We start from the raw sequence: 71756 nt of genomic DNA, 5'->3' as shown, positions 1-71756 counted from the left end.
ATAAAGAAAAGAAAAGGAAACTCAAGACTTTCTTCGTTCATGAAGATATTTTTTTGTCATATTGTTTTTGACTTCATTTCTTTTAATGAACATTTGTAAGATTTTTTTTTTTTTAATCAATAGGTTTACAATTTGTTAATAATGAAAAAGTGAAAATAATGTGATAATTTTCAATTATGAATACGAAATCATTTTGCAAACATGACCCTTACCTTTTCTTTTAATTATTTTTTCTATAAAAAGTTGTTGCAAAAGTGGTATAATAATTTTAGTATTTATTCGTCAACCAAAAAAATTAATATTTACTTTTCGTTAACTTGTATCTTAAGAACACATGTTAAAGAATCTAAAAGTAAAATTTTGTATTGGATTTTTTTTAAAGAAATTGAATGTACAGTTTTTTAAGATAACATTTCTATATTAGATTATGGGGTATATGCTAACAAATACATAAGGGAACTAAAATTAAATTTTTATTTGGAAATATAAATTTGTAAACTTTAAAAATCAAATACACACTTTTCAAAAGAATACTGCTATTGATTTTTGAGAATTGCTACTTGAATTCTGCTCTTTACCCAAACGGTTCTGCTCATTCCCAAAGTAAAAGTCCAAAATGCTCCTACGCAACTTAAGTTGCGCTAGTGTATTCTGAGCTCAAGTTAAGTTGCGCCAGTGTATTCTGAACAGAAATACACTAGCGCATGTTAAGTTGCGCTAGTGTATTCTGAGCTCATGTTAAGTTGCGCTAGTGTATCACCACAACTTAACATAAGCTCAGAATACACTAGCGCAACTTAAGTTGCGTAGGGGCATTTTGGACTTTTACTTTGGGAATGAGCCGAACCATTTGGGTAAAGAGCAGAATTCTTGCTACTTTGAGTGAAACAATTTGTCCCGACATCATCACAATGCTTTTTTTTTTTTTGAGGGAATCATCACGATGCTTGTTAGTTACTTATCTCACCCCCACCTCTTTATTTTGCAAACCCCATGTATTCCATCAAGTCCCAAATCCAACGGTTTAACACAATTCGTGAAGCGCCTGATAAATTCTTTCCCTTGAAATAACATAGCTCTTGATTTTTTTAATTTGTGTCTCCGTTGTACTCCCTCCGTCCCTTAATACTTGACACAGTTGACCTTATTACACATGCAAATGCATAATTTTGAGCTTAAATATCTTGAATAATAAATTAGAAAAAATTATGAAAATTTGATATTTTGAAAATAGCCATCGAGACAAATCTAACGACATCTTATATGATATTATTTATCTTTGTATCTTAATAGAAAAATATGGTCAAAGTAAGATAGTTCAAAATTACACATTTTCAACTGGGTCATCTATTGCGGGACGGATGGAGTATTCGATAGCATTTTAAGTTATGTTAGTATTTGCCTTAAAAAAAGTAGAGAAATATAATGGAGAAAATTCATTCCCCTAAAAGGGAGTTTACTACAATTAACTAACAACCAATTGCATAAAGGTAAATGAAACGGTTGGCCTTTTGCCCTTAATTTCGCGACTCTTCTGAACATATACTATGATTGTAAATATCATCATATAATGGTTGGTCACTTTTCGTTTTGTTTGTGATTGCTGCCAATTATTGGATCATGATTTCTCAATAAGAGTCATTTTCTGTCATCTCCCTAGCGATTAATTAATAATTAGACCTATTTTTTGAAGGAATGCTTTTGGGTAAAAGAATATGAATGCTTTGACAAGAAATTGAAAAGGAATGCTTGACAGTAGTGTGGGTTAACTCACGTTCGTGTTCAAAACGTGACCGAACGTGACTTAAATTACGTAGGTTGTATTTCAATGTGAGTTAAATCACGTTGAATTTAACACTTGCGTGAGTTAAGTTACGTGTATGATATTTTAAGAAGTTTAGTTGAAAGTGTGCAATTTTTGATAGAAGAAGAGCAATTTTCTTACAAATTGGCATGTGATACCCCATTTCCCCAACCTAAGACGGCAATGATAGTTGGTTGTGATCTTAAAGGCCTATTAATTGGTGGGTGACCATCACATGGTAACTAACAAACAACCAACCTAAAAAGAAAAAAAAAAAAGTTAAGTAACTTAATATACACCTCTAATCATTATTATAAAAAAAAATTAAAAAAATTGTGACAAATAGGTTGGTGCCAACAAATAAATAAAAGATTAATGCAATATTTATGTACGCGGTTCGATTAGGTTCGGTTTTTGAAAAAAGAATCCTAAAACCAATATGAAAGATTGTTACAAAAGCACATCCGCTGAATTTTGATTTTGTGCAATTTTCAATTTTTTTTAGATCGGTTGGATGTTAACACCCTTATATTTCGGGCACACTCACAGATGAAAAAAATGTCAAAATAGAAAGGAAAAAAAAGTCAATTTATTGTTATTATCAATGAAAATATTAGTTAATGGGGGACCGTAAATTACTCTCACTCAAAAACATAAAAAGTAAGTTAACAAGTCTACTTCCACATGTTTTTTACCAAAAAAAAAATCAATTTCCATTAGTTCAAGTTGTTTTTAAATGCAAAGTTAGTTTTGTATTTTTCCTTTAATTAATTCAAACAAAACCCTTTTCTAAAAAAGACGCAATTTCCTAACAAATAATGTAAAACGCAATGTCGCTACCATTTTTTTCCACTCCACAATCGTCCTTGCCGTCTCAAATACAAATTTGTTGATGTATATTTGGGAGAAGTGCTAGAAAAACTTGTATCAATTTTTCCTAAATTCATTTTAATAGACGTTCATAGATTGCATGGGAGTATATAAAAAAAAAAAAAACATAGATTAAAGGTATATACGTTCAAGCATACATAGATTAAAGGTATACGTTCAAGCATATGCCATAACTAAGAGAGTAAGTTAACAATCCGCTTAGTTAATATATAATTTTGTGCGTGCAGCTAAATAAGTTGAATTTGTAGTTGTGAGTTGTGACCATGTAAAAATGCAAGTTATATATATCTTCCAAATTCATTGGTATTAAAACGGATTTCAGCTGGAGCCCATTTAGGATTGGGTTTCTTCTAAGGCACTTGTATGCTACTACATGACAACCGTAATAACCGTCTGATTTTGATGTATCCTATTAACTCTTCTCCATCTTAAGCCAAGTTGTAGAGTGTACATTTCATATTATTTAATGATTGATTTGTTTTATATAGTAATTTTTATTGCATGTATAAATTACATATGTAACTTGAATTCAAAATTACCACTGATATTTGAATAAAATGATCTTCATGGAATCATGGTAGAAATAACGTGATCAAGAATATTCTCCTAAAGGCAAGTTATACTATTTGCCAGCCTCGCTAGTTGTTTATGGTGAACATGTAATCAAGTCTCAAGAGTAAAATTGCAAGTGAAATTATTAAAGAGATCGCACATATCATGGCATGACTAGTGATAATAGGAATAGTAAGTCAGCACTCTAAAGTTGGGTATTGGGATTTCAATTTTTCCTTTGTCCCATGATGTTGGTAGGAGAAAGTATGTGGCCAGCAACTCGTTGTGTGATTCTGATTCATCCATTTTATCTATTTACTTACAAAATTAAATACTAGTAGTAATGTATAATATATAGTAAATAGTAAATTTTTGTCAGTTGCTAACACTAACCAACAAGAGGGTCATATTCCCATCACCATCTATTTGATGTTACATAGTCACGTAATTATTAAATCGTGTTGGTATTGCAGGATGTCGATTTCAAACAGTAATGAAGCATATGCAATTTATTCAATCATTTTAAGAAAGAATATAGAACCATATTCTTTTTTTTTTTACTTACTAAGTATTGAATCACATTCTAACTACTATTATTAGATTTGTAAAAAAATATTAGATTGGATAATCATGTTTAAAAAGGTTTAATCCACACCTATGATTTTTTTGTTTTCTCAATCTAATGGTGTGTTTTCAAATCTGAACTTGGTGAAGGATGGTTGAGAAGTTGGCGGTCCATCATCAAATCGGAAGGATGAATGGAGGAAGAAAATGGCACCACATGAAGAAAAAGGTAGGAGTAGAGGAAGCGGGAAAGCCTGGCGCTCAAAGAGAAGGGCAAAAAAGAAATTAAAAAAAGAAAAATGCTTCTTAACGCGACAAGTTTTATCCCGACGTTATCCCGACCGCTTGTCTATTGGCTACCCACCCATGTATTGTGGCCATGGCCCACCAATAATAAATTGAGACTGTTTTTTATTTTTTTTGTTATAACTAAATTTTCCTCGTGAAAGCTCGAGACAATTTTTTTCAGGAGATATAACACTTCTGTTAAAAAAATGACGAGCGTATTTCTTCGCTCTTTCTTTGATGATGAGGAAAAAATAAATAAAAATTAAGTGGGATTTGTCTTTTATTCTTCTCTATTTTTATGCTAATCAAACACGAGAAATGAGTCATCTCCATTCTATTTCTCTCTTCTCTAACTCTCTCTTTCTTATTTCTCTCGAACCAACAAAAATGTTAGAATATATGACTAAATTAGTATCTAGAATGGTAAGCGGCAATCATTTTTGGTTTTTTAGTTTTGTAAAAAGACAAACATATATTTAGATTCACAAGAGAAATGATATATTAACAATAATTTGTAGACAATTTTTAAACAACTCTATTGTTTCCTCTCATTGTATTCTTACTCTCTTCCTTTCTCTATGTTTTTGACCAATAAAAAAAGAGAAAAAAAAGATCGTTCTACAAATTGTTACAAATATCATTACTCAATTCACGACACATCATTCATGGTGGTCCTTCTATCAAGTTTTTTGTGTGTTATAAAGTATGGATTACATGTTAAAATGCATATGTGTCATTCTTAGATAAATTAGTCGCTTGAGCATCCACAATGGATGAATGTCAAATATTTAAGACTTGTTACCTATTAGATACCCCATTTTGAAGAATTTTTTTTGGGGGTCCTATAGAGCTTAGGGTCTAAAACAAATATATCATTCTTAAGTGAGGTTCACAATATTTTTTATTAAATTAATCATTCTTGCACATACTTTTTTTTAATAATAAGTGGGACCCATGTTTTTTTAATATTAAAAAATTGAAATGTAACAATATAAAGTTATTGATAATTGATTAGTAAGTTTGATTTAAGAAATTTGTGTGAGATGCTCGTTGGAGGGATTGAATGCTTATTAAATGTTACTATTAAAAAATTATAAATGAGTGATGTGTACATGTGTGACACGTTTATTAAATATTAAAAAATGAATTTCTCCATTGTTAATGACCTTAAAAACTTATTTCAAAACTAAAACACCTACATATAATGAAGAAATACATGAAACACTAAAATCAACTTGGTTGACACTTTCATACTAGGAGTCTAGGAGATCGCTTGGGTGACATAGCTTTTAGTAATATTATTCTTATATCTCTCTTAATCAACCATTCTCTATTATCTAAATATTTTATTTTAATCATCATCTATCATTCTTTCTCATCTAAAATCTAAAATGCACTAATGCCATAAAAAAATGGCTTAAATGCCCAATTGGTCCCTTAACTTGATTTCAAGTATCGGTTTGGTCCCATAAGTAATAAAAGGTCCGTTTAGGTCCTTTAACTTTATTTAAAGTATTGGTTTGGTCCTTTCTGTTAATTTAATTCAAAAAAATGTTAAGTTTAGGGACCAAACTAATACTAATTAAATAAGTTAATGGACCAAACTAATACTAATTAAATAAGTTAAGGGACCGAAATTTAACGTTTTTTTGAATTAAATTAACAGAAAGGACCAAACCAATACTTTAAATAAAGTTAAAGGACCTAAACGGACCTTTTATTACTTATGGGACCAAACCGATACTTGAAATCAAGTTAAGGGACTAATTGATCATTTAAGCCTAAAAAAACTATGTTATCCTAATAAAATCCTTCATACTAAGAGTATGTTATTTTACTCTTAATTTTGATAATACAACTAAAATATATAAAGGGATATAAATGTGTGATGATAATGAAACTTTTACTCATAAAGAGTGTATATATAGGAGTACTACTAGTCTTCCTTCTTTAATGCCTTTGTACGGTCACAACTTACAACTCTCCAAAACACCGTTGTAACAACAATTTGACAACACACCAAATTTTACAAACCTTGGAAATCTCCGTTCAATGGACACCAAAAGCACACAAACACACTCACCATTATTATCATCATCATCATCATCATCTTTAAGTAGAAGCATAAGAAGAAAAAGCAATAATGAATGCAGTTCACCAGAATTTGAATTTTGGATGCTAAGAAACCCTTCATTCCCACAACCCAACATCATTCCTGCCGATCAACTCTTCCTTGACGGAGTCATCATTCCCCTTCATCTCCTTTCCACCCAAACCAAACCCGACCCTGTTCCAGAACCCAACTCATCCCCTGCCATAACCGACAATGGTTTAACCATCACTACCACCACAACATCCAAGCGATGGAAAAACATCTTCATGAAGAAAAACAACAACACAGAAGAGAAAGTGAAGAAAAAAGATAAAAGAGTTGGAGGTGTTGGTGGTGGTTCAGCAGCTGAACTCAACATCAATATATGGCCTTTCTCTCGGAGTAGGTCTTCTGGAAACTCAGTTAGCAGACCCAAGTTCTCTACCGGAGCTCCGGTTACCCGGAAAGTAAACAGTGCACCTTGCTCGAGGAGCAACTCCGCCGGAGACTCAAAGTCAAGGAAATGGCCAAGTAGTCCTGCTCGGGTGGGAGTCCATTTGGGAAGGAGCAGCCCAGTTTGGCAGGTTCGCCATGCCGCTAAGAGCACAGTGAACCCTGATAAGTCTAAAAGAGAAACCACCACAAGTCGCCGGAGTAGGTTCGCTTCAACCGCCGGTGGTGGTGGTGGTAGTGACAAAGCGAAGGTTTTGAATTTGAGTGTTCCAATGTGTGTTGGGTACAGTCACAACATAAGCTACAGAATCGAGGAGAACAGTAACAGTGTCAGTAATGGTGGTGGTGGTAGTAAGCTTTTTAATCTGCGCACCTTCTTCACCAAGAAAACCTTTCTAACTCACTAGTGTCTCATCTTTATATTTTATATTTTAATTGCTGCAATACAATATTGTAGTATATTATTTGTAATTATAATATAATTAATTATTATCATAGAAAGTAGTTTTTTCTGGTTTAAGTGAGTTTGTAAGAAGTTGACCTATAATTCACAACAATGTTGTGGTAAGTAGTAAGAAATATAAGTACCTATGCTAGTACTTGTTGTATGCTCTAAATATGGTGAGACTTGAAAACTCAACCCACATAAAAAAATGGTCAAATGCATCTATATGTCCTTTAAATTTTTCGTTTTTCCCAAAATGGTTCTTTAAGTTTCAAAAGTCTCAAACAAATCATTTTAGTTTTTGAATCGTTTCAAACAAGTCCTATTGTAGATAGCATAGTTGACAATTGCTTCCTTGAACTCATCTTTGGTACCAAATCTGGCTCCTAACACCCACTTAAAATTAGTCATCTTTTTAGGCATTGCAAATGGTGGATAATGCTCTTTGTTGCTATCTCTAAAAGGACTTGTTTGAAACGATTCAAAAACGAAAAAGGACTTGTTTAAGACTTTTGAAACTTAAAAGACTTGTTTGGGACTTTTGAAACTTAAATGACCACTTTGGGAAAAACGAAAAACTTAAAAAAATTCGTTGAGAAGTTTGCTAGTTACTGCTACCTAGTTTGGTTTTGTGAGACTTTTCTTTAGCTGTGTAAATGTAAATTAAGGGAAGCTCCGTGTGTAGTATTTATATCTTAACGTGTTTTTGTTACAACAACGAAAAGTACTATAATTTTTTAAGCGGTTAATAATACATACTACATCTTTGATCATACCAAAATTGTTAAAGGACAATAAAGATAACGTGGTATAAGCTTTATGTTATTAGAGTACTGCTATTGGATATAAGATCTGCAAGTCAAGTCAATACCTAAACACCTCTCTTATCCAGATTTTAATTAAGGACTAAACACCAAGTAAGAGGTTGCATGGTATGTTAAGAAGTGTATGACATATAATTACGAGGCCAATATAAAAAGGATGGTAGCTACTATAGCTGCACTTGGGCTAAAGTTATACCATGCCTCATGGGATCACAGCTGGTATTGTCCGTACAAGGTTAAACTCAAATTTGCTGCCAAGATTAATCAAAGCAAGATTTAGAGTATTTATGTATGAAAAATTATTTGTGTACATCTATAATCCATTTAATACCATGAGAGAGATTGAAAGAACTATATGATAAATATATTATGTGATAAGAAAATAAAGACAATGAAATGTTGCATGGATGTTTGAGAATTTTAGGTGTTCAAATATAAGCATTATTTAGGTATTAAAGCAATTATCGATATATGTGATGACTAGAATACATATGAATTATGAAATTTAATTTTTTTATTATCTTTTTTGTAATTTTTAGAATAACTCATTTGTCAGGATCGTGAATTAACATGTTTTTATTCATCTCCGTTTTGTTTTAAGTCCTGATCTCAAATGGATTTTTCCACTCTTAAATTGTTTTATATTTGGTCCATTTGTGTACGGTAAAATTGGATTAAAACAAAAAATGATCGAAACCAACTATTATAAAAAAAAAATAGTGGTAAGTGGTTATTATGTATAAGATTAATGGATATTCATTATTCATTTACGTAATTTTATTCAACACAATTTTAAACTTAAAAATAACAACAATTTTAGAACGTTTAAAACTATATGTATTCTTTTTTGTTAAAAAATTACATGTTATATTAATATTTACTTTTTTTTTTGAAGGATATTAATATTTACTTATTTATCTGGATTTGAACACAAAAATTGTTGTATACATAATATTAATATTATATTGAAAAAGTAAATTGATATATATATTGAAAAGGTAATAAAATGGTATATTTTTAATAAATATTTTTCGCTAAATCAATAATTTGTTTTGAAGGGAGAGAGTACTAAGAGTGAGAAGTAAATAGGTTAGCGTCATAGCTTGATGAAATGCGATGGTTTTGCTCCCTTCCTCGTGTGACCTGAAAAGCTTTTAACATTGTCATCAGAATGTGTTTTGGGTTGTGTTCTGATTTCTTTCCCCATATTGGAAGTGGGTCTATCACTTGCTACTAATTCTAGCTGTCTGGCTTCTTGTTTGGTTCTTAAAAGAAACCAATATAGTAGCAGAACATAGCAGAGGCTTTTGATTTTGGGGAATGGGTACAAAAAGAGCAGGTGTATATTCGGGGTTCTATTTGAAAGATGTTTACAAGGACAATACGTTAAAAGAACAAATATAGAAAGCAAAAGATTAATGAGTTTTTTTTTAAAGATCAAGATATTAATTAATGAGTTAAACAAGGTTAATGCTACATGTAGCGACAAATTTGTCCCGAGGTTATCTCGACACTATACATTTGTATTGTAACAAAGTCCTAAACTTATATCCAACCACACATGTATTGTGTGACATGAAGATCCAATGTTGATGCTAGGTTCGCAATGCATTCTTGAAAGTGTATTCGCTATATATAGCAACACTCGTTAAACAAATATGAAGTATTTATGAATTGTTGAGAAGAACAAAAGTTTTATTTTTTAATAGAATGATTATTGGCTAGATTTTAATTAGTTATTTTAGATTAATAAGACATCTTTTTGTTAATATTTTTTTTGAATAAATCATCCCAAAAATGTGCTATACTATAGTGCTATTAGTAATAGTTTTTCTATTACAGTGTGGTCATTTCCCCTCCCTTCACCTCGTGATGCAACAAAACAAAAATTCACAAACCGCGGTAACCAAAACGAACCTCTCACACTTTCTCAGTGCGCCGCAAAGCACATATGAACCTCCCTTCACCTCTCACACTTTCCATCACCCAACCCTTTTCACTCCACCTTCACTCACACACTTCTCATCCAAATCCGTTTCTACAACTGAACCGGATCCGATTGCCAGTGCAATCTCATCGGAGCTTCTCAAACAACCAGACTCCAATCCATCCTCTGTCGCTAGGGGTGGGCAAAATTAACCAATAACCGAACCGAACCGGTTAACCGAACCATATCAAAAAGCGCCACACACACATATATATACCTTGAACCACACAGCCAGCGGCTCATTCAGAAAATGATAGTTCTTCTTCTTCTCTATTGTTGTTTCGTGATGTTTCGCATTCAACTTCAATGACTTCTTCATCAAATTTGAAAATGTCATCTTGACGATTTTCAACACAAATAAGGTCTTCTATATATGAATTTTGGACACCAGGAAGCATATTCATGACTTGTCCAATCTAATCACTGTTGCATCAAATATCATTCCATAAAATAAAGTAAGACAATGTAGTGTTTAATATATAGCAATTAATAAAAGACTACAAATCCATAATAAACATCAACGAAAGAGGATAAAAATAAAACACAAATACATGTAAAATTTCAAACTTTAATGGAACACCGCAATACAATTTTTTTTATGTAAAACAATTAACGCAATTTCATGCCATGTCATGTTAGTTAGACCATTTTAATTTTTTTTTTTTTGAAGAAAGTTAGACCATTTTAAGCTTGTACAATGTACTTAGTTATTTTTAGATCGAAATAGTTGTTCATGAGGCTTTCATTAATAAATCGAAACAATCAAATCGATTAGTGAAACATTCTAAATATATTCTTATGGTTTTTGAAGTTTTTTTTTTTTTTACTACCATGGTTAGTTGAATCATAATATCATCAAATACATTTCTAAATAAACAAAAGAAATAGAGGACCCCTAAAAAAAAGAGACTTTTTCCAATCATGGTAATGGATACCTCACCTGCCAAATAATAATCTTTAACTTCCTTCTGTTGAAAAAAAACCTTCAATTTTTGTTTTAATTAATCTTTAACTTGGCGCGTGTTTGGAATTTTTTTTAAACAGAGTAGCCTCGCAACCAGACCGAATCTACAAAATCGAAAAGGGGAGATCACACATTGAAATTTATACAATCACAGAAACAAATTTAGTTTCAATCTTATATAGCTTAGAGTATTTAATCCCTCAATCGGTAGATTGAGCTAATAATTGAGATTTTGTTAATTACAAGTATACTAGACAAAGATATTAGATTAATATTCAATTAGTAGCCAAAAAAAAGATTAATTCAATTTAATAACTAAAACGTCAGTTAAGTTCAACGCACTCGAAAATCCAAATCTAACCATCTTTATGTTTTTTTTAATACTGAATAAAATCATCTTTGATGATAAATTTGGTATGTAATAACTTAATTATATTTATTTGTAATATATAAATCAAAGCTAATCAACTTTAGTCACTTCAAAAAAAAACTTTAGTCATCAAATGATGTTAAAAAACATTAATTGTGAAAAGGATTCAGCCTTTAATCTTTTGCTCACTCAATACGGCACCAGATCTAGTTGGGTTGTACTCCACAAGTAGCACAATGATAAACCCTAATTCTTGATCAAAAAAATGATAAACCCTAATCGAAGCCATGATATGTAAAATTGAACAAATATCTCATCAATATTAGGCACATGTACCGCAGATTTGAAATATTATTAAACAAAAAATATAACAGTGTAATTAGATAAATATAAAATTGGGTATCCATCTCTCAAAAAAAATAAAATTGGGTATACACGTCAATTTTTAATGCAATCAATTATATCATTGATAAAATATAAATTATTTTTCTTCTTCTACTCATAGTTAGACTAATTTATTCATTTATAATATTTGTTATTTTAAGGATAAAGTATACAAAATATTGTAGGGCTCTCTCAAAAAAAAAAATATATCTTAGGGTTGGATAGGTTCACCATTAAAATTGAACTAAAATTGACTACCAAAATAATTGCAACATAATTTAGATAGGCATGGCCATGCAAAATTTTAAGAGAACACGAAAAGGAGCAGTTGGAAATAATAAGGTACCTTAACAATATGAGGGGGGAATTTATGCATAGAGAAATAAATTGGAGGACCTTTCAAAAAAAAAGATAAAGAAATGAATTGGAGGGACCGAGTGATGAGTGGGGTAAATGGTTTTTTTTTGAAGGAAGTGGGGTAAATGGTTATTAATTTTTGGGTAATGCTTAATGTTATTGCTTAGCCCGTTCATCTTGGACGCAACGCTCGATCAATGAGCTATTATACACTCTTTTAAAGGTGGCTGCTTCTAGGCAAACCTAATGTCGATCTCTGCACTCCTATCACTTTTATCATTGAGCGGTGTACTTGCAAAAAGTACGGTAAGGGATTCTAGGGTTCAGAGTCGTATGCTAGGGTTTAGACTGATGATTAGATGCCTTGGGAATGCTCCCAAGAGTGGTATTTATAGCCTGCCGTGGGCTTGGGCTTCGGTTACTTGGTTTCCAAGTAACAGGGGTATTTACGTATCTATGTGAGTTTTAGGCGGTTTCTAGAAGGCCAATGGGCCAACGCCTTTAGCAGAGCGCGCCAGGCCCTGGGGGTCCTTCTGGAGGGCGCCCATGCCCTTCTGGAGGCTCTACGCCCCTTAAGGAGGTTTTGGAGTCCTTCTGGAGGTCCTCTAGGACCCTAGGAATATCATGACGGTCCATAGCCCCCCAAGCACAAGTCTTGGGACAAGGCGAAGTGATGATGACAAAGGAGTGGACTTTCTGGAGGTCATTTAAGTCTCTTTAGGAATATCATGACGGTCCACAGCCCCCCAAGCACAAGTCTTGGGACAAGGCGAAGTGATGAGTACGCCTGATGTCAGTTTTGGGTGATCGCCTGTTTTGGGCGTTCACTGATTTATGCGTAGGGCCTTGCTTGGAGTTTTGGCGACGTTTTTCGTGTGGCGATCAACGATAGCTCGCCTTCTGAACGTTTCGTATTCTCCTCGTCCCCGATGATCGCCACGTGTCAAGATCTAATGACGTTGTTCCACTCAATCGTTTCATACACGCTTCCCGAGGCGATCTTACCTCTTTAAAGGACGTGTTTGGCTTTTCACTTATTTTCATTTCTTTGCTTCCGTTTGCGGTGTTCAAGCTTCTTTCTTCTAACTCCCTTCCGGCTTAAGTGGCTTCAGCAGATTTTTCTATTTTTCCTTCACAGGTATTTCTCAATTCCTTAACCTCTCTCAAACTTTACTTTATTTGTTACGCTTCGTGAGAGTTCAAAATTAGGTATGGTGTTGATTAGGGAGTGCGATGAGAAAGGGAGATTGGTTCGACCCATTGATCCAGTTGAGAAAAATCGTTTGAGGAAGGAATGCCTGAAACATGCCACCGGTCCTGATGGGATGATAAATTGGGATACTTATTATGACGGCTTATTCGGGGAGGAGTTGTTTAGCGATTTATCTAGTGAATCAAGCGCCAATTCGGGTAGTGATAGTGACTGTGTGTTTTTGTCTGCCAATTCAGGGACGAATCATAAGGAGGACGAGTGCCAGGAGATTCGTCCGTTTCAGGCTCCCTTAGGACGAGTGCCAGGAGATTCGTCCGTTTCAGGCTCCCTTACAATCATAAGGAGCAGAATCATAACGAAAACGCTTTTAGGTCAGCAGAAATGGCCTCATTTGCCGAGGAAGTGCGGTTGGAAGAGTCATTGTACGTTGATGTTTCTGCTCTTGACTGCTTTAGGAGCAAGTTTAATATCTCTGCGACTGGACGAGAGGAGGACGTGGTCTTATTGTCCTGTGATCCTGACGAGCGCGCTTGTGACCAAGAGATGATGGGCGAGGGCGACGAATCCTACTTCGTCTATACCGCGTTCTTGGAGGAGTTTGGCGTGAAAATTCCTTTCACGCCCTTCGAGATGGACGTCTTGAGGCTCCTCAATGTGGCGCCTACTCAAATACGCCCTAACAGTTGGCCGTTTATTTGCGCCTTCGAGGTTCTGTGCAAGTCCCTGGGTCTCGAGCCTGCGGTTGGCGTGTCCTTCCACTTCTATGGGACCAAAGATGTTAACAAGGGTACGTGGATCTCTATTTCGGCCCATTCTGGAAAAAGGCTTTTTCCTACTTATGCATGTAACTTTAAGAAAGAATGGCGAGATACATTTGTTAGGGTACAGGGTGCACCGGAATGTTCTACATCTTCCGTGTTGGTGAATGGAGTACCCAAGTTTCCACTTAGGTGGACTAGCACTCCTTTGGCTGTGAAAGGTTATGATCGTGACGCCATGTCGCCCTATGAGCGTGCACTTGTGGACTTCTTGGAGGAGGCCCCGTTAACCAATATTCATGAGCTGTTAAATAGGGAGGGCGACGTGGTTCGTCTGAATGCTTATTTACGTGAGTGTTCTCTTAATTACTTATGTTGGGCTTCGTTCAAGGTTTATCATATGTTTTTACTAACTGGATGCACTTGGTTTTCTTTTCAGAGGAGATGCTGCCCCTTACTGGAGCGGAGATGAGGAAGTATCTCGCCGAGCTTGAGAAGAGCAAGAATCCTGACGGTTATGTGTCCAGTGGATCGGCAGGCGTCTCCTTAAGGAGGCTAAAGCGTAAAGAACCTTCTGGAAAGGGGGATGATGGGGTCATTGAGGTGGATGACCTGGAGGGCGCTGGGGGGGAACACACCCTCGTTTTCGTCGAATCTCCATCATCATCCAAAAAATCAAGAACAGTCCGAGGGGCTAAGGGTGCAGGAGGCCGCCCCCCGACGGGGAAGGAAGTTGGTGGGACGTCGCTGAATGACGAGGTTATGGAATCCTTCTGGCATTCGGAGTTCGACATTCGTCGGTAAGTATTTTTGAGTGCCTTTTAGTCGATTTTCTTTATCTGTCTTGGGCGAGAGGTGACTTATTGCGGTCTGGCGGCTTGTAGGTATATGAAAGAGCAAGTGCCATTTGCGAAGGTTGATGTTGAAGCTGGAGTAAAAGCCAAGTGCAGCGACTTGGTGGCCGATATTCGCACTGCTGCCTTGAGGACCTTGCTGCTGAGTCACTGTCTAGAGGTGAAACAGGATCTGGTGGAGAAGAAGTATAAAGATGCTGCGGAGGACGTTGAGAAGTGGAAGCACAAATCCACCGGACTAGATGGCCGCCTGAAGGAGGCGTTGAAGGATAAAAAGGCCGCTGAAGACGCTCTGGAAGAAATGAGAAAAGCAAAAGAGGAGGCAGAGACGGAGAGGGACGAGGCTAAGTCTGCTTTGAAGAAGTCGGAAGCGGCGGTGGATGAGGGACGGCGAGCTCTTGCACTATACTTCGAAAACGGCTTTAGTCGTGCTAAGGAGCAGGTGATTTTGTTCAATCCTGACGCCAAACTGGAAGAGCTTGATCCTTTTAAGGTCATCATTGATGGCGAGCTTGTCGACGATGAATGATTCATGCTAGTTCCGATAATTTTATGGTTTTGTATCTTAAATTATGGCGACTTTTTACAGCGCCTTCGTGAACAATTTAACGTTTTGTTTTCGGCCTTTCGGATTTTGTATGGAAACTCTTTAGTTTTTAAATCATGATGTACTTTGATCATATGATCGCACTTGTATGGGCTTGCTGTTTGTTTTTATTTTATTTTCTTTATGTTGCGTGATTTCCCTCTTGATGACGATGCGTTCTAGTTTTTTCGAGGTTTGAGATTGTCAAATTTTATTGGAACCTTTCTAAGGTTAAAGTTACGTTGATCAAAATTATGCGAGCCCTTATTTGGGCGACTATCAGAGCCCTTTCAGGGTTGATGTTAATTATCTACGTCAGAGCCCTTCCAGGGTTGACAGAACTTTTAGTCGAACCCCGCCAGAGCCCTTACAGGGTTGGCGTTTTGGGCGAGCATCAGAGCCCTTACAGGGTTGAAGTTAATCATCTACGACAGAGCCCTTCCAGGGTTGACGGAACTTTCAGTCGAACCCCGCCAGAGCCCTTACAGGGTTGGCGTTTTGGGCGAGCATCAGAGCCCTTACAGGGTTGAAGTTAGTTATCTACGTCAGAGCCCTTCCAGGGTTGACGGAACTTTCAGTCGAACTCCGCCAGAGCCCTTACAGGGTTGGCGTTTTGGGCGAGCATCAGAGCCATTACAGGGTTGAAGTTAATTATCTACGTCAGAGCCCTTCCAGGGTTGACGGAACTTTCAGTCGAACCCCGCCAGAGACCTTACAGGGTTGGCGTTTTGGGCGAGCATCAGAGCCCTTACAGGGTTGAAGTTAATCATCTACGTCAGAGCCCTTCCAGGGTTGACGTAACTGGCGAGCCTGCATTTAAATTTTTAACAATGACATTTCATGCAATAGTAGGAGCTAGCAACTTTTGAGAAAAAGAGAGGGCGCCTCGTTAAAAACCCCTGCCCTTGCAGGGGAAAAGAGTGCTACCCTAACCTTCTGTTTATTCAATTTATTCAAAGAAATCACAAGTCATAGTGGTGGTCTTAGGCCAGCCTTATTCAAAAAGATGATAAACTACGAAGAAAGGAAAGAAAAGCGAAAAATCAACTGTAATAATGGCGTAGATTAGCTATATTCCTAGTGCGGGGGATAGCTTCTCCGCTCAGTTCCTTCAATTTGTAAGCTCCATGGGAACATTTCTCTCGAACTCGATACGGGCCTTCCCAGTTGGGGAACAATTTTCCTATCCTTGTAGGGCTACCACTTGCTTTAATACGAGGTCGCCTTCTTTCATTTCTCTGGGCGCCACCTTTGAGTTGTAGCGGCGAGCTGCTCTTTGTTTGGCGGCGAATTCTCTTATGTGAGCTTGCTCTCTCACCTCATCGATCACATCCATGCTGACCGCGAGACCTATCTCATTTGCTTTTCAAAGAAATAACTCATGAATTTATATGATGGAGTCGTAAGAAGTAAAACTGTAAGAAAAAAAACTGTTTGCCTGCAAAACAACAAGTTAGAAGTATAAATCTTGATACCTTCTTCAGAAAAAGTATCCCTCCGCCAAGTGGCGGTATCAATTTCTACTGGGAGCATGGCGTCTGTGCCGTACACCATTGTGAACGGCGTCTCCATTGTCGAAGAGTGTGGTGTAGTGTGGTAGGACCATAGTACCTGTGCTCAGGGCGACGTTCATACGCATGACACATTTTATTGGAAGTTCGGAGAAATTAAATTGAAAATGTACTTACCACGTGGAGCTGTTCTGCCCAGAGACTCTTGGCGGCCTCTAACTTCTTGATGTCGTTGAGGATGACCTTGTTGGCTGACTCGGCCTGCCCATTAGCTTGCGGGTGTATTACTGAGACGAACTTTGTCTGTATTCCCAGGTGTTTACAGAATTCTACCACGGACGAGCTTGCGAATTGGGTCCCATTATCAGATACTATGAATTTGGGTAGACCGAAACGGCAGATGATTTTCTTCCAGTAAATTTTTTTGACTCTCTCAGCTGTTATTTTGGCGACGGCTTCTGCTTCAATCCACTTAGTAAAGTAATCGACTCCTACTATGAGGAACTTTAGTTGTCCTGGGGCAAGAGGAAAAGGTCCTACAATGTCAACTTCCCATTTATGGAAAGGCCAGGGGGAGTATACTGAAGTAAGTTCTACTGCTGGGGTGTGCTTTTTATCGGAGAATCTTTGGCATTTGTCACATTTCTTGACGAAGTCTGAGCTGTCTTGGAGCATGGTGGGCCAGTAATATCCTGCGCGGAGGAGCTTTGCAGCTAGAGCTCGCCCTCCTATGTGGCTGCCGCACACGTCTTCATGAACTTCGAGAAGCACCAGGTGGGTCTCACTCTCCGCTAAACAACGTAACAGGGGGCTTGTTCGACCTCGCTTGTAGAGCTTACCCGAGATGATAACGAACTTCGAAGCTCTCTTTCTGACTATCAGCTCTTCATCCTTGTTCTTGGGCGTGAAAGAACCGGTTAGATACCTAAGTAGTGGCTCCATCCAGCCGGCGTTTTCTTCGGCGACGTGGTGAACTATTTCAAAGTTGATATTGGGCGCTGAGATTACTTCTTGGATGACGGTTCTGTTGTTGCCCGGTCGTTTGGTGCTGGCAAGCTTCGCCAGTATATCTGCTCTGGAGTTCTGTTCTCGTGGTACGTGGACAGCTTCAAAGAACACGAATCTTTTGGCTAGGACTCGTACTTTTTCCAGATATTTGATGAGCTGAGGGTCCTTCGTCTGGTACTCGCCCGTAATTTGGCTCGTCACGAGCTGAGAATCGCTTTTTGCCCGTAAGTTTTCAGCCCCCATTTCCTGTGCCAAAGTCATGCCAGCGATTAGTGCCTCATATTCTGCCTGATTGTTGCTTGCTTTGAATTCAAATCTGAGGGATTGTTCTATGATGATATCTTCGGGACCTTCTAGGATGATGCCTGCGCCACTTCCCTTCAAGTTGGAGGAGCCGTCAACGGATAAAAGCCACACAAAGGGAACCTCTTCTTGGGACGGGGAGGTGAGTTCTACCACGAAATCTGCTAAAACCTGGGACTTGATGCTTCCTCTTGGTACGAATTGGATGTCGTACTCTGACAGTTCTATGGACCAGGCGACCATCCTTCCTGCCAGGTCTGGTTTCCCAAGCACTTGTCTCATGGGATAGTCCGTCTTTACGACGATTCTGTGGCTTTGGAAATACGGACGCAGTTTTCTTGCTGTGGCGACTACGGCCAGAGCCAGGCGCTCTAACTTTTGGTAGCGTAGCTCGGCGCCTTTGAATACTCTGCTGACGAAGTAAATCGGCCTTTCTCCTTCTTCTGAGTCCTCGACCAATACCGTACTCATAGCGTTTGCGGAGATCGCCAAGTATAGGAAAAGGATGGAATCTGGGTTTGGTCGCCGAAGGACTGGCGGGCTAGATAAGAACTTTTTTACCTGTTGAAAGGCATCTTCACACTCTGGTGTCCATTCAAATTTTTCTTTCTTTCTAATGGAAGCGAAAAAGGAGAAAGCTTTGTCACCGGCGCAGGATAAGAAGCGGGACAGGGCGGCCAGCCTTCCTGTCAACTGTTGGACTTCTTTTATGCTGGACGGGCTCCTCATGTTGATGATCGCCTGGCACTTATCTGGATTTGCTTCGATACCTCGCCTAGTTAAGACGAAACCTAGGAATTTCCCAGCTTGCACTCCGAAAGAACACTTTGTTGGGTTTAGCCGAATTCTGTACTTTCTTACTTGCCCTAAGATTTCTTCCAAATCTTATGTGTGGCTACGTCCGTCCTTTGTTTTTGCTACCAAATCGTCAATGTACACTTCCAGGTTTCGTCCTATCTGGTGCTTGAAGGCGGTGTTCATAGATTATTGGAAAGTGGCTCCATCATTTTTCAGGCCAAAAGACATGACTTCGTAGTGGTAATTCTTGGTATTGGTCATGAAGGCTGTTTTGGGGGAGTCTAAAGGGTCCATTCGTATTTGGTTGTAACCAGAGTAGGCGTCCATGAAGCTCAGGGTGTTGTATCCTGAGGCGCTGTCAATCAAATGGTCGATGTTTGGGAGCGGGTAAAGATCCTTCGGGCATGCCAGGTTTAGATCTGTATAATCTATGCACATCCTCCATTTCCCGTTCGCCTTCTTCACGAGGACGGTATTGGCCAGCCATGTTGGGTACTTTATTTCGCTGATGAAGCGGGCGTTGACCAATCTTTTAACTTCGTCGTCCACGGCTCTCCTTCTTTCCTCGCCCATCTTCCTCTTCCGCTGTACTACCGGTTTCACTCCAGGCTTGATTGATAAATGGTGGCAGGCAATATCAGGGTCCATTCCTGGCATTTCGGATGGGTGCCAGGCAAAAAGATCCAGATTTCTCTGTAGTAGATTGACGAGGGCGATCTCTTCTTCCTGGCTTAGAGACGTGCCGATCTTAGTTGTCTGATGTGCTTCTGGTCCAACGGATACTTCTTTCAAGTCTTCGATGGGCTCGAGGCGTTCTTGCTGGAAGTCTTCTCTAGGATCGAGGTCTATCATGTTGACCTCGTGAGTTTCTTCGCTACTGGACTTCTTCCTTGTTTTCTGCAGTCTCAGGCTATTGTGATAGCATTCTCTGGCGGTTTTCTGGTCGCCTCGGATGGTCCCAATCTTTCCATTATCCAAGGGATACTTCATGACCAAAAACTTTGTGGACAGGAAGCCTCCGAAAAGGTTGAAGGCGGGGCGACCAATGATAATGTTGTAAGAGCTGGGCGAGTTTACGACGAGGTACCTTACTCGAATGGTTTTTGCATGAGAGCCACTACCGAACGTTGTTTTGAGTGTGATGTAACCTCTTACGTGTACCTGTTCGCCTGTAAATCCTGCCAGGGTTCCCTTGAAAGGTTGTAGCAGTTCCGGGTCCAATCCCATTCGATCGAATGTGTCGTAGTATAAGATGTCCGCCGAACTTCCTGGGTCGATCAACACCCTCTTCACATCCCACTTGAAAATTTGCAGAGTAATAACCATGGGGTCGTCGTCGTGTGGTACGACGTCTTGGAAATCCTTGGCAGTGAAAGAGATATCAAGTTCACGCCCTGAGTCTGGGGTCTCGTATTCTTGGCACAACATTACCTGCCTGACGTATTTCTTTCGTGATGAATTGGACTCTCCGCCCCCGGAGAAACCGCCCGAAATGGTGTTGAGCGTGTGTCTCTTTCCTTCGCTCCATTCGTCCTTCTTCTTTTCCGTCTTTTGTTCGTTCTCGCCCTTCCTGTCCTGGGCGTATCCTCTTAATTTCCCATTCTGTATCAGCTTTTCTATTTCCTGTCGTAGGTGTATGCATGAGTCAGTGTCATGCCCCCGTATTCGATGATACTTACACCATTTGTTTTTGTCTTTTCCCATGATCTCGTATCATGATAAAGGCGGATCTGGGATTAGTTTGGCTTCATAGACTTCCTTCAGAATGCGTTCTGGCTTCGTGTTGAGGGGGGTGAATTCCTCCGGACGCGAGTAAGGCCTGTAATTAGTTCTTTGGTAAGGAGCTCGATCTCTACTCGACGATGGTTGATAAGGTCGCCGCTCCGTATTAGACGTTCGTTTCCTTGGCGTCCCTTGCCCTCTTCTCAGCGTTGCTTTCTTCTCCCTTTATATAACAATCTGCCCTGGCGATTATCTCCTCCATGGAATCGGCGGGCTTTTGAGCGAGGGATTCGTGGAACTGTCCTGCCTTCAGACCGTTCTGGAAGGCGCCCACAAATACTTCCTGGTTGGGATTGATGACTTTTATGGTCGTGTCGTTGAATCTTGCCAGATAATCTCGTAGGGACTCATTGTGCCCCTGGCGAACGTTGAAGAGGCTGGTTGCGGGTACTTTGCGATGGCGATTGGCAGAGAACTGTTGGATGAGTTTCCTTGTCATGTCCGGGTAGCTAGTGATAGAGAAACGGGGGAGGTTCATGTACCATCGCAAGGCGGCTTCAGAAAAGGTCCCCGCCAGTAGCTTGCACTTGAGGGAGTCTGGGGATCCGACTACGGACATGCGAGTGTTGAAAGCCGTGACGTGCTCCATAGGGTCGCTCTTCCCATCGAAGACGGAGAGATGGGGCGGTTTGAAGTTTTCTGGAACTGGCGCTCCCCAGATCTCGGCGGACAGAGGTTGTGGTTCCGGATCGTCCATCTCGCCATGGTGCGATTCCTCTTTCTCCTCCAGTTGTTTCTGTTGCATGTTCTCCATCGAAGCCTGCAAGGCGTCGTTGCGATCTTGTAACTGAGCGAGTTGAGTTCGCATGGACTCTAACTCTTCGGCTGTTGCCATGATGAAAGGCCTTTCTCTAAATCGTACGTGAGGTGCGATTTAGGTTTGTTGAAAAAAGGGTCGGGGTTTCCAAATCGTAAGGGGGTTTTACGATTCAGAGGTCTAGTTTTAGGTTTTCCGAATCACGATTTGAGATTCAGAAACGTGGTCAAGGCTAGTTTTACCTTTTCCCACAGACGACGCCAACTGTACTTGCAAAAAGTACGGTAAGGGATTCTAGGGTTCAGAGTCGTATGCTAGGGTTTAGACTGATGATTAGATGCCTTGGGAATGCTCCCAAGAGTGGTATTTATAGCCTGCCGTGGGCTTGGGCTTCGGTTACTTGGTTTCCAAGTAACAAGGGTATTTACGTATTTGTGTGAGTTTTAGGCGGTTTCTAGAAGGCCAATGGGCCAACGCCTTTAGCAGAGCGCGCCAGGCCCTGGGGGGGTCCTTCTGGAGGGCGCCCATGCCCTTCTGGAGGCTCTACGCCCCTTAAGGAGGTTTTGGAGTCCTTCTGGAGGTCCTCTAGGACCCTAGGAATATCATGACGGTCCAAGCGGTCATTTAGGGACCTTGACCCTTTTGGGGGGAAGTCAAAAAAAGAAACACATGAACTAATGATGTCCCTATAATTTAACCAAAGCACAACATTTTTTTACTTTTTTTTGAAAAAACTAAAATGAAATTATATTTCCGACGGACCAAAACTCTAAAGCACAAGGCGAGCCAGAAAGAAAAGGCTAATAAAATGATTTCATTCGGTCATGATTTCCATTTTAAAATTCTTATTTATTTTGAAACTTGATTCGAAATATTTAGCGGCACTCTTAATTTTTTTTATGTGAAATGAAAAATGTCTTTTTTTATTTTATTTCAAATGTTACTATGTTAATTGCTATGTTAGTTTTTTCTCCTTGTGAAAACTTGACTAATGAATGAAACTTGAATAAAATCATGCGACGTACGCCCTACTTAATTTGTTTTAAGGAAATTATTTTATTTTTTTGAGGGAATTTTTTATACTTTTTATTAGTGTTTTGGTAAAATATTATATTTTGATTAGGCACGTGATCGAAAAATAAAAGATAAACTATCAAAAGTAAAGAAGGGAAAAATTAGGAGAAACCTGAATGATGAGAAATGGATGGAAATAATTTGCCTAAAACATTAATTATTATATATTTTTAATGAAAATACAATAAACGGATTTTTATTAATGAAAATACAATAAAAAAATTAATTATTAATTAATTATTATTATAAGGGAAAAATAGGGCTTTCTATTTTGTTGGAAAAATAGGGTTTTCTATTTTGTTGAAAAATTGAAAAAATAGGGCATATACGTGTATGTGTGTAAGAAATAAGCATTATCCCGTATGATTCTATTGCTATGTCTTTCATAGACTATAACACTCTTTGTTAGTTATCAGAATGAATGAACTATAACACTAACAGTAACAAGATACATCAAAATGGATGAAAAATAGCAAAGGAGCGCCATTAAAATGGAACACAAAATAGCAACAGCAAAGCATAGAAACAAAACAAAAATATCAATATGTAACAAAGCATAGAAACCTAACCTGAAGTACCTGCAAAGGCGAGATTCGGTATGGAAGGGGAAGCAAGTGAAGCAGTGAGAACCTAGAGATCTGGAAGAGAAAAATAACCTAAATATGGGGTATGGAAGGGCTAACTTTTATACTTAACACTAAGGATATTTGAGTAATTTATTTATCCCTTAATTCATTAAGGTATGGCAGATTTTTTTTGTTTTTATTTTTAAGGTATGGCAGATTTTATTAGCAGATATATGCCGTTTTCTGGTGCCAAAAAGCAACAGTAGGAGAGAGGTGTAAAGAATGTTTGTGCAGATAAATTAATTTATTTACATTAAATTGTTTGAGATGATTTCTCATTTAAATTTGTGATCCTGATATTAATTATTCCAGCTCGTTTTGCATGTGATTGACCTGGCAATACTCTATGACCATGGTAATGCTTGCATATTATGTTGCTAAAAGCTGAAAACCAAAATAGATAGCGTGAATATTAGAATATAGAATATTCCTAGTGTCTCATATTTATAGTAGGCTAAAATATGCTTTTGGTCCCTGCAAATATAGCCAATTTGGGTTTTGGTCCCTGTAAAAAAAAACTTTTGAAATCAGTCCCTGCAAAATTTTTTGTTTTTTAAAAAGGTCCTTGGCCCCACTTTCTTGCCTATGTGTCTGATTTTTGCCTACGTGTCACTTACTGACTGTTCACTTTTGCTCATGTGGCTGCCACGTGTAAAATTAAAACATATTTAATCATTTAATCAATTAATTTCAATTTTTAAAAAACTAAAAACATATTTACTTAATAAAATTAAAACAAATAATTTTGTGCTTCATCCCTTCTTCTGGCAGATCCTCTTCTTCTTTGTTCTTCATCTTCTTCAAATCGAAATTTTGGAAAACAAAATTCTAAATTCTTCTTCAAGCATCATCTTAATCTTCTTGTTCTCAAATTCATCCAAATCAAAATTCTGGAAAACGACAGTGGTTCAAAATTCACATGAATATTCATCCAAATCTTCATTCCAAATTCATCTAAATCCAATCGAATCTTGTAAACAAAAATCAAAATGGACACAGATCCATCATGGGTCGGTACATGATCTTGAAACATCCATCGTGTACCGGCGTTTGCACCTGCTTCAATCTTCACTCCTTCACATTGACCGCCGTCGTTTTTTTCTCTCTCTCAAGACCCCTTCGTCTTCTTCTCTCTCTCTCTCAACCCAATCTCACCCTTCAGACCGCCGCCGCCGTCACCTTCTTCAACCAGATCTAACAGATTCGTCACTTTGTTAAAAAAAAAAACAGATTCGTCACTGATGAAAAAAGGAAGGAAAGGTGGATGGGAAACTGAGATGCCCAAATTATTGAATATGTTGTTGATGGTTATTGAAATTATGGAAAAAGAATGAAGAGATATGAAAGAAGAAGAGCAAGAAAAAAAAAGGATGGTGTTGCAGTAGAACTTTGGGAGAAGCTTGTTTGTTGATGAAGTGAAGAAAAAAGAAAAAGAAGAGGATGAAGGATAAACTGGGTTTGTGTGGATGATACATAGAATGGGAACGAAGAATTTTAGTTTTTTGGATTATGGAAATTAAAATTAAAATAAAACATTTTTTGATTTTTTATTTTATTTTTTAATTTCAGATAAAAGCCAGGTGGGACAGTTCATATGCCACATGTACAAGTTTACACAGTCAGTACCTGCCACATAAGCTTACATGCGCCAAATCAGCAAGAAAGTGGGGTCAAGGACCTTTTTAAAAAACAAAAAATTTTGCAGGGACTGATTTCAAAAGTTTTTTTTTACAGGGACCAAAACCCAAATTGGTTATATTTGCAGGGACCAAAAACATATTTTAGCCTTTATAGTAATATTTTTATGTAAATTGTATAGAGGCTTTAATTTTGTAGAATCAATACCAATTCAGCACTTCTGTATATATACACATTGTATATTTATATATGAAATAGGCAAGACAATCTCCTATCACATATACATACATCATATAATCGAAAAAATGATCAAGTATACATGGCATATCAATTAGAAATTCTAAGGATACGTTTGTTTTAAGTTATATTCGATGACTCATGTGAATAAAATCTCATAAAAATATACATGTACATGTTTATTACAAGTTTAATAAATTGTATTTTCAAGTATAAAATGTTCCGGTCCTCGTGAGCTTAACTCAGTTGGTATGGACAATAAATAATATATGCAAGGTCCGGGGTTCGAACCCCGGCCACCACAAAAAAAAATATAAAATGTTTCATAAAAAAAATATTTCTCAAAAAAAATGTGGGGATAAAGTTTTCACGAAGATGAGAATAAATTCATGTGTAACTACATATTAATCTCCTTGTTTTTAAGATTCATGTGAATATTATAATGTGAATCAAACATCTTTTTTCTAAATACCTTAGAATAAATTTCACATCTTTATATTCCAATAAATATTATTCCTAAAAATAAATTTAGTAAACTTTAAAAATACACACCTAAAGAAAATTTAAACGTGACAACTCGGGGTAATTATAATAGATAATACTAACAATTAAATAAAGAGTTTTAATAACATTAATAGCATTTAACAACAACCATTCTCTTTTTTTACTTAACAATCACCATTCAATTTACATATTTTGTGTGTTTGTCCTTTCAAAAATTTCTTTTCAAATTATGATAGTTTAGGTTCGTCCACTATGTATAAAAAAGTGTTTGTTATGATAGTTTAGGGCTGGTTCAATAGGTTTGATTTTTCACCATGTGAGAAATGCTACCAACACATATTTTAGTACTAGGTTTAATTTTTCACTAGGTTTAATTTACATATTTTGAGTGTTTGTTGTTTCAAAATTTTCTTTTCTATAACTTGTGATTTGAGTCAAGTATGATACGATTCAAAAATTTATGATTTGATTCAAATTTACATGATCAACAAAATCCAAGGTTAAAGAGGAAAAATGATATGATTCAAACTATTTAGAATCGAATCAAAGGCTTAGAAAAATAGTTTTGCCACACAAAGGAAAAGTTTTCCCACACAACAATAAACTTGATACACAAAGACACATATGACACAATGAAACAAGGATTGCTAGGTGCTTTAACATATTCTAATCATTAAGTAATATGATCAACAAAACATCATCAAAAGAAACTAGAATCTAGCCTAATAAACATAACCAAAACACAAACCTAACACTAATGCAGCTTCATGAATTTGTATTATATCGATGTATTCTACTAATTTGAATGAATATCATTAGATTTTATCAAAAAAAAAATCTTGGGCTTCGTTTTCCTACAAATTTTGTAACAAATAAAAGGACCTTTTTTGAATAATTTTCTGTCGAAAGAAAAGAGCAGTCGAACTTTTTTTCCCTTTAAGATGAATAGTTGAATCTCAGGTTGTCTTGGAGAAAAGAAGATGGGAGTAATATTCTAGGAGTGTACACAATCAAATTGCTCTCTATTTTTCTAAATCATTCTCAAATTAGTGTTTGTCTCTATTAATATTTCAAAGTAATCCCCAACTTTGTCAAAAGTTTCTCAATTAGGTCATGTCTTTATGATGACCCGGAGGAAGTTATCAATGCGGCTAATTATTTTTGTTGAGTAAATTACACAAACAATAACAAATATTGTTCATATTTTAGTGGAATTCAACATTTTTTAAATAAACTTAAATAATATCATAAAAAATATATTTTAAATGAATGGTAAATTTGAAGTAAAAAAATCTCACCTCAAAATGGATACCTCCTTTATACTTTTAATATATCCTGATATTGCAACCAATAAAACACACCAAACATTATAGCCGAGTGGTTGATGAGTTATTCTTTGATGTTTCTTGGACTTGAACCTAAGACTATATATGAGTTAGAAAAACACATATGTGATTGTTGGACCAATGCATCATGTCTGAGCTTTGAATATAAAAAAAAAAGTTTGGCCTGGGCGGGTGTGGCAATAGCCACATGAAGCCTCATACACGGTTCTGCCCTACATATACTGGACTTAATTTAGAAACTTTTGATAAAGACAAAGAATAATTTGAAACATTGACAAGGTCATAGACTAACTTGAGAGTGATTTACAAATTTATATGCTATTTTAAAACTTTTTGTTGAATAAATGATATTTTAATACTAAATACTATTATTTTAATTATTATTTTCTTTCAAAAAAAATTATTATTTGAAAGAAATACTAATTAATTTTTTTTACAAGACTAAATAATATTATATTATTTTTTGAAGTATAAAAATAATATTACTCCTAAAAAATAATATTAAATCTATGACTTTTAAATAAATAAAATCAACGGTCAAATATTTTTACAAAGAAATTAATTAAAATAGTTTCTCAGTCAAAGCAGATTTTAGAATTATTTTTTTAAAATTCTCATTTACTTTAACATTTGTAACAATTAGATGAGAACTTTTAATTAGTTTTTTTTTTTCTATAGACAACAAAAGACTCCTCCTGTTAACAACTAAAACATTTTTTCAAAAAGAATTTTGTCATTTATTGTAGTTCTATCATGCTCAAGAAATTAGTCAATGCGGTGGCGCAAAGACAGACTGTAGGATCTTGAATTTAAACATATGAGTGGATATGATGAGACTAACAATATTAATATTACCGATTGCGATGGTGAAAAAAACTAACAAATAGACTTTTCTTACAAACAACAAATGACTCCTCCTGTTAACAACTAAACTACTTATCCATCCATCGAAGACGCGAGGATGTGTGCCACAGTGTTCATGTGGGGGGACATTGCATGTTTAATGTGATATGCATTTGTTTACGCAATTGACGTAAAAGGTATAATAGTACACAAAAATTCTAAAACAAACTCTCATTTTATGTGGAGAAAAGTAAGAAATTAATGTCATCTTTTTTTTTTCTTCTTCTTTTGACTCAGAATTTAATGTCATCAGATGAAGTAATATTTTACATATAATGTAAGACAAAAAAAAAAAAAAATACTCATATAATGTGTACTGTACGTTGGTTTTCTTTTCTCACTAAGAAACGTTTTGAGTTTTCCTTTTTACTGTTATAAGAAATTAAAAATACCCTACACCCGGTAACGGCAAGACTAAGAGTCTAAGACATGCCAAATTTGCTTTAAAATGCCAACTTGTAAATTGGTTCACGTTCACAATAATGTGATTTATATATAGTTGCATATTTGACAAGGTTCATCATCACCATTAACTTATAACGTATGTTAAAACGTGTTATCTCCACTCCCATCGTTTATAAATTTCATCACATTCAGTCTAATATTTAAACCAAAGTTTATAAAGCATTTTGTTTGTCCCTTTGTGACACCATGACTAAAATATTGAGTTCTATAGCTTTACCATCCCTGATCACTTTCATTTTGATCTTCTTTGTTTCTATTACTTGTTGCATTCAAGAGGAGCGATCTATATACTTGGTCTTATTGGAAGGAGAAGCGGTTGCATTTCATGGAGCTTCACAAAATGAAGATTCATCAAATATTCACCTCATCAGGTTACAATATAACTTTTAGTCGAAAACTTTACAATATAACTAGAAATTAAGCTTATACTCACTACTAAAAAGAATTAGATTAGTTAGCGAGGATAATTTAGATACGTTGTAAATACATGAAATTTTCTCTCTAAATCCATCACCGAATCTAGTGACGTGGAAATTAGAGCGAGATTTTACTCTTTCTATCGCTAATTGTCAATTTCTTTTGCAAATATTTTTAAGTAGTGAATGTTATGGTTCAATTTATTGTATCTCTTTCTCATCGAATGTGGATTCCTTGTGGGACATTCACCGTGCAACAATTGTAAGGATCCTTAAAAGATTTCCCTTACTAGATCTAATAGTTCTCACAATTGTTACATCGTGCAACTGCCATAGGTGATACAAGTAACAAGTCCTAACAATACCTCTCTTAACACTAAGAAGTGAACATGATCGTCAATTTTGTAAAAAGGAAAATGAAATTGATCTCTTCCAACCAGATCAAGTTTTAGGTCTTCGGATTTATAAGTAATTTATTTTATTTATTTTAACAATGTCCACACTCTCTTTTTGTTATTTTCCCTAAATGGTTTGATTCTCGAAAAAATTTCAACTTGAAACACAAAATTAAATTGGCGAATTAAATTGGCGACGACGATTCAGAGACAAAAATACATGAAATCTCTCTCAAAACCAATCAACCAATTTAGAGATGAGAATATTAGAGTGGTTTTCTCTTTTCATCATTAATTATTTTTCTTATTGCATTATGCGGCTGGCGTATAGTATACAAGTCCTAACAATACCTCTCCTATGACTAAAAAATGAATATGACCCTAATTTTTTGAAAGGAAAATAAAATGAAACTGATCTCACCTAACTAAATTATAAAGAATAATTTTATTTTTATGTCTTCAGATTCGTAAGTTATTTATTTACCCTAAAATAAAGTTATTTTTAATTTTTTTTAACACTGTCTTACTCTCTTTTTGTTATCGCTTTTGCTTATAGGTTTGATTCTCGAAATTTCTTCAACTTGAAACAAAAAATTAAATTGGTGATGACAATTTAGAGAGAGAAAAACATGAAATCTCTTTAAATCAATCAACAAAAAAATTAGAGAGTGGTTTCATTTTTTTCATAACTAATTGTTGCCATTAACTTTTTTTTCTAACCTGATTCTATATGATGACTTAACTTATTTTAAGCGCGAAAAACATAAATATTCATGGTTAATTCATGTTTTGTTGAAAAAATTTATTTTTTTAAGATATTCTTATAATATTCTAAACATGAAAATCTATTTGAGTTGATCGGTCGGTGTTGGTTTGAAACCTTGAAGCGTGTTCTTTGAAGGTCTCAGATTCAATTCTCTCCGATGTCAATTTTGATTGGTCAGTTTGGCTTCTTAAAAAAATATTATAAACATAAATGCAAAAAAAATTATAAATTTCAAATAATATACATGAGTTCACTAGGGACCAAAAAGAGATAGAAATGAGATGTTGGGTGAGTTTATAAAAATTAAAGATGTACAAATATGATTGTCCCCACATAAGTTAAGTGGCATCTTCAACTAGATGAAAGCTTTTTGTGGAAACTTGTTTCAAGTGATCCTTAATCAACAAACTTTGCCCTGATCTTAATTTACATTTTTATTTTGTGTATGTCTAATTAAATAGAGAAGCCTCGAAGGCACATGAAAAATACTTATTGGCTTCTCATGATATGCTTCTACAAAGCACTTTGGAGAATGGAAGCTACAATAAACTCCACAGTTATAAACACATAATTAATGGCTTCTCTGTTCACACAACCCCTTCCCAGGTACTCACTCCACTTCATTCTTCATCTCCATATCCATTTCAATCATTCTTACATATATATGTACATGCACTAAAGTTATTGAATCCATTGCCAAAAATATCAGGCAAAAAGACTAAGAGCTACACCAGGAGTGAAGTTAGTAGAAAAAGATAGAGGAGTGAAACTGATGACAACATACACTCCTGATTTTCTTAACGTACCGAAAGGATTATGGGCACAAGAAGGAGGAGACAAAAATGCAGGTGATGGAATTGTTATTGGTATTGTTGATAGTGGCATTAATCCAATTCATCCAAGCTTTGCTTACCAATCTTTCACTTCAAATATCTCTCACTTTTCTGGTTCTTGTGAGACTGGTCCACATTTCCCACCTGGTTCTTGCAATGGAAAGATTATTTCAGCTAAATATTTTTCTGCTGGTGCTCAAGCTAGTGCTACCTTTAATGCTTCTGTGGATTTTCTTTCACCTTTTGATGCAGATGGACATGGAAGGTAATGTTGGTGGTATCAAAGTTTGTTTTACTTATGTATGTGTCGGGTGTAACATTAATTTTGAGACTTGGCTTGTTTTTGTTTGGTTTGTTGCAGTCATGTGGCATCTATTGCTGCTGGAAATGCTGGTGTTCTTGTTGTAGTCAATGGTTTTTGCTATGGGCAAGCGAGCGGAATGGCACCGCATGCAAGGTGAGATTGATCTTAATATCTATATTATATTGTTTTTTTTTTTTATCTATTCTGATTAAAGTAGTTTCCTTAGCGTGACATATTCGAAATTGTATACCTCTATTTTCCGCCATTTCCCCCTTATCCGAGCAATCTTTACTAGTTTACACAACTGAAGGTTTACCATTTAGCAAGTTATATAAGTTTGTGACTGATTTAGATATCAATTTGCAAAAAATCGCTAAATCATTAGTCGCTAATGTTAACACCGATTTAATGAGTGATTCAACATTTTTCAGTCTCTTAAATCGGTTGCAAAATCGGTCATTGTGTAGGAGTTTTACTGTAATGTTACTAATCTACATATATGATATAACGTATATGGGAGTTCCTTGATTTAACTAACGCCGCTGAAAGAATAAAAAAGAATTCACACCATAAAATGGTATGTCAATCAATGAGATTTTTGTCCAACTGAAAATGTTGTCTTTTTGAAGGATTGCCGTTTATAAGGCTATCTACCCATCCGGGGGAACTATGGCAGATGCTGTTGCAGCTATTGAACAAGTAAGTGTCGATTCTGTTCTCAAACTAATTAGATGCTTCAAGCAACTCAAATTACAACAATATATATATATATATATATATATATATATATATATATATATATATATATATATATATATATATATTGAACTAGTAAATAAAATTTGTTGACAAAATTAGAGATGAATGTAGTATTTTTACAATCATTTCTCGATTGAATCACAAAGGAAGAATAAAATTTGAGGTGTGATTATCTGATTTTGCAGGCTGTCCAAGATGGAGTAGATATCATATCACTCTCTATTGGACCAAATGAACCAACAAAAGATACATTGACATTTCTCAACATCTTTGATATTACCTTGTTATTTGCAAGAAAAGCAGGGGTTTTTGTGGTGCAGGCTGCAGGGAATAATGGTCCATCATCTTCAACTGTAGTGTCATTTAGTCCATGGAGTGTCGGTGTTGCCGCTTGCAACACAGACAGACATTATTATTCTTCAATTCTTCTTAGAAATGGCACAATAGTTGGTGGTGTTGGACTAACAGGTACTTCCTATTTTATTCATGCAAAATATTTTTGATTTTTTTTTTCTTTCTGTTATGCAAAAGAAAACAGAAATACTACATGTCACTGTTGGTATGATTAATAATGCATATCTTTTTTACAGGACCAAGTTTTGGGAATGGGAAGGTTTACCATACACTTGTATTAGCTAAGGATGCAGTAAAAATAAATGGAACATTTCCAAGGACTCCAGAGTACTTAGAAGAGTGTCAACATCCAGAAGCTTTGGATCCTAGTAAAGTGTTTGGAAGTATCATTATCTGCAACTTCTCAGAAGGATTTCTTAATCAGACCTCAACTCTTGCTGCCATTATCGACACTGCCAAGGCTCTAAAATTCGAGGGTTTTATTTTTACTGCAAATCCAAGCTATGGCGATTATATTGCAGAGCCAATTCCTTTCGGCATTCCTGGTATCTTGATTCCTTCTGTCGCGGATTCCAAGGTAAAAACCTCATGGCTTAATTATTGCATTGAATTTTATTATCTACTCGACGTGGGACTCATAACACTTACTAAATGTAGGTTATAATGCAATATTATGAAGAACAAACAAAGAGGGACGAGAGAGGAACTGTTACAGAGTTTGGTGCTGCGGCATCTACGGGGGAAGGAAGGGATGCCTCTTTCAAAGGGCGATCACCGGTTGTTAGTAGATTTTCTTCAAGGGGTCCAGATATAATTGATTCAAAAAGAACTCTTGCTGATGTACTTAAACCTGATATTCTTGCTCCAGGGCATCAAATATGGGCCGCATGGAGTCCTATTAGTGCCAAACAACCTATGCTAACAGGTACATTATTGTTACTAGCATGCTGGCAGACATTAATGTGTCCGTTTTGTTCGCTTTTTTTAGTGTCTTGTGATTACACAGAAATTCATTCAACTCTTTCATTGGCAACATAATACATACAGGACACAATTTTGCATTATTATCTGGTACCAGCATGGCGGCGCCTCATGTGGCTGGAATCGCAGCACTGATCAAGCAACATAATCCATCATGGACTCCATCTATGATAGCATCTGCGATCACCACAACCAGCAGAAAGTATGACAAGCTTGGAGATCCTCTGATGGCCGAAGGCTATGAGGCCAACACCTTGCATCCCTCCACTCCTTTTGAACATGGTGCGGGCATTGTGGACCCTAGCCGTGTCAATAATCCAGGCTTGGTTCTATCTTCAGGTATATATGTTACTAGTAATAGAAAATTCACCGCTCGATCAGCTTGGTTCTTTTGCTCAAATTCACAGGACAATTAACATTCATTTGTCCTAAAACAGATTATGAAGATTTCATCAGCTTCTTGTGCTCTTTGCCAAACATTGATACGAAGACAATAACTACAGCGACGGGAGAGACCTGCAACAGCCCATTTGACTATCCATCTAATTTAAACCTTCCATCAGTGACAATATCTGCACTTAAAGGATCAATTTATTTGAAAAGAACTGTCATGAATGTAGGGAACAGCACAGAGACATACTTGTGCGGTGTTCGAGCTCCTAATGGAACTGCAGTTAACCTGTATCCAACTTTTTTCACCATAACTCCACAAGGAACTCAGGATCTGGAAATACAAATCAATGTCACTCAACCAAGTGAAGATTTTAGCTTTGGTGAAATTGTTTTGGCAGGAAGTATGAACCACATAGTAAGAATAACTTTGTCAGTTGTGCCAGTTTCAACACAATGACTATTGAATACTGAATGCAGTGTAAATCGTCATTTTAGTCCTTAAGACTATGTTTGGACCGATATCTTGTGCAAATGTAATAGAATGGATCAAATTAAAACAAATAAAAATTGTTTTTTCCCTATTGTTTGATTATTCTGTAATGGATCAATTCCATCATTGGAAAACAAAATAAAATGAATTACAACTTTATTATATTTATACACCTCCCTTTCCTTTTTTCTTTCACTCTTATTATCTTTTTTTTTTTCCTCCCTATATTGTGCAAGCATAAAAGATGCACTCCCCCTTGTCTTAGCCCCCTCCCCTAAATTATCATAAAAATAATTATTTTATTTCATTCCTAAGAACGAATACAGAAGAATGGCTGCCACATAGAAGCTCCATTGTAGGAAAAGTTAAGAGCAGTTCCGGGATATGAATTTAGAGGACGTTAACTATCAGAGCCAGAGCCAGAGCCATCCGGGATAAGTTATCTTTGCAAATACATTTACAATACCTCATGCTCAGAATTCATAGAGGGAGATATTAAACACAGGGTTTTCATGCTATATATTTTGGTTTTCAGCTTTTATCAACAACCATGGACATGGAGTATTACCAGGCCAATCACATGCAAAACGAGTATAAAAAATTAATATCAAGGTAACGAATTGAAATGAGAAATGATCACAAACAAGCTAATTCTTTACATATATACCTCTCCTACCGTTGCATTTTTGGCACCTGAGTGAAAACGGCTGCTACCAGCTAGGGATGGCAAAAACACCCTACCCGGCGGGTATCCACTAATAAAATCTGACACGGTTACAGACTGGTACCTTGATAAATTGAGGGTAAAATGACTTAAATATCCTTAGTGTTAATTATAAAAAGTTAGCAGTTCCGTCAAAACACCCCAGATATATCAATCAATATTTAGGTTATTCTTCTCTTTCAGATCTCACTGCTTCTTCATTTGCTTCCCCTTCCACACTGTAACTCTCCATCGCAGGTGCTTCAGGTTAGGTTTCTATATTTTGTTAAGTATTGATATTTTTGTTTTGTTTCTATAGCTTTTTTGTGTTCCATTTTAATAGTGTTCTTTGTTATTGTTATTTTCCTTCATTTTGATATATTTTGTTAATGTTTCATCCATTTTGATAACAATCCAGAGTGTTATGATATGATCAAAAGTAAATAATCTATGAAAGATATAGCAATAATATCATTAAAATTAGGGCATACATAGTTTTTTAAGATGATCTTGCCATCAAATCAAATCTGAATGTACACACGGTTGTGAAACTATCTATACTCAGGGTGGTAGTAACGCATTCTTCTTACACACATACACGTATGCCCTATATTTTTTTCAACAAAAAATACAAAACCCTAATCATCTATTGTTTATCGTATTTTCATTAAAAATATAATAATTAATTTTTTTTAAGGCAAATAGAATATATCTTAAATAGAAAACCCTAATCATCTAATGTTTATCGTATATATTGATTAAAAATATGATAATAAATTAATATTTTTTTTTTAGGCAAATAGAATATATCTTTTTCTAACAAAAGTATCAACATATCAATTATTTTTTTGGCAGATATAATTTTTTTTTTTTAAAAAAACTTGGTGTCCGTCTTAAAAACGACTAATGTTCTATCCCATCATCTACTTTTTTTTTTTTTTTAATAAATCTCATCATCTACTTTTTTTTGTCAAAAAAAAATAAAATAATTTCCTAAAAAAAATTAAGTAGAGCGTACGTCACATGATTTTATTCTTTTTTTATTCATTAGCTGCAGTGCCTTCATTGCCAAAGCCTTCATACATATATTATAGCCAACAACAACAAAAAACTCTCATACACAATATTGTTCATATTACATTTAAAAAAAAAAATTAATACCCATCTACCTTACTCATCACTCAGTTCACAATTCATTTCTCTCTACATAAATTTCCCCATATTTTTAAGGTACGTTATTATTTACAACTGCTCCTTTTTCATGTGGATACCCAATTTTATATTTATCTTTTTTTTTTTGAAAAAGCAATTTTATATTTATCTAATTACACTGTTATATTATTTTTTAAAAATAATATTCCAGACATGTCCCTAATATTGATCAGATCTTTGTTTAATTTCACATATCGCGGCTTTGATCTGGGTTTATCATTTTTTGATCAAGAATTAGGGTTTTATGCCGTATTGAATGAGCAAAAGATTAAAGCTAAGGTTGGATCTTTTTAACGTTTTTTTTAACATCACTAAAGTTGATTAGCTTTGATTTATATATACCAAATTTTATCACTAAAGATGATTTTTTTTTTTTTGTGCATAAGAAGAAGTAAAAATAGTTTTTTTTTTTTGAAGGAAAGTAAAGATAGTTAGATTTGGATTTTTGAGCGCCTTTTACATAACCAGTGTTTTTTTATTAAATTGAATTAATATTTTTTGTTACTAATTGAGAGATTAATACTCTAATCTATTAGATTGAAACTATATTTGTTTCGTGGTTGGATAAAATTTAATGCGTGATTGCCCCTTTTTGATAATGTAGATTCGGTCTGGTTGCGAGGCCACGCTGCTAAATAATTATTTTCCAAACAGACGCAAGTTAAAGAGTAATGTTTTTTTTTTAAGGAAATTAAAAGATTAATATATCATTACTCTTTAACTTGCGTCTGTTTGGATTAATGGATTATGGTAGGCGAGAAAATCCATTACGTTCAAAAAAAAAATCTCTTTCTTTTGTTTATTAGGAAATGTATCTAATGATATTATGATTCAAATAACCACGGTAGTAAAATTTTGTTTTTTATTTTCAAAATGCTTGAGAATATTTTAGAATGTTTAACTAATCGGTTTGATTGTTTCATGTTATTAATAAAAGCCCCATGACCAACTATTTTGATCTAAAAATAACTAAGTATACATTGTACAAGCGAGATATTAAAATGGTCTAACTAACATGACATGGCATGAAATTTGAAGTTTTATTTGTAATTTGTGCTTTATTTTTATCCTCTTTCGTTGATGTTTATATGTATTTTTAGTCTTTTATTAATTACTATATAATAAACACTACACTGCCTTACGTTATTTTATGGAATGATCTTTGATGGAACAGTGATTAGGTTGGACTAATCATGATAATGCTTCCTGGTGTCCAAAATTCACATATGGAAGAACTTATTTGTGTTGAAAATCGTCAAGATGACATTTTCAAATTTGATGAAGAAGTCGTTGAAGTTCAATGCGAAACATCACGAAACAACAATAGCGAAGAAGCAGAACTATCATTTTCTGAATGGTTGGAGGTGGATGAGCCTCTGGCTGTGTGGTTCAAGGTATATCTATGTGTGTATGGCGCTATCAAAATTTAGTTGTTTACTTTATGTTAATTAATGATTTTCCTAATGTTTGTTTATTATACTAATTCCTAGTACATCTTACAAGTGAGTCTTATCTAGCTTGTTTTTTTTTTTTAATGGCAAAAAGAATATTATAAAAAACTAATCAAGTCAATAATACAAACGATTATGATTCACAGAAAAACAGCAAACTGAAATCGAAAGTAGAAAAGAAAACACCCAACCAACACCAATGGAAATAGAAAACACTCACACCCAAAGACCACATAGGAGAAGCACTCCACCCTCGCTAAAAGGCAAGCAAGAAACCTGCCATCCAAAATCAAAGCTCACCCTCGGAAGATGAACCAAGCCTACTACCCCAACAGAAAACAAACAAACCCATAACCCCTTGCTCAAAGGCACCCAAGCAAAACTCCTCCCCAGAAACCTATCGGTCCCAACAGATCGATGGTTCCACCACCCACTCATAATGGGAACATGGATGACCAGAGTGACTCCCAAAAAACCAATGCCAAGAGGTAAATTAAATTTCATCAACCAATTGATCTACATCCAGCGTCCTACTAGAGAACACCATATCATTACGAGCAAACCAGATAGACCACACCACCGAGTACCAGATCAACAAAAAACCACACCTAATATTCTTTCCCCTAGGAAACACACAACACCCTAAAAAAGACCCAAAAAATCACTATGAAGGGCCAAATCCATACAAAGCCATCTAAAAATCTTGTACCAAACCCTTGACGTAACCCCACCGTTAACAAAAAGGTGACTAACGGTCTCTGCCTCCACACCACAAAACACACACAAAGAAGCCTCCTGATCTCTCAGCACACTGTGTCTCAAGAGGTTCATTCTAATAGGAATCCTATCAAGGAGAAGTTTTCAGGAAAAGACATGAACCTTGGACAGTGCCCAACTCTTCCAAACCAAAGTCAGGATATGAGATAGAATAGTCATTTGCTACCCACTCCTAGATGAATATCAGAGAGATGTCTATATGCAGTTTTTAATTGAGTAAACCATGCCAGCACTATAATTCCAAGACCAAGAGTCAGGACCCTCGGAGTGGGGATGCCCTTCCAGCACCCCTAGCAAGTCCTCCAAAATGTTGTCCTTCCAAACAAAAAGCATCGTCCTCCATCTTAGATCCCAATCCCACCTATCACTAACCCAAGAGCACAAAAACCTTAGAAAAGAAGATTGTTGGGTAGAGATCTGGAATAGTCTAGAAAATCTCTCCCTCAACGAGACATTCCCCACCCACACATCATCCCAAAACAAGGTTTGAGCCACATCTCTAGTTACCCGGATAATTCCATCCGAGAACAAATCCTTATTAGGCACTGCCTCCATCTCCAGCAGCGGAACACCTTTCCAGCAGGAAGACACAGACCTGAGACCCCTCACTCTCCCTCCCCTAGTGGACCCAACCAGATCCACACCGTAGTGTGCACTAAAAATATCCCTCCACAACCCAGCTTTTCCAACAAGAAGCCTCCACCTTCACTTGCCGAACATAGCTTGATTCACTCACCTCAAGTCCCTGATCCTTATAACCCACCATTCTTTTTTAATTGGCTACACACCGCTTCCCAACTGGGATTTTCTTGCCACCCTTCGACTTCCCCTCCCCTAAAGGAATCACCTCTGGATCCTTACAATCCTCTTCCAAACCCTTGAAGGTAACTTTATAAAGGAAAGATAGAAAATGGGAATTGAATTCAAAATCAAATTGATTAGCAGCACTCCCTCTTCCCAAACTAACAAACCTATTACGCCAAGATCCAAGCCTCTTTAAGATTTGTTGAATTAGCGGCTCCCAAATAAATGAATAAAATGGAACCAATCATGCAATGGAGGAAACCCTAGGCGAGGCTCAAGAAATCATAATCAACATTCACCTCATTATACTACTTTTGGCAAAATTAACCTTGAGGCCTGATGCCAAACCAAAACATCGCAAAATTGTTTTCATAGTCCAAAGATTAGTCATAGAAGATTCCCCAATGAGCAGGGTGTCATCAGCATACTATAGATGTAACATTTTAGACCTAAGGAGCCAACCTGGAACCCTATAAACTCTCGTAACTCCTCCGCCTTCCTAATAGAAGCACTAAGACTTTTCACAACAAGAAGAAAAAGGAAAGGGGCAAGAGGATCTCCCTGCTTCAGCCCCTTCTGAATGTTTATCTCTTGAGTTGGATACCCATTCACCAACACAGAGAGCTTCCCAGAAAACACACAGGCGCGAATCCAAGATCTCCACTTGACATTAAAGCCTAAGCGCTCCATCATGTAATCCAAGAAACTCCAGTTCACTAAGTCACACGCCTTTTCAAAATCCACCTTAAAAATCATACAAGGTTTCCTAGTCCTCCGAGCAAGGTCAGTAATCTACTTCACTGCCGCCACCTCGTCCACCAAATGCCTTCCTTTAATGAAATATGATTGATTGGACAAGATAATTTTGCCCATAACCACTGCTAACCGACCCACCAACTTATACAGCGACTCTATAAGAGATATAGGGCGGAAATCACCAAGCTGAAGGGGTTAATCCACTTTAGGGATTACAGTAACTAAGTAAGAGGAAAAGTTCTGCAGGAGAGTGGCATTATCAAATAATTGCTCAAACATCACCCCCAATTCTTAGCTAAGTAAGGACCAGAACTTCTTGAAAAAGACAAAGTTAAAACTGTTCGGCCCAAGACTTTTGTTACCATCTGAGTCTTTGACGACTCCCTTATCTCCGATGGCAAAAAAGCGGGCGGTTAAAGCATGATTATCTTGGTCTGAAAAATTTGGTTAAAATCAACATCATCCATTGTCGGTTGATCATAGGCCGATTCTAGAAAATGCATTGAAACGAACCTTACCACCTCTTCCTTCACCTCCCCAAATCCTCTACCCACCTATCCCCCACACAGAGAGCCAAGATAAAGTTCCTCCAATGTCTAGATTTCAAAAAGACTTGGATAAACCATGTGTTTGCATCCCTATCTTTCATCCAATTAGCTCTAGATCTTTGGATAATCTGAGAGTCTCTACGCTTTAGGAGAGTCCTCAACTTAGCAATCACCTGATTCCTCTCACTAACCTCCTCCAAGGAGAGGATCCTTTCTTCGGACAACACATTAAAACTTTTAACCCTTTCAATCAGGATCCCAATTTGAAAGCTCAAATTACCAAACACCTCCTTATTCCAGCTTTTGAGGTCCCCTTTCAAGACTTTTAGTTTTTCTTTTAGAATGGGAGCCATCCACCCCATGGTAGGGACAGAATACTAGATGTGCACAACAACATCCTTAAACCCCTTTTGATATAACCAAAAGTTGTTGAAGCGAAAAGGTTTTGGCCCCCAAAGTTGTGCCGAGTAATGCAACACCAGCAGACAGTGATCTGAGACGTCCCTGGGTAAGGCCCACTGACTCTCATCCCCCCACTTGTCTCACCACCCTTTAGAAATGAGAAACTGCTCAAGGCGACTCATAGCTCTACCCGATGGTTGAAACCAAGTGAAACACCTCCTCAAGATAGGAAAATCCACCAACTCCATCTGAGACACAAAGTTCCTGAATTCACGGATCTCTATGTCATCCTCGGTCATCCTGTCACCCACACCATGGCGCCTCTCATGGCTATCCAACACCGAGTTAAAATCACCCACCACGTCTAAGGAATTCTTAAGCCTGACAAGCTCGAACCACATCTTTCTTTTCTCGCTTAAGGGGCCCTTGGAATACGCATTCACCACAAAACACCTGAACTTCATAACCCAATCCACTCATACACCCAAGGAAACTTGTGCCCGAGAAGGAAAAAACCTTCCTCACAATCCCCTCCACAATCTAATTTCAAAGACATCCTCTCTACGAAACGAATAACCAAACCTCTTCCTCATATCTTGTTCAAAAAAACCTCTTCCTCTTATTTAAGAAAGTACTGGCAATATCATTTATACAGTATTTATATAAAATGTTGTATCTAGCTTATTTAATGTTGTATTTATTTATTCATTACAAACCGCATGCTTTTCTCTACTATTTATAGATCACAATTCACTAAGAATTGAACTTGAATTATGAGCAATGTTGGGAAAATAGCATGACATTGTAGCGTAAAATAATTTGAACAAATCATTTTTTTAAAAGAAATTTGAACAAATCATTATTGTTTTATACATGTTATTTAATACAAAATGTTATCAAATAGCGGCTATGGAAAATGTTTGACTTGATTTTATCTTTTGTGATATAAATAAGCACATATATGATAAAATGTTAGTTAACTTGGGTATACAAGCATGGCTATGTAGAATATAATTTCTGTATGGCATATCGTCTTACATATTTCATTGAGCAACTTATAAAACAAGGAAAATCAAAATAAGATGCACGTTAATTTTGTATGTTTGTCTTTGCAGTGGAAAGAGAATTGGCATGCAGGAATCAAATGTGCAAGTGCTGATTGGCCATTATCAACCATAAAAGCCAAACCAGCTAATGATAATGAGCAGAACAAATATTTTGTCATTTTTTCTCCAGAAACAAGGAATTATTCATGGGTTGATATGCTTCTTGTTAAATCAATTGATGAGTTTCCTCAACCTATAACATATAAAACTCATCATGAAGGATTGAAAATGGTACAAGACTTGACGATTGCGCGACAATTTATAATGCAAAAGCTCGCCGTCGAAATGCTCTACATTATTAATCAGTTTCATCTTAATGTATGTTTTTAGTGGTGCTATTTTCCTCTTCTCCATTCCCTATTTTTGGTAATCTCTACATGTGTTTTTAATTTGAATTTTACATCAAATATAGGCTTTGATAGAAGCTGCTCGTAATGTGATGGTTTGGAAGCAGTTTGCTATGGAAGCTTCTCATTGTCGTCGTTATTTAGATCTTGGAATAATGGTTCAGAGGTTGCAAAAGGTAAATTAGAGTGTTTTCAACACTTATCATGGTTTCAATTAATATTTTTTATAAGTTCCTTACTAGAGGCTGAAGTAGCTAGTATAACATATTTTTCCCCTTTGCAGAACATAATGCATTGCTACATAAAAGATAATTGGAAACTACATTCATCTGAGTCTTGGGCAGAAAGATGCCAAAGTGCAAACAATGCTCAAACAGTAGAGCTGCTTCAGGAGGTAATTTTAATTTTGGCATGTAATTTATGAATTGAGAAAACAAAGAATTTTTTCATCATTGAATGATGAACATAAGAAAAACTAGGACAATAAAATGCTAAAACTCTTTTAACATAACCAAAGGTGTCTAAATTAATTATTGTTTTGAACGCACCGGCTCCATTTATTCCATTAAGGTGAATTATGAAAGCAATACCGTCAATTGTGGTTCTCGAAAAATAGCAGTTTGTTTAAATTCCGCTATGGAACTGAGCTATAGCCGCTATGGTTCATAAATGAATACATATGCCTTGCTTTAAACACCTAATAATAAACAATTTTGTAAAATACGTTTGGTTGATTCATTTCGTATCCTCTTTTTTAGGAATTGTTTGATTCTATTTTGTGGAATGATGTCCACACTCTCCGTGATGCACCGGCACAACAAAACTTAGGTTTTGAGTGGAATACATGGAACCATGATGTGATGAAATGGTTTTCCACATTTCTTTCCTTTTCTGGTAGCAGCGACACGCAACAGCATGCTTCTGGCTCTGATGGTATGCACCAAGCAAGCCTTCAAGTTAGCAGAAAAAGGCCTAAACTTAAAGTTCATCGCGCATATACACATTCTAGACAAGAAGGTACTGTGGAGGTACCCATGGTAACTGAGTTTTCTAGTCAATTGATCAGCCCAGTGAGTGAAACTGTAGTTCAGTCTATGGATTCTGAGATCTTGTTCAACAAAGGAACAATATCAAGGCCTTTGGATGAAACGGTTGTTCAAATATCTGAAGAACATGATACTAAGGAAGGGATTTTGGATCGACAATGTCAAGCATATGTCGAATCCAAGGGAAGGCAGTGTGTAAGAATGGCAATTAAAAAAGATATATATTGCTGTGCGCATTTTTCAAAAAAGAAAGAAAAAAGTGTTAAAGTTCTTACTCCATATTGTGGAGGAACAACTATTGATGGTTCTAGATGTAAGAATCATTCTCTTCCCAGTTTCACCTTTTGTAAGAAACATCTCTGCATTGCTGAGAGAAACAACCGTTCAAATTCAAACTGTCATGCGTTGAAGAGGAAATATGAAGAAAGTTGTAGTGGTCAAAAAATTCCATTGGAGATCGATACAGTGTTGACCATCGACGATGATGATTCTTTTTGTGCAAAGAATATCCTAGGTGAAACACTCATGCTTTCCGGTAATGATCACAATGAAATCGATGCTCTTTGGCAGACAGAGTCTTCTAACCATGGTAATGATCATAATAAAGACTCTTGTTTTCATAATGAGAATGTCAATAAGTGTAAGATTTGCTTTGAAGAATTTGCTAATGACCAAACACTTGGCGATCATTGGATGGAAAATCATAAAAAAGAAGCACAATGGTTATTTAGAAGTTATGCTTGTGCCCTTTGTTTTAATTCCTTCACTAACAAGAAACAATTGGAATCACATGTTCAGAAGGGACACTGTGTGAAATTTGATGAAAACTGCTTGCTTTTACTATGTATTCCTTGTGGTGAATATTTTGGAAACATGGAGGAATTATGGCTGCATGTTAAGTCAGTTCACCCTGCCGAACTTAAGATTTCAAAATCTCCTAACCAACTAAGTTTGTCTACCGGTGATGCTTCTCTGGAAGCGACTGGGAAAGGAAATCAGATGGGGGAAACATCCATGCAGCAGCCCCAATGCTTAGAAGTTGCAAATATTTTCTCTTCTGATATTCAGAAGACTAAGGATCAGCCTAATAATCTTGATATTTTATCAAACGCTTGCACTGCATGTTGTAAACAAAACTTGACGGAAAAATCTACAGATGCATCAGATCCTGCAAGTGTTGTAATGGAGCAAGATGAGTCTCAGTCCATCATAAATTCAAATCATGCAAGATTAGGGTCATCGCAAAAGGCTCTAGTGTTATGTGATGACATAAGTTGTGGAATGGAATCAACTCCAGTGATTTGTGTAGTGGATCAAAAAATACTAAACTCTCTTTTTGAGCAAGGAGAGCAATATATAAATCTTCCTAGGCCTTGGTTGAACTTTACCTATGTGACAAAACCGATGCTTGGTCCATCGTCTAGTCTTGAATATGAGGTATTTAACTTTTACTTGATTTTTATTTCATCAAACTCTAATCATATAAGAGTAAATTCAAGTATGATAAAATAAATGTTTGTTATTTCACTTATAACTGTGTTTAGTAAAGAAGCTAAATTGGAACAAATTCTTCAAGAACTCACAAGCATACACTATAGCCTCATAGTTTTTTTCTAACAATATTTAACCTATGATTTATTTAGCAGGGTCAGCAACTGAAATGTTATTGCTCATCTTCTACCTGTTGTTGTGAAACTTGTGATCATGTATACCTTTTTGATAATGATTATGATACTGCAAAAGACATATTCGGAAAAACAATGCGCAAAAAGTTCCCATATGACAACAATGGTCAAATCATATTGGAGGTAAAATATTTCCATTAATTTTAAGTTGTCATTATATCCAAAATATGTGTTGTTCAGAATATGATAGGCATTGTTTGGTATCAAAAAATCTAGAGTATGCTAAAATCCTAACATTTTTCTTGAGTAGGACATTTTATTTATTTTTTAGACTCAAGTATGTAGCATATTTTCCCTTTATTTCTATATTATTAATTTATAAAAAAAAATTGTCCCATGCTGGAAAATTTTTCAAAAAACTACAGGAAGGTTATCTTGTGTACGAGTGCAACGATAAGTGTAGATGTGATAAAACCTGTCCAAACAGAATATTGCAGAATGGAATTCACGTTAAGCTGGAAGTGTTTAAAACAGAGAAAAAGGTGACAACTATTTTTGTTTTGATAAATTCAAAATGACTCAAAAGAATTGTTATGTTATAACTATAATGATTCAAGTTGCAGGGATGGGGTGTAAGGGCTGGCGAGGCTATTTCGCGCGGAACATTTGTTTGTGAGTACATTGGAGAGGTTTTAGACGAGCAAGAGGCACACAACAGACGCAAAAGGTTTAAATTTCTTTCAAGATATAGTTTATTTTAGTTGGTTGATGTTTCTGGATTTTTACTGACATGGTCTATGTCAATAACAGTTATGGAAAAGAACATTGCAGTTATTTCTATGTTGTTGATGCTCGTGTTAATGACATGAGTCGATTGATCGAAAGACAGGCCCAATATATCATTGATTCTACTAGATATGGAAATGTGTCTCGATTCATTAATAATAGGTGAGCATATATTTGATAAGATAAGACAAAAATTAACAAGGAGCGATATGTTAAATTTTACTTGGGAACATGATTAGGACTTTGCTATTATTTACTTCAAGAAATAATGGTTTCGAAATAATTTGAATATGATTATGCATGATATCTTATTTCCAGTGAGTTATTAAATGTGTAGAAAATATTTCTAATGTATTTCAAAGCTGATTAAAAAGTACAAACACTTGTGTTTGACATGATTTAACGGACATGATTAATAGGTCTAAAACAACTATTAAACATAATTAGAACTATACTATATTTAAGACAAAACGGTTGATGGTTTGCTCTTATTATTATTGCAGTTGTTCACCAAATCTTGTGAGTTACCAAGTTCTTGTGGAGAGCATGGATTGTAGGCGTTCACGTATTGGTCTCTATGCAAGTCGAGATGTAAGTACTCTCCTCTATACGTACATATCACTTATTTTATATGAATAAAACATTTCACTTATGTTACAAACTACTGCTTGATTATAAATAGTTGACATCAATATAGATTATATATAACTTTTGTTTCTTGTTAACAGATTGCTTTTGGTGAAGAAATGACGTGTAATTATCACTATGAGCTTGTTCTTGGAAAAGGATCTCCTTGTCTTTGTGGATCTTCAAAATGCCGAGGACGCCTTTACTAGAACCTCGAAATTCTTTCTGTTGTAATAGTGTTTTTAGATTGTCCCATTTAGGGAATAGGTTGTTTGTGTAACATTGAAAGTATTCAATAAAGAAACTATTATGTGTAACATCGAATGGTTATATTTTAGATTGTCTCCTAAAAGACGAGACACATTGAACATCTCATTGATACATGATTCCTTTGCGAATCAAAGTATAATATATTCGATAACCAGACACCAAATATGACTTCCCGAATCAGTCATGGCAATGAAGTCAAGTACTGCTAACTGCAATAGAAATAATTCTGTGTCATTCACCAAAAGACTAACATGTACAGCAGCACTAAAATAATCTGGTCCTCAATAATGCCAAAAATTGAATACGATGAGCAATGTATATATCATGAAGAGTGCACAAAACATGATTTATTGCAACATATGTGGCATGGAAATGGTACAAAATAATAATAGAGTAACCATGGACTACAGATGTGGCATGGAAATGGTACAAACAAGACAAAGGTTAAAACTAGAGATTCAAATAAGCCATTTTCCCCAACAATTACACAAATAATACTTACTTGATCAAAGAATACTGAGTATTCTTGAAGTAATGGATCATCAACAACGCATAGCTGTATTGCAACTCACAATCAGCACAATCAACATCAGGTAGCTGTAAGTAATTCAAAATGGGGGGTATTTTCAACAATTATTTTGAGAGGGGAGCATATTAAAATTGGCATGGAAACTGCAAGGCCAATAGTAGAAGCAACTATAAAACCTGGAAGAACAAGTTAGCTACAAAACCAACCACTAATATCTTCTTATGTTGTTTTCCTCATTTCAAAACTAAACATTTTGTGCGTCACAAACTAGAATTTCCTTTTCATGCCTTGTGTTTTTTTACTTTGGTGAGACATAGATGCACACATAATTTAATGACTAAGCTGCTCCCTAAGCCTAGGCCTACTCCTTAGGGACAGGGACGGGGGGCTCTGCAGGCATGTCACCAACATCAGGGATATTCTCGTGTGTTTTTCCAGGTTTTAGAGAAATGCAAGCATGTTTCCACACTGTTGATTGTGAATGAAAAATTATCAAAGGATGATGTTGATAATAGTGCAGATGCTTCTATTTATAAAAGTATAATTAGAAGTTTGTTGTATCTTCCTGCAATCAGACCGAGTATAATGTTTGTTGCTAGCTTACTTTTTAGGTTTATGCATTATCCAAGTTAAGTTCATTGTGGTGCAGCCAAGAGAGTTTTGAGGTGCACGAAGGGTACAACTTTTTGGTTTTTAACCTGCAAGGATATGCAGATAGTGACTGGAAATATAATGACCAAAGCTCTTTCGAAGGGAAAGTTTGAAGAGTTGAGATCAACGGTGAAAGTATTCAAGAAAAATCTCGAGTAGTGTTAGAATATTGATATTTTTTACCATAGTTATTATTACTTTATTTATATTTGTTATTGTAATGATTAGACTGATACTTGTTCAGTTGGTAAGAAAAACAATAGGTCGTGATATTTACTCTTTAGAGAAGATTTACTGCAAAGTTTATTTCTATTTAGCAAGCAAGTGTATAGCTTTGCACTATATATTTGTAATTTACGTTTTCATTTCAAAGTAATCAAGTAACAACTTTATTCAACAAACTTTAATGTTGTTTCAGTTTTTTTTTTTTTTTTCCTTCTTCTCTCCACTACTTTACCATAATATATGATTTAGAAATAAAATCAAGCAAAAAGAGGTGGCACTGAGGATTATCGAAAAGGAGAAGAGAGCTTGAATCAAAGTGGAACAATTTATTGAATAAACAAAATTTGCACATTTTAGAAATCAAAGAGGTGAACGAGTTTTAGTTTCAAATTTCCAATTGTTTTTGTTTTTGTTTTAGTTGTGTGGGCAAGAGCAAGAGATTGTGACAACAGATAGTTAAGAAATTGCAGAATGCACTATTTTTTTGTTCCTAAACCCCTATGATCTGAACTCTGAAGCTCATCATACTGGTTCTGACGTAAACACTTCTTGCCTTAGCCTTTGTCTGTTAACAGTAATGTAAATACAGTAGAAACTCTTTAATTTAATACTCGGTAAATTAATAAACTCTCTAAAATAATAAATTTGTCCGGTCCCGACTTGGGCCAATGTAAAAAATTGAAAAACTCGATAAAATAATAAGATAATAATGTTTCGGGAGATCCCTTTATAATTTTCGGTCCCAAGAAAATCATAAATTAATAATTCATAGAAACTGAAAAAAAATATATTAAGAATACATTGAACACATTTGTTCATCTTGTTTACATTTACTGTACTTCAAAAGTCATTATTGATTTCCAATGCATATGAACACGGTAGTTACTAATTTACGTTGAGTCTCAAGGTTCGCTGCAACGTAATTCTAAGAGGCATAGACTAATTTACCCTTTTGTTTGGTATGTACAGTATAATTACTTAAAAACTCTTTAAATTAATAATTATTAATTTATCGATAAATTAATAACTCTCTAAATTAATAAATTTCTCCGGTCCTGACATTATTAATTTATAGAGTTTTACCTGTAAATCCCATGCAAAGTCAACCTATGGATTAATCAATTTAGCCAGAAGAAGACGGGAATGAGTGGCAATAATGATTAACAATGCTACAAATTACAATGGAAAATTACAATCAAGCCTATGTAAATAAATTAAATTGTCCTGCACATACATTCTTTACACCTTGGATATCTATAAACACTTCTTGCCTTAGGCCTTGTCTGTACATGTTTAGTTTGTCTGACAGCTTTCCTCATTCTCTGTTCAAAAACACGCCATTCTATTGTAGTGTTTTTCATGAATATACTAGCAAGCCTGCGCTTATTTGGACGTATTGTTGGCATTCTTCCTCCACCATAATATATTCGATAACCAGACACCAAAGATGAAAGCTGACTTCCTGAATCAGTCATGGCAAATGCATCCGAGGCAGCACAGCCTATGAAGTCCAGTGCTGCTAACTACAATAGAAATAATTCCGTGTCATTCATCAAAAGACTAACAGCAGCACCAAAATAATCCGGTCCTCAATAACGCCAAACGTTTAATATGAGGAGCAATTTATAGAACATATAGAACATGAAAAGTGCACAAAACAGGATTTACTGTAACAAGGAGCTTAATTAGGTTTGTGACATCATTGAAATAAATGAAACAAGAATGACAGTAGCAGCAAACCTGAGATGAATAATTAGCAAATGGTTCGAGTTCCGCTGAAGAAAGTAAGTTCTCTTTAGTGACTAATTTAGGGTACAAGCTGGTCAAAGCAGCCAACCGTGAGCGACCTCCATACAAATTAGAACCAGCTACAAATATGTTTGTCTTGCGGTTAAAGCCAAGAGCAGCAAGCATGAGGATGGATTCTTCAGGTGTCAATGGACATAGCCCTTCAGACCTGAGCTCTGAAGGAGAAGGTAATCTGCACAGAAAACTCCAATTACTTTAAATCAAAGTAGCAAATTAAAATTATTGTGTTTAAAAGAAGACGAGTACAAGTGTTTCCAGTATAAGTGAAGAACTAGTTGAGATAAAAAAAATTGTGATACATACTTAGTAGTATTTTTCATCAATGCCAGTGCAGGAAAATGGATCTCACGATATGCTTCCAATTCTTTCCTCTCTTCTTCGCCTCCCCCAAATTCACATAAGGAATGAGCTACCATGTCAATTTCAAATCTGAGATGTAAAGCCAAGTATTTTGAAGCTTTCATGGAACTTTTTTCACTCTTCTCCAAATTTAATTCTCCAAATGGACCAACAAGATGCCGATCCAATGGTCCAATAAGACCTGCATGCCCGCGCAACCTCTTAAGAAGCAAACCAGCAGTTTCTTGTATTCTGGGAACAAATTGCAGGGCGTGAAAATTACATCTGCAACGAAGTCTCTAGATGAAGTCCTCAATTAGGAAAAGCATAATAGGGCTTGAGATTAAGAAAGTTAATAACAGTAGAGCATTGCCGGGCTAAAGAATCAGATCATGAAAATTAGATTGTGACGTCTAATTATCGAAGGATATTTACCTGCAGCTCAAATGGTATTGGATCAAATGCCAAGCGATTCCCAAATCCAATAAAGTGAACAACTTGATTTTTAAGTATAATAGGCAGGATGTGTTTCAAGTAAAAGCTCGGCTTGGCCTCCTTTCCCATGTCAACATCTGTTACCTGGTAAAGTCTTCTAACAATTAAATACAAATAGGACTCATATCATTGAGTTTAATTAGCTTACTACAAGGGAAGGGAGTGACTTACAACACTGCCGATTGCCTCCAAGTCCAAAGACTGTAGTTTTTTAGGAAGCTCCCTCACTATCCGAATATCAGGAGTCAAGTTGTTAATAAAATGCTCCTCCTGATAGATGTCTCCGAATTGACTATGGAATTATACAATATAAAAATTTATAAGTTAAATTGACGGTCACAAAATCATACTCCCTCCGTTTCAAAATGAGTGTCGTTTTAGGTGTTTACACACATATTAAGAAATGCAATGATTAAGAGAAAGAGAATGGTTATTTTACCAAATTATCCTTATTAACTATTGGTTAGTTTTAAAAGTAATACTTTGGAAGTAGTGTGCAGAGTATTAATTGGAGGGTACAATTGAAAAGAAAAAGTTATTATTGCATTGGAAACTGAAAGCGACACTCATTTTGAAACAAATTTTTTTGGCTAAAGCGACACTCATTTTGAAACGGAGGGAGTAATAGAAAAGCCATGAACTACAGATATGGCATCGAAATGGTACAACAAGAAAAAGCTAAAACTAGAGATTCAAATAAGCCATTTTCCCCAACAAATACACGAATAAGTTAAAACAAGAATGCTAGAAGTGGTAAAGTATAAAGTCGTATATTCAACCCATCCCCCAAAATTGTTGATAAATCTTATAACTATTTATCTGAATAATAAATTTAATTCAACCAATACTGGTTGATCAAATTTCACACGCATACTATAACATGCCGCTAGTAATCAATTTCTCCACTGATCATTCACCCAGTAACTAAATATTAGGTTTCATCAAATAAAAAGTACATAGGGAAAACAAAACAGAGTAATTATGTGAGTAATGACAATGAGAGAGAAATGGACATAGTGTTACCTTGTATCTCTCCATACACTACTGTACATAAATTTTGGGATAACCAAAGTTGAATTGAGTAACCGGGCCACGACAACAGCATTACAAACCTGTTGCAACTCACAATCAGCCCAAATGACGCCAATCATTTAAGATAAAGCTTATTAATTTTTTTCTCATTTCAAATAAGTTAATCCCAAATGATTCAGAATTGTTGTCCGATAAAGAATACTTACAGCTACCCGTTGTTGATTGATCCCACCATTTGCAGTAACCAAAATGTATCCATTACTTCCTTCTATTGTAGTAGAGTAGAAGAGAGCAAACTGTTAGTACTCTTACTCAGTATGGACTAATAAGCCTTTTTTTTTTTTGCAGCTATGGACAGATATATAATACAAACAATTGTCAAATTTTGAAGTTCAGTTCAGACACACATACCATTAGGTTCCCAATTTCGCTGATCAGAACATGGTGTCCAAGAAGAAGCAGGGACCAAGGGTTCCTGCCACAAATCTTTTGGTTCACGTTTGTTCTGTACCAAATGTGAAATACCCAAGTCAGAGTTACTGAAAATTGAAAACTTTGCTATGGCAAACAATTGGAAAATTATTATAGAACTTGATGGCTTATATAACTACAAACTAGGCACATTTTCTTCAAAATATATACCTCTGCCAATGCATGGGCAGCCAATGCCAACATCCTTGCATAATTTCCCTTCTGCGTTTTTTTCTTAGTACTACTCTTGTTCGATTTTCCCTGAAAAAATAAATATCAGAAACACAACAAACTTGTTCAAAAGGAAACAGATATAGGCACAATTTCAACAAACAACTTAATTAAATGCTTATAGTGTAATCGGTTATCATATAACTGCTTGTCTATAAGCTATTTCTATAACAAGGTATAAAATAAAGTCAAGCTGTTTTCATATAAGCTATTTTCATAAGTAGTCCTGAAAAGCCTATGTACTTGCTTGATATAGTTAGATATTAATTAGAATTAGTTTAATATAGTTCAATTGCTTGATATAGTTAGATATTAATTAGAATTAGTTTAATATAGTTCAAGCAAGGTAGTTAGAATTAGAATTACTTCTAACTAGCTTAAACTATGGACCTGTTTGGATTGACTTATTTGAGCTTATCTACTGCCATAAGAACTTATGACAGTAAGTAACAATTTACGACATTGTTTATAGCTTATTTTCATAAGTTTTCCAAACAAGTTAAACTATTAAACAAATTATAATTAATATCTAACTATATATAAGATGAAATAATAAGCAGTTTCCATAAGAAATCTCACAAGTGTCTATGTCGTAATAAACAATCTAAGGTACTAAATAATTTCTATAGATAGATAGGAATGAAAAATGAAATGCGAATATTAATTAATTAATATATGAGAATTGAAACCTGAAGGGAAATAGAAAGAGAGGAACGAAGTGATGATTTAGGAGGTGGATCTTGTTGTTGTTGATGTTGAAGACGAAGAAGCATAACATAATTCACAAAGAAAAATAAAGCGAGTAACGCAATAAGTGCTAAAATCACTTTCGCTCGTTTCCTTCGATACCATAACGAGAAGGAGAAGGAAGAAGAAGAAGAAGATGATCTGATTCGAGAGCTGGAGAGCCGGCTCGGACCGAGTCTCGGAGAATGGTTCGGAGTACGTGAATTTGGTGAGCTGGAACGGTTCCGATCTACGTCCATACCTGAACTAACGAATTGGATATTTAGATCCGAGAGAAGAGGAGTTGAGTTGAAATCTGAATGAATTGTGAATGTCAAGCAAAGGTGGCTGTGGCTGTGGCTGGCGCCAAGTGGGTGAAATTAAGTAATACGGTGATGATTAGTGGATTCGTTCTATTCCCATTTGCATTTCGCCATTTTAGAAGTTCCGTTTTACAATTTCATATTTTTTTTTATTTATTTAAAGAAGTTCCTTTTTGTTCCCTCTCTTACTAAAACTCTTGCACTCTTCTAAAGTGGATTGTCCCGAGCATGTTAAGAATTTTAGAGCTGCTATCAATCTTTGTAATACGATGTACAAACTTATTTCTAATGTGTTTGTTAATTGCATAAAACTTCTTAATATCAGTCAGCATTGGCCCTTACAAAAGCATGTTTCTTTGGATTAGGAGTACAATTGATAATGTTGTTTTGGCTACAAGACGAGCCTGTATTTATCAACAATTTCATCAGATTTTAGTTTCTTTTTGCAACCACTAAACAAGTCTATTAAATGTGAAGTCTTGTTAGACTATAGAAAATTCTTCCCAGCATTTATGGCATTTAACCATAAATTTGCATCCAATCCAATGAAGACAATTTGTTTTGGAGGCTTGTTAGATCCTCTCTAATATATAAACCACCACAATCTTTAGAAACTCTTGATTTCTTACCTCTTCGAATTTTTGTTTCGTCTTTTTTGATGTTCTCACACTCTATCAGTTGTACTTCTACTCTACAAACACTTTGAATTTCCTAAAAAAAACCTTGATTTTAATAAATTAATTTTTTCTCAAATCCACATACATCAACCAAAGAGATTCAAATCACAAAATTTCTGATATCAATAATATCGGCTTAAGTATTCATACCGAAAGTTTTGAATATGAATAATTCGGTATTTGAATATTCATATCAAAAGTTTTGAAAATAACATGTCTAGTACACAATTAAATTCCATAAACTTTAAGAGAAAAAAAGGTGTGTGCGGAAGTTTTGTGGGAATCGTGAGGTGAGAGAATAGTTTGAAATACTTGAAAAATGGTAAGTGTTGGGGTCTAAATTCAGGGCCGTTCCTAGCATTTTAGGGGCCTTAGGCATAGTTTGAGAAAAAGGCCACTTACATAATATATCATAAACTTTTTTAGTTTCTTGTTATGATTTTATTAGCGCTTCATTTCGTTTTTTTTCTTTGCTTTTCACTACAAGATAAAAAAAAATTAGGCAACATCTTCAAATAAATTAAATACTCCATAGAAACCAAAACTAAACAAAATACCATAGAATTAGAGAACAACTAGACCTTGCACCCGTGCTGCCGCACGGGTCATATTGATGGCAAACAAAATATTCAATTATACTGTTAATTCATAATCTATTTGTGCAAATACAATGTTAAAAATAATAATACAACTTAAAAATAGGTAACAAATCATGTTGGTACATTACGAAAAATTTCCTTGTAAACAACATTGTATTTAGGATGATTTGAATGATTCAAAAATTCGCCGCAATCTAAAATATGAGAACCATCTCCACCATATACTAACAGATACATGTGTTTCTTTTGTTGAAACTGACATTAAATATATTGTCGGTTGGTTAGTGATGACAGATGGATACGGCGTGATAACTTATTGTTTGGTTACTGCACTGATGGTGTGGATAATGAATGGTGATAGTGAACAGAGAAGTGAGAGAGAGGGAGATGGAACAATGAAAAAAAAATGGTGTATTAAAGTTGAAAAAAAAGAGATGACATAGATAAAGTAACGTTTTTGGAAAATGAAAAAGAAATTAAAGTGGGGGACACAAAGGTAATTGTGAGATTTGAATTAGGTTTAGGGTTTTCATATTAGTGAGTACAAATAAATAAATTGTGATTCACTACATATCAGTTATTATGCTTGGAGTGGTGACAATTTTCAAGGATTCATCAGATGAGTGAATTATAAAGGGGGAGTGAGTTATGTAAAACCACCCACTACACATTAGTTATGCTTGGAGCGTTACCTATTTTCAATGATTTATGAGATTATGGAAAACAGAACATGAAGGGCAACAACAAAGACACCTATTTATAAGAAGAGAGTGAGAATTTGAAAGTTATCATAAAAAACCACCCACGATGCTTGGAGTCGTGGCTATTTTCAAGGATTTATCTAAACCCACTACACATCAGTCATGGTTGGAGTGGCTATTTTCAAGGGTTTTCAAGCAACAACATTGTACGTGTTCAGGGTCAAGACTATATTTTCAAGGATTTATGAAAGGCCACTACACATCAGTCATGCTTGGCGTGACTATTTTCTAGGAACAACATTTGCACGTGTGTTCAGGCTGAAAAAAACTACCTAAGCAGTGTTTAAGGATATAATAACAAAAATACGTTGAGGTGGCAATTTTCCCTATTTTTCAGGACTAAATCACTATTAGAAATTATAACCATTGCCAATCCTAACCTATATCAGAAAACGTGAAGACTGTATATTTGAAAATTCAAGGATTGAGAAACAATCTTAATTGAATTGAAAAATCATAAAATCCCCAAATTTTGAAACCCTAATCACTATCCAGAAAATCAAAATGAATAAAATAATAAAATAGCATTGATATCAAAATTAGCTTAGTGATCATACCATTAATAAGTTATCATGGACGAAATATGCATCAGAATCATATTTTTGCGGAGAAATCGAAGGAAAAGGGGGAAGAAAGGGATGGAAATGGCCGATTTCTGGGTTGAGATCGCATGAATAAGGGGAGAACATGACTTCAGAACCGTATAACGTTAAAGTCGAGAAGGAGAGGAAAAGAGATTAATTGCCTTTTAAAATGTCTGTTTGGTATAGGATATGCATTAGTGGAAGCGATATTATAACACTAAAACAGCTACTGGTCAAGTGGTCAAAGCGCTTGGATGGAGGCAATGGATTGCGAGTTCAACTCCCGGCAAAGACATTTTTCAGAAAGATTTTTTAAACCTCTCAAAAAAGGCAGGATTAGGGTTAATTAAAGTGGGGGACCTCTCAAAAAAGGCAGGATTAGGGTTAATTAAAGTGGGGGACACGAAGGTAATTGTGATATTTGAATTAGGTTTAGGGTTTTCATATTAGGCATGCATTGTGAACCTTCGTATTATATATTAAGATTGCACTTGTGAAGTAGACTGGAATTTTTCTATTAGGTCTATTTTCGACTAAAATATAATTTGTTTAGTTGTGAAGATTCTCTCAATTTTCTGGATAATAAATATCACAAATATTTTTAATATTAGTAACACACATTATTAGGAACAAAGGACCCCCGAAAAATATCACAAATTTCTTGGCACATTATTAGGAACAAAGAGTCCATTTTTTATTTGGGAGGGTGTAAATAGAAAGTTTTGTTTTATATGGGGTATATATAACAAATTGCATCAATAGCATCAAAAGGGCCAAAACAATAACAGACTTCAGCCCAGTCTTTAATGTCAATGTTTTGGGCCTGTCTTTAGGTATATTTTACTATATAGACCCCCCAAAATCCAGTTCTTGCTATATACACCCGCAAGGATAAAAAAAATTAAGGGCCCCCTACAGGCATGGGCCCTAGGCCGTCGCACTCCCGGCCTATGCCTAGGGCCGGCCCTGTCTAAATTGAGTTGTTATGAAAATGCATATGGGTGAAGCTACAATTGATAGGGTGTGAAATACAACGGTCCGTAACAGTGGGTCAAACCGAGAGTTACAGGGAGAGAAGGTTTCATTTTAGGCCCTCAATATCTCTTAGGCCCCCTAATATTTCTTTTTTATCCCTATTCTATTCATCCAAAAGATATCTCCCGTAGCATTTCGGGACCTATGTTCCGGAGGTAGTTTTTTAGATTTTAAGCAACGACGATACGAACCATGGGTTCTGGTTCTGTAATTATCTCCCATATGTATTTTTTTATTTTTCTTAAGATTATAAGAGAAAGCCACATAGAACACAAGCTACTTGGAAAAGCATTAATTAGAGCATTGCAACTCTTTATTCTTGGCATTCTTCGGTCAGCAATACATAATCAACTAATAACTAGTATTTTATTCACTTCAACAAAATTAAATTAAGCATCTGTGTCTTTATTATCATTCCAGATGGTTATTTTCAAGGGATAAATTCCTTCATATACGGTGTTGACATTCAATCTATACAGTGCTTTGGTGTTTTATAGAGGATATCTATTGGATATATTATTGTTGCTCATGTGATGGAAACACACCTCCGGGATTTATCTCCCGGAACAAAGTAGAATGGGAATTGGGGGGGGGGGGGGGGTCCAAGAGATTTTAAGGGGGCTTAGAAAGTAACGTTCCAAGGGAGAAATGTTGTTGGTCCGGGTCCAAAAACAATTGTTTTACAAGTTTTTCGTCGATTTGGATTTTATAATCCGAACACCCCAAAAAATGGGGTGTGTTTTTTGTTTGTTTTTCGGATTATAGAATCCGAACATCACTTAAACAACTCTTTTGTGCCAATAATTCAAAGGAAAATTATTTGGATTAAGGATCATAGTAATCATCCTAACTCATATCCTTTTGTTCCCATCGTCCCAGTCAAAAATTTGGTTTTCGAACTACTTGGTTAGATTGCTCCAAAACTTTCCTAGAAAATCAGAAGAAAAAGAAAATCAAGGATCAGGAACCTTCAAAATTTCATCGCTTAGACTCATTTTTCATTGTTTTTTATTTTTCATATCCTCAAAAAAATCCGAAAAAATTTGCATTAGTTTTGTTTTATTTTTAGAATTTTTTGATGGTATTTATGTGTATATTTTTTTTCATTTTATTTGATATGTTTTATCAATTTTTTACTTTGTTTTTTAAAACGAAATTCATGACTGCTGAAATGAAAGGGAATCCGATTGTAACTTATATATAAGGGTATTTTGGATTCTACAATCCGAACACATCCTAACTGTGTTTTGATTGTAGACTCCAAAATCCCTAGACATTTTGGTTAAAACAAATTGACAAAAAAAAATATACATTGATTTTTTTTTTTATAAGGAGAAGTACATTGATTAATCATTTGGAATTATCATTTAAGGCTCCATAACAATTCTATATTTGCGATAATGGTCACGGTCTGTTACCTGCTTTGATAAAATGTCTCTAATAAAAAAAACATCATTGATGGAAATGGAAAAGATAAAACCCCAAGTGGCAAGTAGTAGGGTAGAGCATATGCATTGTTCTTTTTGATATTAAAAGGACTGTCTACTATTTTGGGCAATGACATCCAATTTTCTGCTCCACAAGACAACAACTTTCCCACTCCATTTGTATTCTAGTGCCCACATTGATAATTGACTATTTGACTATATGTTTACTTGTATTGGAGCCCACTCACGTTTTAAATATCAAAACAATTGGGTCAATCAACACCAGAAACATAAAGAGGGATCAATTTTTTTTTTGAGGGAATAAAGAGGGATCAATTGTATTGTATTGTTCACTCAAATTTCATAACCACATGAACGTTATCCGTGATCACCTCGTTGTGATATTTGATCAAGACAACAACATTTGACGTCTTAACCGTTGCGATAATATATTAATTTTCTATAAACGTTTTTTATGCCAAAATATGACTGTACGTGAATATAATGTAAGATCTTTTTAGCATATGTGGAAGAATAAGTACAAGCAACTCCTTACACTTGGTAATCATATTACTGATCTAAAGTACATATATGCTTTTTAATGAATAATCTATTACGAATAATTTGGTTGAAACTTGATCCCCTTTGGTGAAGTCCCTCGACCAAACTATAAAGCGTATGGGATGTGGGAGCATGGTCTCTGCATCCATATTGTATCTTGCGTTTGCTTAGTGGACATCAAACTTACTTCAGTCTAAGAAAATAAAAACAAACAAATGTAATCGTGATGGATCAAGTTTTCGGTCATTTTTTAAGTGCTGAAGTAGTTCTTGATGGTCAATAACATATTGTGCATGAGCAAGATATGCCTAATGAAGGTGATGCAAGTGCTGAAACGAAGTCATTTCTAAGAATTCAAAGCCCAATGTTAATCATGACATCAAAATAAAATTCTTTGGTTTTTGGAACGTCGAGATTATCTCAATTGAGGATATTGGAGCTAAAGATGAATTATTTTGGTTACATTCATACCATTAAGGTAAAATTTGAAAAAACACAAAAAACTATATCTTGAAAGAAGGATGGTGGGGTTTAGCATGGGAAAGGATATTTGTTTCCCACCATGGGAAAGTTATTTTTGACAGTTAGATTAAAGTAAGGAACATAGTTTTATCATAGACTCTCTGCACCATATTTTTTTTTCTTTCACCTTCGTCACTCATCCACCACCACAAGCTTTTGCGGATCAGTCAACCATGGCTACCATTCCAACAACATTTTTTTTAACAATACCATTCCAACAATTTGAATCACATAAATCTCACAAACAACTTAGTGTATTTTTCTTAACTATTTTTTTTACTTCAATTTTTAGTGCCAAATGGGTCATTATTTTTCTATAAATTGAAGATTAGTTTTGGTTTGTGTTCATAAATGAAATTCATACTTTACAATTTCCAGATTCTTTAACAATTTGTACAACGTAAAACTACATACTGCAATCTTAAAAGTGCATCCCCTTCCCCCTTAAACACAGACTTCCACTTCTTATTGTTGAGGTGGGTTTATTTGGAGTTGGAAGATGAAGAAATACCCAAACTTTGTTCATAAAAATACCCAGATCTGGTTCTGAATAATTTTATTTTTGATGTTTTTTTAAAAAAAACGATTTAAATAAATCAGTAAATAATATTAGTTTGAATAAGTCTTATTTTAGAAACAGTTGGGAAAAAAACTGCCGTAAATTGCAATCTCATGGAGTTTTTTTTTTTTTTTTGAGGGAACAATCTCGTTGAGGTTGAAGACAATGTTTGAAAAAGAAAGATATGGTGCGGATAGAGTATGATAAAGATATGTTCTTTACTTAATCTAATGGACAAAAACAACTTTCCCATGGTGGGAAACAACTATCATTTCCCATGCTCTGAAAGGATGGCACTACAATCTCAAGCTAAGGGTGGTCGTAAATTTGTTTAAATTGAAACCTTGCAGTTGTTTCTACGAGTTTCAAATTTTCTTTGAGAGGATGTGAGTTTCAAATCTTCGTTGCTATTTTGTCTAAAAATAAAACTAAAAGATAACAGTAATGAATTTCTTTCTTCTAGCAATCCTTATTTATTAATTTTGTTATGTCTGCAGCCAGCGGCAAAGCTCCCAAAAAATTTATGCAAGGGCCAACTATAAAGAAGAATTTTTTTATTTAAACAAACATATTAAATTTAAGGATTAAATATATTTTTAGTCCCATAAATTATAATTTTTTAGTTTTAGTCCTTAAAAAAATTATCCAATTTTTGTCTAAGTTTTTTAAAATTTTACAACAACTCTATCCTAAAATTTTGGCTCTAAATTTGCAACATATATGTTTTTCATTTCTCTCTCTAATAACCTTGAATATTTTTCAAAGTAAAAATTTAATAGATATCTTAATCCTTATCCTTATTATTTATTAATTTTATCAGGTCTGCAACAACTTAACTTATTGTTTTTGTAGATTTGTACACTTATTTAATACATTTACAAACACAATACCCTAATTTCCATGTAAACTCGGCTACCCTAAATAATTTGTTAGGAACCATGAACTGCATTAATTTTTGATGTTTAACTATAAAAGTAATAAATAAAATTGACCCGTGCAACAATATAATTTGTATTCTTTTTATCTTTTTTCTTTATAATTTTTTTATTATCATTTGAATGTAATATCGTATCTCTAATAATCTAATTTGCGTTTATTGATCGACCCATGATCTTACGGGTTAAAGATTATTTATTGGTCTCTATTATAGTCGAGAAAACCCGTGCGTCGCACGGGTCAAAAGTCTAGTTTCACATAATCACATTTACTATATATATTACGAAATATTATTTATTATTTTTATAATAAACTAATTGGACATCTCTCTCTCCTCCTTATCAAAACATTAGATTTTATCTTTTTTTCTTCTTCTTTGTGATCTAATAAAAAAAGTGATTTAAGGTCAATTTTAACACATTATTACTAGTCTGAATTATTTTTGACTTTTTTGTTTAGTTAAATAAGTATTTCACATATTTTTGGTCTTTTTTTTTGGGATTTTATAATCTTAGCATGACTTGTTTTTGATTTTTCGTCTTAATGTGAAGTGTTTTTAATTTTCAGTCTTATTATAGTGTTTGTTTTATTCAGGTTAAAAAAATTAGTTTTAATCAATGACTTTGACATCGTCAATGTTGTAGATTTAAAGAAATGCATATTTTTAGATGTTTGAATATATTCATACTTGTAGGTTTGTGTACTTTGTCATTTTATATTATTAACATGGATGATGCAAATTTGTTCATAAGTTAACCTTTTTTTTTTAACAACTTTTAAAAAAAATCGCGGTGGTCGGGATTTGAACCCGAACCTTGCATATACTTTTTTCACAAGTCCGACCCTTGCATATATTATGCATTGTCTTTACAATTGAACTAAACTCACGAGGAGTAACAATTTCAAATTTATAGTATATTAATATTAATATACTCTATCTCCCTAAAAAAAAATTAATATACTCTATCAATTTGAATGAATAAAAATAGGGAAATGTTAACTTGTGCCCTTAAGGCACAAGTTTAGCAGCCAAATGTAGAAATAATATATTGGAATGCGTGTATTAAATTTAATTTTGATGTTTTAAAGAATTGAATGCACAAAGTTTAATGAAATATTTCTTTTTTTAGATTTCTTAACATATGCCCTAAGGGCACAAGTTAACTGTAACACCCACGTCGTGGCTTTCGATATCCCGCTAGGTGGATACGAAAGGTTCCCGACCTAAGGGGAACGGTTTAAGCCGCAAGGGACCCCCACGACAATAGTAGGAACCGAAACACATCGGAATGAGAGGGATCCGGAGGCCGTGTAGGTATGGGACTACATGGTTGAAGGAAGGCTTATAAGAATTGTTAGGTACTACCCATATCAACAAGATGCATCTTCTTTTCGGGAGCTCAATCCATAGGAACTCCACAGTTAAGCGTGCTTGGCTTGGAGTAGTACTAGGATGGGTGACCTACCGGGAAGTTTCCCGGTAAGCATGTGAGTGAGGACAAAGCATGCTGAAAAGACTCGTGTTGGTTTGTGGGGTTAGTCGGCAATCCTGTAAGCAGTCTGGGATGTTACATGTTAACACTACCCATAAAAATATTATGCTATTAATGTGTCGAGGTTCAAACCTCATGATGTCTGATTTAATAATTTCGCTATTTTTTTTGTAAGTAATCTAGTGGTTCGAGAAATTCACCTTAAAGATGAATAAATGGAGAGTCCGGATTCAAATCCCGAGACCCCTATACATATTACTATGCATTATCCCTTACCTAATGAGTCAAACATGGGGACATAATTTTCGTAAGTAGACATTAAATAGATATAAAAATAATTAGACCGATGAATACTATATTTTATTTTAGAGATTAACCGGTGGAATAAAAAAAGGCCGGACACGATACGTGTGGGGCTCCACGTGGTCTACTCAGACGAAAGAAACGCATTCTACACACACACGGGATACGCGTCTCTATTGTCTATCTGTCACTTGCTCCTCTTTCTGTTCATCGAACCTGATTCCTCACTTCCCATCTCAGCGCGTGCTACAAACTTCTTCAATATCCCATTCCTGCAAACAATCATGAGAAATAGCCGTTAGTTACCATACGCCACATGTCACTTGCCGACAAACTGTTTGTTTGGTTGAGGAGTTCACAATGCCGTTGCTGTTCTTCTTGAATTTTCCTTACAACAACGAACACCAACTATGCTCATTCATTACTCACTTATCCAATCCACATTTATTAACGTTTTACCTTAAATTTTTAATAACAACATCCTTTTCCTTTCAGATTAATACTCCCTCCGTTTTTAAATATAAATAAAATTGACTTTTTAGGTTCATTCATTTAATGATGTATGTGGTTTATAGGCCACATACATTATTAAATGAATGAACCTAAAAAGTGAATTCTGCTTATACTTAGAAACGAAGGGAGTAAGTGTTTGAAGTTTAAACTCTGACCTCTATACATGTGGTGTACAATGTCTCTACGGAAGGAAATAAGATTGCGAAACTACTATTAATTTTTTTATGGTGTCCGAGGTCAAACTCCAAACCTTACATATATTACATTATGCATTATCCTTAAGTTCACGGAGACCGATACTGCTATCGACTAATTTAATGTTGTATTATCCATATTTTAACAAGAAAAAGACAATAAACAATGAAAGAAATATCATAATATAATTAAAAAATGATCCAAAAGTTTTCAAATCAATTTATAAAATATTAAAAATTATAGTATTTGATCAAATAAAAAGGATGCAATGAATAAAAAACAAGTACAATATTAGAATAAACATAAAATATTTAACATTGACATTATTCTTCTTTTTGGATGTTACAAACAATATTTTTCTATTTATTTCCTCTAAAAAACATTATTTTGATTTATAATAACAAAAAAATCACACACACTTTTATAACGATAGCTAAACAAACAAAGTTGTGTAGTACCCACCCAGACCCAGTGGTAGAAAGGATGTGAAGAAGCTGTTAAGCGGTCACCAATAACGTAACAAGTAAGAATCATCACTGTCTTCTTTTCCCCTTTTTCTCTGTCATTCCTTCCATTCTATGAAACCTAATCTCAACCATTATCCATTTTTGTTTCTTTCTTTAACATAACGTACTAGTTTTAGTTCATAGTTGCGTTGGTGTGTACAAGAGGTAAAGCTACAATTAGCGTGACCTCTACGGCGGTGCTTTCATTCACCGCTAAACTCTGTCGGAATCTTCTTCGCTTTCGCACGTTTCTAAGATATCCTTTGATTCATCTTTCCATCTTCATACCCTAATTCCTCCATTTATACATACTTTGAGCTTTTCATCCTCGGCGACAACTTCAAAGTATAAGCTTTTTATTTTTTTTCCAAATTTTTATTTCTTTTGTTGCTTTCTGTCTTATTACTCTTTAGGATGAAATTACATGATAATTCATCTGAATTTTGAATTTTGTATTTCTAGAATGAAAAAAAAAAAAAAATTGAACTTTCTAATTTTGTGACTCAACCCAAATAATAAAGTTTGTTATTTTAAAATAATTTTTTTAATAAATAATTTTCCTGTTAGATGTTTAAAATTTAGGGTAGAATAGAAAATTATAACAGAATTTAAACAGATATGAGAAATCAGTTATATACTGTATATCATTGCTGAAAATAGTATGAAAAAAATTGTTATGCTATAAGATACAAAATTTATTATGTTTTACCAAGAGTTTTGTCCAAAATTAGTTTTTGTTAATCTATATAATTAAGTTTATTAATTTGTTTTAATTGCTTTGCAGGTAAGAGGTGTGTTTTAAGATTAGAAGGAAAAAAAGATGGCTACACTTGGAGATATTTCTCTTGCAGCTGGAATTAATATTTTGAGTGCATTTATCTTCTTTGTGGCATTTGCTATTTTGAGGCTTCAGCCTTTGAATGATAGGGTATACTTCCCAAAATGGTATCTCAAGGGTTTAAGAACAGATCCTGTGCACGGTGGAGCGTTCGTGCGAAAGATTGTCAATTTAGATTGGAGATCATATATTCGGTTTTTGAATTGGATGCCGGCTGCACTTAGAATGCCGGAACCTGAGCTTATTGACCATGCTGGACTGGACTCTGTTGTTTACTTGAGGATTTACTTGTTAGGGTATGATCATCAATCATTATGGACAACGTTTGAATATAATATACCATATTGGAGAATATGATCACTGATGTTTTGTTTTTGTTTCTTTTTGTGCAGACTTAAAATCTTTGTTCCTATAGCATTCCTCGCGTGGGCGGTTCTGGTTCCTGTCAACTGGACAAGCAGTGGGCTAGATAATGCTGGGATAAAAAACATAACTTCCAGTGACATTGATAAGATCTCAATTTCGAATGTCCAGCGTGGATCGGAAAGGTTTAGAGAACTTTCATTCATTGCAATTACAGTTTTGTTGCTGCTTCTTGATGCTGTTTAGTAAATTATCTTCAATTCCTAAGCGCCTACATATAACTAAGTTGAGGCTTGAGGTCTATTGTTCAGCTAGAAGTAACCTTTATTATATCGTAGTTACTTTTCCTTATCAACACATCATAATGCAACATCACTTCTCCATTCAACCCACTTGGGTTGGCCTGGTGGTATTGGCTTGGGACCTGGGAGTGTGCTCCTCCTCGAGGTCTTAGGTTCGATTCTCCGCGGTGCCAATTTGGGTGGGCTAATTTAGCTTATTAAAAAAAAAAAAACATCACTTCTCCATTCCAATACAATTATCAAAATTTGTTTACTTTTTTGTATTATCTCATTTGTTGTAGTTGTACATTGATTATACAAATTATTTCAAGTGTTGTTTTTTTTTTTTTAAATGGTTGTGAAATCTTACACTTTTTTTAATTTTTTTTTTTTACACTCTACCTCAGGTTTTGGTCACACATAGTAGTTGCTTATGCATTTACCTTCTGGACATGCTATACTTTGATGAAGGAGTATGGAAAAGTTGCCGCAATGAGATTGCAATTTCTTGCAACAGAAAAACGCCGTCCTGATCAATTTACGGTAATATTTTGCTCCATCTTTAGTAAGGAGGAGTGCATTTTTCCCCTCTTTTTTTGGCAGTTTGAGATGAAGCATTAAATTCTGATTTTATACTTATTGTGTTAGAGGAGGTATGCTTTTTATTTTAGGAATGTATTGGTGTGGTGACAACGAAGTTTGAACTTATAACTTCATCCAAACTACCAAATTCCCTCACCATTAACCTAACATAGTGATTTAAAGGTGATGCTACTTAGTCATTTTTCTAGGTAGATGTCAATTGTATACTTTCCGCATGTAAAATATGTAGATCACCGGTGTGGATTTGCTAGTAATTAGGCAATCATAATAAGAACACAGCTATTTATATCAATGAGTAAGTCAGCTAAACAATAGAGTGACTACTGTTATGCTGTATTTAGATATATCAAAGTGATATAAGAAAAGATAAAACGACTAACGGAAAGTTAAAAAAACAAGGAAGTAACAAACATAATTTTAACACCGAAGAGCTCTCCAATTTGCCGGTATCGTTCCAATAATCAAGTTTGGGGAAATTGAAATCACAGGTCAAATCGTCATATGTTGAAATTGTGATATTCCTTCATGCATATTTTGCTTATGGAAAATATATTATTTTGAAGGTGCTTGTTAGAAACATTCCACCAGATACTGATGAATCTGTCGGTGAGCTTGTGGAGCACTTCTTTCTGGTCAATCATCCGGATAACTATCTTACTCACCAGGTTGGTTTCTACTGTATACACTATATTACCAGAATATTGTGTTCATTAATCTTCTCATTGATTTTGATATTGGAAATTTAAGACACTTTGGGTGGTAAATACTTTGAAAGTTTTATCTTACTACAATGTTAAGCTTGTTATTTGTCAAATTGATTTTAAGATAATGTTTATGAAACATGGAGTAGATTATTAACTAGATCTATTGCAACAGATTAATTTTGTCCATTTATTTGGGAAGGGAAAAAATAGTGCGTGACAGCATCTTTATTGTGACACTTATGCAGGTTGTTTATAATGCAAACAAATTAGAGAAGTTCGTTAAAAAGAAGAGTAAGTTGCAGAATTGGCTTGTCTATTATCAAAATAAGCTTGAAAGAACTTCAAAAAGACCTGAAATGAAGGTAGTTAAGTTTTAAACTCATGTGCATTCAAATGTAGGTACTATAACAATATTCAAATTTACCTCAATCTCTTATATTTTACCAGACTGGTTTCCTTGGTCTTCATGGAAAGAAAGTAGATGCTATCGATTATTATACCACTGAGATTGACAAGCTGTCAAAAGAAGTAAGTACCATAATTTTTTTTCTGTCAAAAATTTCAGCATGCACTGCATGCATTTTTTTTTTTTGAAGAATTGATCTAATAAAAAATTGCAAAATTATTCTAACATGGGAACTGAATATTAATTTTGAAGAATTGATGTCACAAACTAGGATATGCCAAACTTTAACTAATCTCTATAGTATTGTACATTAATATTATTCTGCTTTTGATGAGTTATCAAATCACATAACTGCTTTGTGACTGCATGCTTTCCTTCGACTATTAATGCATTAAATAGTATTCTGGTGGATCACCTGAACTATGTGCAAATGAATTTTGGAAGACTTTGAGAGATGGTGAAAAAACTTTCTTACCATAATAAAATTTTAAATGGGATAATATCTGCAGAAACTTGGGGCCTTTTTGTGGTTTCATAATCATAACTGTTCCGTCCTCGTAATTTCTCATGACACTGGGATTCAAGTTTATCACCTTTTTTGCAGATAGCTTTGGAGAGAGATAAGGTCACTAATGATCCCAAGTCTACCATGCCTGCTGCATTTGTTTCTTTTAAAAGTCGATGGGGTGCTGCAGTTTGTGCTCAAACCCAACAAACCAGAAATCCAACAATTTGGTTGACTGAGTGGGCTCCAGAGCCACGGGATGTCTATTGGCAAAACTTGGCAATTCCATATGTTTCCCTAACTGTTAGAAGGTTGATCATAGCTGTTGCGTTCTTTTTTCTCACATTTTTTTTCATGATCCCCATTGCAATAGTACAAGGTCTTGCAAGTCTTGATGGAATCCAGAAAGAAGCACCATGGTTGACTCCCCTTGTTAGTGTGTAAGTCTAATCTCAAAGTTGGATCTCTGGAGTTATGATTCTATCCGCATTCATCACTTGATTTTATTTATTTGAATTAACTTTATTGTGCAGCCCTATTGTTAAGTCATTCATTCAAGGTTTTCTACCCGGTATTGTATTGAAGCTTTTTCTTATCTTTCTGCCAACAATATTGATGATGATGTCGAAATTTGAAGGCTTTGGATCTATATCATCGCTTGAGAGAAGATCGGCTTCTCGATATTATCTTTTCTGTTTCGTGAATATATTTCTTGGGAACTTACTTGCTGGGTCAGCATTTCAACAGCTCGACAGTTTCATTCATCAACCAGCCAACGAGTAAGTCATTCAACTTAAGATAGAAGCTTAGTTCTTTTTCCTTTTTGACTTTTTTAATTGGCATCATATTTCCTGTTTCTGGGGTGCATCCTAATGTTCTGCTGCACTAAAAAGTTTGCATGGATATGAAACATTTTGGTAAAGTTGATCTTGTCCATGGTCAGCTTATTAGATTGGGCAAATCATATACTTAAGGGGAATTATTATTACCACTATTGGTTAAGCTTTTTAGCTATTTAAGAACCATGATGTTTTTTTAACAGTTAAAGTGGTTAGACACTTTGCTACAAGCATCTGTCTTATTTATACTGTATTAGTATGATTAAGAATTCTTTATATATTGTTCTCAGATATCCCATAACAATTGGCACTGCAATTCCTTTAAAAGCAAGTTTCTTCATCACCTATATAATGGTTGATGGATGGTCTGGTATAAGCATCTGTCTTATTTATACTGTATTAGTATGATTAAGAATTCTTTATATATTGTTCTCAGATATCCCATAACAATTGGCACTGCAATTCCTTTAAAAGCAAGTTTCTTCATCACCTATATAATGGTTGATGGATGGTCTGGTATAGCTGCTGAAGTTTTGATGTTGAAACCGCTAATCATGTATCACTTGAAGAATTTCTTCTTGGTTAAGACTGAAAAGGACAGGGAAGAGGCCATGAATCCTGGGAGTATTGGTTTCAACACTGGAGAACCTCGCATACAATTGTATTTTTTGCTGGGTCTAGTCTATGCTGCAGTGACACCAACTGTTCTTCCTTTCATAATAATTTTCTTCGGGTTGGCCTATGTTGTGTTCCGCCATCAGGTAATGAGATGTTTGAATTATGTTGTGCATGTCAGGGTCGAGTATGATTGTAGAATTTGGGTCCCCTGTTTATGTTGCCATATACAAGATGAAGACTCATATCTTCCAATTGCAGATAATCAATGTTTATAATCAAGAGTACGAGAGTGGCGCAGCGTTCTGGCCTGATGTCCATTTCCGTGTCATCATTGCACTGTTAGTATCACAGATAGTTCTGATGGGACTCTTGACCACCAAAAAGGCTGCTTCATCAACTCCATTTCTCATTGTGCTCCCCATATTGACGATATGGTTCCATAGATACTGCAAAGGCCGTTTCGAATCTGCATTTGTTAAATTCCCCTTACAGGTAGGTATTCATTTATGGCTGTGGAGTTTGTTGTTTCAATTATTATGTGCTCATTTGTTAGATAACTCTAAAATCATTGAGCTGTCACCATTCATATGGTTATAATTGGCTTCTGTACACCCAAGCTTAGAAACACAACTAATTCTTATGCTTGAACTACATAGTCATTGGCAATAGGATGCACATGCGAGCAACGTAGCATCTCCCTGAAATAATAATAACATCATCATCACATATGGTGAATTGATTGTTGGCTTTAAGAATGTATATACTTCAGTATATAACTCTACTAACTATCACGGGAATAATATTTAAAAGTGGGTCTAGAAGATTTATTTTTTTGACGGTAAAGTAAAATAACTTTGAAGTATAAAATGGATATGTTTCTAAAAGTTGTATGGGTTCAGTGCATAAAATCAGTTATACTTGTGGAAATTTTACAAATTTCTGCTTGTCTCAAATAAAATTTGCTAACCATACAGAAGTTACACACATCCCATTCTGGTGCCAGCCGTGATCATGCACCAATCTAGAAATATGCTCTTATATCTAATTGGCTTGAACATTAAGAAAACACTCCTCTTTTGTCAGCCTGTTTGCCCCATATGTTGTTATCACCAACCCGACTTATATTGTTGGCGTCGATCAATTTTCTTGCTGTTCGAATCTGCAACTCACATTTCCTCTGTCATAGAATTTTTATGTTGCTTTTTTAAATTTGTATACAGGAAGCAATGATGAAAGATACATTAGAACGAGCTACAGAACCGAACCTGAACGTAAAAGGTTACCTTCAGCATGCTTATGTTCATCCAGTTTTTAAGGCTAGCCATGATGATGATGCTGATGAGGAAGACGCAATGAGTCTGAAGTGGGAAACTGAGAGTGCTACTGTACCCACAAAGCGTCAATCACGAAGGAATACACCGTTGCCCAGCAGATTTAGTGGTGCATCATCTCCGTCTATGCTTGACAGCATTAAAAATGATCCAGAGTCATAGATCATTCATGCACCAAGGAATGTCATAATTGACATGACAAACTAGGATGTATGTGAATGTGAGTATATTATATGATGAGCTACAGCAACGGACATGCATGTGGTTCTAGCATTATAAGCAGAGAAAGTTGGGTGGTCTTCTTGTGCAAAAGCGTTTTGGATTTTCTGGTCAGCAGATAGCTTGTAGAGATATGAAGACAAATATTCTTTCATAATGTTTCAGATTTTGTTAATAGTGAGTTTGTTTCGTTAGTAGATGAACATGTTTTTCTAGTTTGTAGCACCTAGCATTTAGAGATTTGCATTACACCACGGGATACTGTAAATTATCCAAAAATTGATTATGACTCTAGGTTGTGTATATTTTTTTTTTTTTTTTTTCTGTTACCTTGTGCTTTTCCTTTGAGATCTAGCTCTGTTTGTACACATTTGTAACAAACAAGAGGTTCTCCGCCAAATATTCACGTTACTTTTGTCAAAATACTCACACCAAATGTGATGTATAATGAATTTATAACAGGTTTCTCTCTGTGCTGGACTCTTTTGTTTGTAAACTTTTATCTATTTTATTTCTAGTAATTATTTTCTAAAAATGATATATTTTTATATAGGATGCGTTGAAATATTTTATGTTGAAATAGCACTACTCTTTATATTTACCCTTATGGCCTAGGTTCTTCCTAAAAAAAAAAAAAATGAAATGACGTATTACACTCTTACAACTTACAACAGCTATGAAGAATCATGGTTAAAAAAATCATTGGATTTCTTCCTCTTTTTTCTTTTTTTTTTGACAAGATCATTGAATTTTCTATATGTCTAATATTTTAATTTTAATCTTTATATTATATTTAAGATAAACAACCATTTTAACTCTTGAATGTGTGAGGTGTTGTCGGTATAGTTTTAGAATGTATTGAAAATACAAACACATTTTTAAGTCTCTTTTATTAATCATTTTGGTCATCGAATTTATTTTTAGGTAGTCATTTAGTTCTGAAATGTTTGTTTTGTTAATCATTTTGGACATCATGTGTTTGCATTTTTTATACATTTAGAAATTATAGTGACTGTTTCACACATTTGGGACCAAAAGTGGTTGCTCATTATATTTCT

At 35.0% G+C, this 71756-nt stretch overlaps 6 protein-coding genes across 8 annotated transcripts; 4 read left to right on the top strand and 2 right to left on the bottom strand.

Annotated features, from left to right (window-relative positions):
* Positions 1–6001: 6001 nt before the first annotated feature.
* On the top strand, positions 6002–7326 carry LOC146903465 (uncharacterized). The gene has a single exon (XM_085733252.1). The coding sequence runs from the start codon at positions 6152–6154 to the stop codon at positions 7049–7051; it is 900 nt and encodes a 299-aa protein (XP_085589378.1). The 5' UTR covers positions 6002–6151; the 3' UTR covers positions 7052–7326.
* Positions 7327–20894: 13568 nt separating this feature from the next.
* On the bottom strand, positions 20895–21623 carry LOC146903464 (uncharacterized). Its single transcript, XM_085737243.1, has one exon. The coding sequence runs from the start codon at positions 21621–21623 to the stop codon at positions 20895–20897; it is 729 nt and encodes a 242-aa protein (XP_085593369.1).
* Positions 21624–28382: 6759 nt separating this feature from the next.
* On the top strand, positions 28383–34193 carry ALE1 (PA-domain containing subtilase family protein). The gene is made up of 10 exons (XM_085735043.1): positions 28383–28709; positions 30377–30521; positions 30625–31013; positions 31110–31205; positions 31682–31751; positions 31997–32279; positions 32402–32742; positions 32823–33090; positions 33213–33485; positions 33584–34193. Exons 1-10 carry the CDS (start codon positions 28525–28527, stop codon positions 33994–33996), a joined length of 2463 nt encoding a protein of 820 aa, XP_085591169.1. The 5' UTR covers positions 28383–28524; the 3' UTR covers positions 33997–34193.
* Positions 34194–37132: 2939 nt separating this feature from the next.
* On the top strand, positions 37133–46577 carry LOC146903462 (histone-lysine N-methyltransferase SUVR5-like). Its single transcript, XM_085732268.1, has 11 exons — positions 37133–37338; positions 41798–42106; positions 42201–42311; positions 42419–42529; positions 42894–44618; positions 44828–44989; positions 45232–45348; positions 45430–45533; positions 45617–45754; positions 46096–46183; positions 46321–46577. The coding sequence occupies exons 1-11, from the start codon at positions 37138–37140 to the stop codon at positions 46426–46428; spliced, it is 3174 nt and encodes a 1057-aa protein (XP_085588394.1). The 5' UTR covers positions 37133–37137; the 3' UTR covers positions 46429–46577.
* Positions 46578–49016: 2439 nt separating this feature from the next.
* Positions 49017–53451, bottom strand: LOC146903461 (O-fucosyltransferase 15-like). Of its 2 annotated transcripts, none has more exons than XM_085732266.1 (10): positions 52961–53451; positions 52212–52301; positions 51981–52074; positions 51776–51837; positions 51561–51649; positions 50709–50829; positions 50478–50621; positions 50007–50341; positions 49635–49875; positions 49017–49417 (listed from the first exon to the last, which is right to left on the bottom strand). In XM_085732266.1, exons 1-10 carry the CDS (start codon positions 53255–53257, stop codon positions 49109–49111), a joined length of 1782 nt encoding a protein of 593 aa, XP_085588392.1. In that variant the 5' UTR covers positions 53258–53451; the 3' UTR covers positions 49017–49108. The 2 variants fall into 2 exon arrangements, with proteins under 2 accessions (XP_085588392.1, XP_085588393.1); XM_085732267.1 differs by having other exon boundaries at positions 52212–52281.
* A 10459-nt stretch (positions 53452–63910) lies between these two features.
* Positions 63911–71169, top strand: LOC146903460 (hyperosmolality-gated Ca2+ permeable channel 1.2-like). Of its 2 annotated transcripts, none has more exons than XM_085733922.1 (12): positions 63911–64008; positions 64776–65125; positions 65222–65377; positions 65881–66016; positions 66640–66741; positions 67026–67142; positions 67228–67308; positions 67791–68131; positions 68225–68470; positions 68967–69291; positions 69407–69640; positions 70369–71169. In XM_085733922.1, the coding sequence occupies exons 2-12, from the start codon at positions 64812–64814 to the stop codon at positions 70639–70641; spliced, it is 2325 nt and encodes a 774-aa protein (XP_085590048.1). In that variant the 5' UTR covers positions 63911–64008; positions 64776–64811; the 3' UTR covers positions 70642–71169. The 2 variants fall into 2 exon arrangements, with proteins under 2 accessions (XP_085590048.1, XP_085590049.1); XM_085733923.1 differs by having other exon boundaries at positions 63911–64336.
* The last annotated feature ends 587 nt before the right edge of the window (positions 71170–71756 follow it).

The sequence above is a fragment of the Medicago sativa genome, chromosome 8 (genome assembly GCF_051527215.1).
Source record: "Medicago sativa cultivar Bolivia chromosome 8, Bolivia_mono, whole genome shotgun sequence".
NCBI classification, from domain to species: Eukaryota; Viridiplantae; Streptophyta; class Magnoliopsida; order Fabales; family Fabaceae; genus Medicago; species Medicago sativa.
Note: the sequence above shows the minus strand (reverse complement) of the source record. Positions and strands in the feature narration are given on the sequence as shown.

Bases quoted from the DNA above. Each gene is read 5' to 3' on its own strand.
- LOC146903465 (XM_085733252.1), top strand. From the start codon at position 6,152: ATGGACACCAAAAGCACACAAACACACTCACCATTATTATCATCATCA.
- LOC146903464 (XM_085737243.1), bottom strand. From the start codon at position 21,623: ATGGCAACAGCCGAAGAGTTAGAGTCCATGCGAACTCAACTCGCTCAG.
- ALE1 (XM_085735043.1), top strand. From the start codon at position 28,525: ATGACTAAAATATTGAGTTCTATAGCTTTACCATCCCTGATCACTTTC. The intron at 28,710-30,376 runs GTTACAATATAA...CTAATTAAATAG, and splicing joins TCAAATATTCACCTCATCAG to AGAAGCCTCGAAGGCACATG. The intron at 33,486-33,583 runs GTATATATGTTA...GTCCTAAAACAG, and splicing joins AGGCTTGGTTCTATCTTCAG to ATTATGAAGATTTCATCAGC.
- LOC146903462 (XM_085732268.1), top strand. From the start codon at position 37,138: ATGATAATGCTTCCTGGTGTCCAAAATTCACATATGGAAGAACTTATT. The intron at 44,990-45,231 runs GTAAAATATTTC...AAAAAACTACAG, and splicing joins ATGGTCAAATCATATTGGAG to GAAGGTTATCTTGTGTACGA. The intron at 45,755-46,095 runs GTGAGCATATAT...TTATTATTGCAG, and splicing joins TCTCGATTCATTAATAATAG to TTGTTCACCAAATCTTGTGA.
- LOC146903461 (XM_085732266.1), bottom strand. From the start codon at position 53,257: ATGGACGTAGATCGGAACCGTTCCAGCTCACCAAATTCACGTACTCCG. The intron at 52,075-52,211 runs GTATATATTTTG...CATTTGGTACAG, and splicing joins CTGCCCATGCATTGGCAGAG to AACAAACGTGAACCAAAAGA. The intron at 50,342-50,477 runs GTAAATATCCTT...GACTTCATCTAG, and splicing joins CAATACCATTTGAGCTGCAG to AGACTTCGTTGCAGATGTAA.
- LOC146903460 (XM_085733922.1), top strand. From the start codon at position 64,812: ATGGCTACACTTGGAGATATTTCTCTTGCAGCTGGAATTAATATTTTG. The intron at 67,309-67,790 runs GTAAGTACCATA...CCTTTTTTGCAG, and splicing joins TTGACAAGCTGTCAAAAGAA to ATAGCTTTGGAGAGAGATAA. The intron at 68,471-68,966 runs GTAAGTCATTCA...TATTGTTCTCAG, and splicing joins ATTCATCAACCAGCCAACGA to ATATCCCATAACAATTGGCA.